Source organism: Zingiber officinale, chromosome 9A (assembly GCF_018446385.1).
Source record: "Zingiber officinale cultivar Zhangliang chromosome 9A, Zo_v1.1, whole genome shotgun sequence".
Taxonomy (NCBI): Eukaryota; Viridiplantae; Streptophyta; class Magnoliopsida; order Zingiberales; family Zingiberaceae; genus Zingiber; species Zingiber officinale.
Genome location: NC_056002.1, coordinates 52233170 through 52305258, shown reverse-complemented (window position 1 = coordinate 52305258; position 72089 = coordinate 52233170). Strand labels below are relative to the sequence as shown.

General features: G+C 37.8%; 3 protein-coding genes and 1 long non-coding RNA gene across 4 annotated transcripts; 1 reads left to right on the top strand and 3 right to left on the bottom strand.

The window, feature by feature from the left end:
• Positions 1-7485: 7485 nt before the first annotated feature.
• Positions 7486-9102, bottom strand: LOC122020332 (peroxidase 11-like). The gene is made up of 3 exons (XM_042578218.1): positions 8842-9102; positions 8446-8637; positions 7486-8294 (listed from the first exon to the last, which is right to left on the bottom strand). Exons 1-3 carry the CDS (start codon positions 9082-9084, stop codon positions 7713-7715), a joined length of 1017 nt encoding a protein of 338 aa, XP_042434152.1. The 5' UTR covers positions 9085-9102; the 3' UTR covers positions 7486-7712.
• Positions 9103-31443: 22341 nt separating this feature from the next.
• LOC122019208 lies at positions 31444-35051 on the bottom strand. Its single transcript, XM_042576704.1, has 3 exons — positions 35018-35051; positions 33784-34105; positions 31444-31624 (listed from the first exon to the last, which is right to left on the bottom strand). Exons 1-3 carry the CDS (start codon positions 35049-35051, stop codon positions 31579-31581), a joined length of 402 nt encoding a protein of 133 aa, XP_042432638.1. The 3' UTR covers positions 31444-31578.
• Positions 35052-35306: 255 nt separating this feature from the next.
• Positions 35307-52690, top strand: LOC122021580. The gene is made up of 3 exons (XR_006122579.1): positions 35307-35429; positions 52119-52202; positions 52481-52690. It is a non-coding gene; the product is annotated as an uncharacterized LOC122021580 (long non-coding RNA).
• On the bottom strand, positions 49925-50557 carry LOC122021579 (basic leucine zipper 4-like). Its single transcript, XM_042579702.1, has one exon. The coding sequence runs from the start codon at positions 50498-50500 to the stop codon at positions 49982-49984; it is 519 nt and encodes a 172-aa protein (XP_042435636.1). The 5' UTR covers positions 50501-50557; the 3' UTR covers positions 49925-49981.
• Positions 52691-72089: the final 19399 nt, after the last annotated feature.

Sequence of the window (72089 nt, the reverse complement as noted above, 5' to 3'; positions counted from 1 at the left end):
CATGCAAAATTTTTTAAGTTTTCTATTTGATCATTTAACTTTGCATTCTCAATTTTCAATTTTTCATTTTCAGTTTTAATCTTGTTGAGATCTTCTAATTGACAAAATATAGCTAAGGTTGATTTTAACTCTTTGTTTTCTTTTTCTAATTTATAGTAAATTTTCGATAAGTGTTTTATAAACTGAAATGACTTGTCAGGAGGAAAAGATTGTACTTGACTTACTTTGTCGATCTCGCAATCTGAAGCTCCCCTGAAGTGCTACTTTCTTCCAATGTCGCTCCCCCTTCATCGATGCTCTCGATGCTCATTTCGAATGAAGTTACTTCATCTCTAGGTAGATATTCGGCTATGAGAGTTGTTCCGATACTTTCCTCGATCTCGAATTCTTCTGACGATGACTTGGTGTTTATCGAGGAGTTGGATTCAGCTTCTTCTGTTTCTTCATAGAGCTTCAAGAACTTTTCCCAAAATTCTTTTGCACTCTTATATTTACCGATTTTGTTAAGATCCTTGGCAGGCAGAACGCTCAAAAGGTGGAACTTAGCCTTACCATTTGCCATCAAATTGTCGCGCTGCTTTTTAGTCCATCGATGCTCCTCAAGGTCTTTTCCTTCTTCTCTTTTGGGCATATATCAAAACCATACTTTATCATTAGTAAAATATTAAAATCGGTTTTAAAATATACCTCCATTCAATGTCTCTAAAACGCAAACTTCCCCTTGAACACTGGTGGGTAGATGCTTGCACCGGCCATTTCTTGTGCTTTAGTCGGTTGTTAGTCCTTATGAAATGACCTCGCTTTGATACCAATTGTAGGATCCTTGGCGGCCGACTAGGGGGGTGAATAGCCCTGCAAAGAAAAATGAATCTTCCTCGAACTTTATAGCTTTATTAAACTAACACCTGCATAAATAAGTTTAAGAAGTAAACTAAGAGTAGAGGCATGAAGAGATTACTTGGTTGCAATCGAGGAAGTGGTTAATCCAAGGAAGTTGAAAGCTCAATAAATAGTCTCCTTTAGACGGAGAAGCCTCTTACAGCGTTGATGACTCACAAACAAATAGTAGAACAAACTATAAGTGTTTAAAGTGTTGTTTTGAACCATTGGGACCAGGGTTGTATCTGGAAGGGTTCCAGGCACCTCTTAGGGGATACAACTTTATTCTCGTTGCAACGGATCGCATCAAACGCGATCTGGATAAAATTCATGGTTCGGGCGCCCGGACCAGGTCTGGGTTCTTGCTCCAGCTCCGCTCGCTTAGGTCCGGGTCTTCCACTCCAGCTTTGGCTCCACTTGGTTGGGTGATTTCGGCCATCCGGAATAGGGCTCACCCAAACTCATTTTTCGACCTTCGAGTAGTCTTCCGTTCCGACTTCTCGTCCCTTGAAAATACCGCGCGTCTCCTTCTCGTTCCCCACGTACTCTTTCGCAACACCTCGTCCCTCGGACGAACCGAGCTCATTGACTTTCTCTCATGTCGTCCTCGCTAGCTGTGTCTTTCGCTCAACTTCATATGCTCATAAGTTCCTGCACACTTAGATATAGGGGTTAAAAACCAACAGGACCTAACCTGCTTTGGTTGATCACATCAAAACTACCTTTGGGTACTAACATGGACTATCACACGAGTCCTGCAAATAGCTAGGTGAGCCACACATAATACCACATGAGTAAAGAGTCGTCAGCCGACTAGCCGCACGGAAGATGGTAGGGCGCCATGGCGACAATGATTCAGTCATACATCTGACATGGTTGGGTTGTTAACTAGGTGTCACCTTTTGCGTAGGCTACTTCGCTAGAGTCAATGCTGCGCCTATGAAGAATTGTTGGAGGTTGAGGTTGAAGGAGACCCACTCGACACGGATCTTGATGCAAAGTAAACTATTGAATCTTTTGATTTGCTCACGAATATCTGAAGTAATTTTCTATAACCTGTTGATTCAAATAGGAATATCAAGAGAAAAAACTCAACATTCCTAAGAAGGAAACAACGATTAGAAATAGTAATAATTAAAACGATTTCAAAACAACTAAATTGGATGCTTATATAGACCTAAAATACCAATTACAAAACGAAAAAACCAAAAATACCCTAAATACCAAAAACTATAAAAATTATTAAAAATAGTAAAAAAAAAAATATTCAGAGCCTCCGTAAAGGCCTTAAATGATGTTTTTTGGATTTGAAAGTTGGTCGATTACAAGCTACACCTGGTAACAAATCTAGGTCTCTGAACGAATTTCAATTCAAACTAAAGAGCAACTCGTTCTGATACCCGAGTCAAAAGTTATGACCTTCATAATTATATTCTATCCAATGCACATTAAATTCTTTCACATTGTTTGTTAGTTATTGTACAAGGAGAGAAAGCCATAAAGCAAACTCATTGACATGCTTCTTGGAGTGAAGTCGTCACCTTAGCGGCTCATCTAAAGTAGTTTCACAATCTCTAAAAGAGGGTATATCATAGGAAACATTTTTCCTAGAGTAACAACCCTTTATATAGGGAAGGTCAGATATCCAACGAAATATTTTACATCCGTTAGAAATTAACTCCGAGATCTATTGAAGTAATCATCATGTATGTACTAACTATGCTAACCCGTGGGTTCATTAGGGGCATCTGTTGAAATAATAAACTTAATCATATATATATATATATATATATATATATATATATATATATATATATATATATATATAAAACTCGTATGTTACGGTGCTTCTGTGCGGTTTTGCTGCGGTAAAACCCATTCACTTCATCCGAGCTGGAAAAATAATCTGCGCCACTTACACATCAGCATACGAGTTCAAATCAAAAAGAAAAGCAAATCCGCACTTCCCACAAACCCTAACACCGCGCTGACTCCTCCCTCTTCGAAGGCCTCTCCCCGTCCGAAGCCCTCCTCTCCTCCTCCCTCTCCGAATCCCTCCTCTCCCCATCGTGCCCCTCTCCTCCCTCTCCGAAGCCCTCCTCTTCTTGTCGACGCGCACTTTGTCTCGTAGCGTGACCCCTCCTCTCCTCGTCGGCCCTCTCCTCCCTCTTCGCAAAAACCCGCGAACGAAGCAGACCCTCGGACGCGGACTTTGTCTCATCGATCATCGAGCGCCAGCGTTTCTCTCGCAGCTGATCTCCTCTCTCCGCCGAACCAGGGTAAAATCCGTGTTGCCTCTTGTAAAATCTTCCGAGTTAGTTAGGTTTTTCACTGTAAAATCCTTCTCTCTTGTAAAATCTTGCTATCTATTCTTTTGTCCTGAACAATGCTCTTGTTTTTGGTTGTATTGTACTTGAAGATTCCTTATCCCTCTTATTCTAAATGATACGCTGCAAACACTCTTGATAACAGTTGAAGTTTCTTTATTTATGCAATGTGTCGTGATTTGTGATTTATCAAATTTGAAATATGGTATTATCTTTGCTGTCTGTTAGAGTAACATGGTTAGTCTAACATGATGTTTATACATGTGCAGACATTGTTATTCCTCGATTAACAATGTTTGAGGTCTGATTCTAGTGTTTTGGTCAACAATTATTTACTTATGTCGATATCAGGCAGTGCTATTAGGTATTTTAAAAATAATAGAGAAACCAAATAATGATTTCTCTTCCGTCTGGGATTTATTACTGTATATGGTAGCATCAGCGGTGAGTTCGTTCAAGAATGAGCTGATGCAAATTTAGTTTTTAAAAATCTTCGTGAAACTTAGCTTCATCTGATCAACTAGTTGTTTGATGAATATTACTTACTAGTTAGTTGGAGCACGTCTTGCTAATGTCTAGTTATTTTACTAATCTCCATTTCAATAATAACATTAACACTTACTAGTTAATTGGAGCAGTTGTTTACCTTAGAAATTACATGATTTGTTAAATTAAATTTAGAGTTTAGAAATTGCATATCTAGTTAAATAGAACAATTATTTAATTTGAAATAAATTATAGTTTTTATTTATTTATCTATTTATCTTTTGTCAAATATAATACAAGGGCGCTCAGAAATGGAAGAGTATAGAGTTGATGATCAAGAATTCATTCCCCAAGTTGCAGATGATCGAAAGCCAAAAATTGGAATGGAATTCCCTTCTCTAGAGGATGCATATTCATTTTAGAACCAATATGCACGAGAAGCTGGATTTAGTTCAAGGAATAGCACGAGCAGGAAAAACAAGATGACAAATGAAGTGATGTAGAAACAAATTGTATGTTTTAAAGAAGGACATACAGATTGAATGCGGAACAATAAAAATCCAAATAATGATCAACTAGCAAGGGAAAGGACACGTGGCACAGTAAGAACAGGTTGTAAGTCAAGTATTGCATTTGTCAAGAAACAAATTGGATCGGATTGGGTTGTCTGTAACTTTATAGAAGCCCATAATCATCCTCTTTCGACTTTATCAAAGGTGCATTTGCTACACTCACATCGTAGTGTTTCTGCAGCCAAAAAAACATTGACAAAACAATTTTCAAAGGCCAATGTACCAACTTGTCAACAACTACGTTTATTAGAGATAAAGTATGGAGGCCCAGAACGGGTAGGTTGGACAGAATCTTATATTAGAAACTTTGAGAGAAATCTAAGAAATGAACAAAAGGGTATTGATGCTGAAACACTGATTGAGTTTTTTACATCTGAGTAAGAGAAGAATTCAGCTTTTTTCTTTGATTACGAGACTGATTCAGATAACAGGTTTAGCAGTTGCTTTTGGGTTGATCATATGTCAAGAAGGACATACAGTATATTTGGTGATGCAATTGTATTTGATACGACATATAACACCAATAAATATGGTTTGATTTTGATACTATTTGTTGGAGTTAATCATTATCATCAAACAATTCTTTTTGGTTGTGGGTTTCTTAGTGATGAGAAAACTGAGTCTTTTGTTTGGTTGCTTACAAAGTTCTTAGAATCCATGCCTAAAGGTGCACCAAACATTATTATCACTGATTAGGATTGTAACGACCCAAATTCCCTTATTTTGAGTCCTAATAGTGCTTAAAAATATTTAGAAATGCTTTAGAAATATTCTAGAGATTTTAAGGAATTTTTAGAGTATTTTTATGTAATATTTGGAGGTCGTTTGGTATTTTTTACCAAAAGAAAGAAGTTCAAAAAAATAAAGAGGTTCGACCGAGTTTCGAAACCGCGAACTCCGACCCGAGCCGAGGCTTAAGCGAAGCGTGATGACCAAGAACCCAGCAGGGCCGTGCTGATTAAGGAAGGAGCGGATTTTATTTAAGTAGTAGTTGGTAACAGGATATTGGAGTTATAAAGAGAGGACTTAGGTATTTACCGTAACCTAATTACCTCACCTTTCCTTCCTCGCGTGCGACGGCGGCTCGGGCGAAAACAGAGAAGAGGTTAGGGCTTTGTCTCCGGCGGTCGGCGGGGGGCTAAATCCGAGAGTTCTTCACCTTCTCACGATCCTTTCGTCAAGGGGAGTTCGTGGGCACGAGGAAGAGCCGGAGTTTGAGTTTCTCCGCAAACCCTAGAGGGTTCTTGTTCGGTTGTAAGTCCAAGAACACTAAGGTAAGTTGCTACTCACCTGCGGTAAGGATAGTTTCGAGTTTGATTTGGTGTTTCCTTTGTTTTTTTTTTTGAGTATGCCGTGAAGATGGATGATTTTAAAGGCTTCTGCCGTGAGTCTCATAAAGAAGATGGAAGGGGTTTGATTGGATTAGGTTTCAACTTTGTGGGTAGGCAATGTGTAGGAGATGAGTTAGATTTCAAGCATGTGGTGTAGTTTTTCATGGTTACTGCTATGAACAGAAGATGACTTATATGTTTATAATGTCTCAATGTTTATTTTCCTTGCTGCCATGATTATCATATCAGTTCAAAATTCATGAATGTTGTTTTACTATCCATTTACATGATAAGCAAATGGCTGAAGCTTGTGGTACATGTTTTATTTAGTCATTCCAGTTTTGATTTTTGCTTATCTGTATGACCTGAAGAAATATGAAGTTTTCGTGGCACATAGCGTGAAGAACAGTTATAGTTTGGGTTACAGTAGCAATTGTTTACAGTAGTAATTTTAGTTTTGGTTCTTTTGCAATTAATCGGACGGGAACAGCCATGTGGTTAATTATTGCAGTTTTTTTTTAGCATTTCAGATTTTAGATTTCTTTTGCATATCAGTTATAGATCTTTTGTTGGGTTATTAGAGCATGAAATGGTGTAAATTGGAGCATACAGTTTAGTTTCATTGTGTAGCACCTTAGTTTGATTTTTCCTTGCTGTAATGAGTAAGAACAGCCCTATCCAGCCACTCAAATGAGTGTGTAGCAGAGTAGTTGGGTGCCTTATTAGTTTCTTTTGAGCTTATGGGTAGTTGTATGTAAAGTGAGACCAAGGTCTTAAGAGGATCCCTAAGTTTCAGAATTGGGATCAGCAGCACGCCAAGTGCTCGAAGAAATGCCGAGGCATTTTATATTAGAAGTTTTAACAGATAATAAGTATTTTATTTTAAGAGGCTAGTATCCGACTTCCGAAGTTGTCGTTAAACAAATCCAGGTGACTGTTTCCGAAGTCTCGGCCCTGGTAAGACCGAGGTCTTTACCCTCATAGGACTGGTGGCTCGCTACCTCAGTCTCTATTAGGGAGCGCGCTTTGGTACTACGTCTAGGCCCAAGAAAGAATTGATTATTATTTTGAAGTATTAAAGTATAAATTTTAAACAAGTGAAATAAGCTTCACATAATTAAGTTTAAAGTTCAGCAAGTTTAGTTTCCGATATGCTAGCATGTTGTTTAGATTTTCATACTGTTGTTAAATGAGTATGAGCAGCTTTACATGTCTAGCATTTCAGTATGTTTGATTCCTCTATTATCAGATGAGTATGTTTAGTATTTCTTTTAAAGTATTCAATTTTAGATTTATTCTTATTCACATGTATATTCGAGTTTTGTAAGTTAGGGTTTGTGGGAAGTGCGGTTTTGCTTTGCTTTTTGATTTGAACTTGTATGCTGATGTGTAAGTGGCACAGATTTTGTCAGCTCGGATGAAGCGAATGGGTTTTGCCACAGTAAAACCGCACAGAAGCACCGCAGCATACGAGTTCTGTATATATATATATATATATATATATATATATATATATATATATATATATATATATATATATGTGAAAGAATATTATTCATTAACGTTAGAGTATGTTTTTAATATCTAAAGTTTATTCTTAGCATTTAGTCATGCAAGAAGTGTCTCTTAAAAAATCTTTTTTATATATATTTCTTAAAGAATTTTTTTTATAGGTATAAATATATGTCCATATATCTGTCATTCACTCATTTGGATGAATCAAGAAGATTAAAAATAATTGTTATTGAGTTTTCCTTATTCTCTTCCTCTCTACCATCATCCTCATCTTCATTCTCTCCAACAGCATCCTCGCCGGCCCATACGAAATTGCATAGGAGGTACATCAATATCAATGAAGAGTGATATGTTTGAAACATAAGCAAAATAATATTATATTAATCATATCATTAAAACACAAATAGTGATATGCTTAAAAGTTAAAAAAAAAAAAAGGAACAAATTAACAGGATATTAATTATTGACTATAACACACATATACTATGAAGTATTTAGGGTGCAATTATATATTTAATCTCTCAACATTATTTTCTAGAACCTCATATTTAAATTATATATATTTATACTTAGCTCACATATATATTAATTACCACGATTAATTAAGTGTTGATGAATCTGCAGTTCTTCCTCACTTCGCCTCCTTCAGGATTAGTGATGTTGCCCATCTTGACCATGCCGTCGGCGAAGTCCTTGAAGAAGGCTTCGGGGTCGGCCCAATACTTGTCGACGATGTGCGAGGTCTGGAAGCTGAGGAAGCTGGAGTACATCTCCTGGTCGGAGTTCAGGACGCCGGAGCCCTGCAGCAGGCTCTCGAAGAAGGCGTTGTCAAACACGGAGGGGGAGTAGTAGTCCAAGCCGGCGACGTTGTCATCGCCGCCGTCGGCCGGGCACACTTCTTTGAGCTTGGCGAGGTGCAACTGCGACGCCGGTTCGTTCTTGGAGGTGAGCAGGAAGTCGCCGCCGTAGATGCGGTCCCGGAAGTTGACGCACCGGGACATGCCCACCGTGTGCGAGCCCACGAGGGCAACCATGTCAGTGACAGACAGCCCTTTCTCCAAGAACTTGGCGATCAAGGTGGCGAGATTTTGCTGAGGAGTTGGGATATCTGAGTTGGCTAAATCCACACTGGCAGTCTTAGAATCCAACCTCCCCACTGGCACATCCCAATAAGGTCCTCCAACCTGCAGCACCTCCCAACATGAGTAATAATAATAATAATAATAATAATAATTATTAGTACATGAAACTTCCGTTAATATTGTTAACATCACGTGACAATAATTTTACTATCGAACAATAATATAATGATCATGAGGTGGGAATAAAATGTACCAGAAGGGTTGCGTCTCTTGCTGCTATAGCAAGGAGATCGGCGCAGGAGACGACGCCAGGGCACTCGGCTTCTACCTTCTCCTTGATCTTGTCCACCAACTCGAAGCCTTGAAGGGAGTTGGCGCTTTGATCGGCATGCTTCTCTCCTATCAAGATCGCAGTGTCATCGAGCAATACTGATCCATCACACCCCTGGAACATTACTTACACACGTTAATTAGCTGCCAACTTAATCAAAATTGCTACCTATAAACTACTTTTGATATTTTTGAGAGAGAGAAAACAACAAAAAAAAAGAGATATAGCGTCTTTTTGATAATTTTTGCATAAGCATTTTTGTTAAACATTATAATAATAGATGGATGCATAAGATTTAGACATATGAAACATACTGACCTGAACAAAACAATCATGGAAATGGAGGCGGATGATAAACGCGGCGTTTCGAGGGTTGGCTTTCACCGCGCAGTCCATCTCGGATCGCACGATGTCTTGCACTGTTGGGCACGTCTTGGAGTAGTAGCTTAAGCTCAACCGAGAAGGGTCTTGTGCTTGTGAGGGGAGGAAGGTCCCAGCTGCAATCAGTGCTAGAGCTAACAAGGCCTGGAGGCAACAAGTGAGTAAATCAAAACGAGCCATGTTTGCCTTGCTAGTTGGGGTGAGAATGAATGCTAAGTTTGCATGGTTTTATATGTTGCATGGACGGTCCTGGAAGGTGATCTGCTTGAACATGAGTAAAAAGAGGATCAACTAATTATAAGGGTTGGTAGGAACTGGAAAAGCCTAAAAGCCTAGAATTTGATTGGTTAGGTGGCCTAGATAACCAATATCATGAGGTCATGCTATGCGGTTAATAAAATACTAAACCTTTCTTTGATTCCTGAAAGAAGGTTGACACGATATTCAAATCAATCTTAGTGGTTGCATGGAACATAAAAGCTTCAGCAATTTCCTAGAGAGTGCATTTAAAGTTGTTGAATTCTCAAAAAAGACGTATCTAGTTACTTAATTAGGGCGCACTTATTTCATAGTTTACTCTTTCCGTCAACAGCGGAATCACAGCTAACTTATTACCTTTTTTTTTCCAAAGAATCGAAATCACAATTAAAAAAAAAAAAATGTATTCAGATGCATGTAACTTTTTTCTTCTCTCATTTAATTAACTTGAACTAAACTATTTTTTTTTAAAAAAAAATCATCACTAAACACGGCATAATCCTCTAAATTTATCAATTTTTAATGTTAATTTTAAAACTTTAATAAAGAAATTAAAAAATATATAAAAAAGATCAATAAAAAGTAAAAAAAAAAAAATACACCAACACCACTATGTTACATTTAGGTGTTTAGTTCAATTTAATTAATTGAAAGAGGAAAGATGTTTACATGTGATAAGGGATAATCAACGAAGGTCATATGATTAAAAAGGTCAGTCTTATCAGGGTGACAGACAATAGTTAAGGAAGTTGTACTCTCGACTCCTGACGTTTGACTTTTGGCTCTCAACTATCCACTCCTAGCTCTCGACCCCCGATTCGATTTTCGAACTCTCTTTGGCTAAACAGAAATGACCTCAACTATCAAGAGTTAAAAATAATGAACTGTTATTCATGGGGGACGTGGATAGCTCAACCATTATCACAAGAACGGTGAAAAAGATAAATATTTACTTCGAAATAAATATACTGTAATGGCCGTTTATTTTTGGGAACATGGTAATGGTTGCGAAAAACGAGAAGAACGTGACAAACAATTCCACCTTATAAAAGGTAGTCAACCTTTATGCATTCTCACAAACCCCCTAAAACTGTTCATTTTCTTCTTCACTCCACCAAATCCTAACTTGAGCATCGGAGTGACATCGCTAGGGAATTCCCTGGTTGTCCCTCTAATCTCTCGTCCTTCATTTTCTCTACTACACAGGCCTCGGCGGATCTCCTTACGGTCTTCGTGTAGCTTAGCGATTGATAGTCAAGTCTACACTGACACCTACTCATTGGTGACTCACCCATTGGTGTTCTCAGGGAGGTGATCACAACCGACCTTGGCGAATAATTACCAGTGAGTCGACCATCAGCATTCTTAGGCAGAATCAAATTGATGTCATTTATGGGAACTCTAAGTTAAGAATTGAACTGAGACATTGTAAGATGGACAACACTAGAAGATCCAACGCTGAGGATATTGAAAGATCAAACGTCATTACCATGGCTATGAAAGACTTCATAAACTAGTTGCGGCTACAATACAAGTTGTGTTGTGAGGACAATCCCAATAGTCCACACCGCCTGTGCCCAACCCCTTGAATGAGCTATCGCTCCAACTCGTTGAAACATCACCAACACTACAACAAAAATCAACTTGGCTTGTAGAAATGCCTAAAGAGGCATTCCCTACCAAGACTAATATTTTCACTATGAGAGAAGAATTTTTGGGGTCTTAAGGGAAAACTCCCCATTGAAGTCCCCCAGAGGATAGGGTGTGCTTATCGGGCAAAGTACATGACTATAGGGCTTTTCCTTTCTTGTAGAATATCCTTCAAGATGAACTACCAAGACTTTTTCAAGCATTGCAAATTGGAGAGTATAATTGCATGACTGACCCTAAGGATCTCAACTGTAAATTTGAAAACGCCTCTCTACCGCATCAATATACAGATGGGTTTAAATGTTAGGTTTCCTGGCAACTCTATCAAGCTTGGCGCAAAGATAGTTTAATCACCTCCCAACATCTTCCATCCAGTCTTTCGAGTACTTTAAAGTTATATTCATGTGGTGTTTTGCCACTAGTCAGAGATATCAAAAGATTCCACATGATTTGTTTACCCTCAAGCAAAAACCTAAAAAGTCTTTAAAAGAGTACATATAGAGGTTCAATTAGGTAGCTATTGATGTACCTTTGTTTACTGCTGAAGTGCAAGTCGGTGTATTCTCATAGTGCTTAATCGATAGAGATTTCTTTCGATCCCTAGTGACAAAGTCCCTAGCTGACTTCAATGGGTTACAAGCTCAAGTATTGAATATGTCCAAGTGGAAGAAGCCCAGTTGGCAAAAAAGAAAGAAGTGCCAACCCCTGCCTTTGTGTTTGTTCAATTGGATCAGAGGGTTCCCCTTCCCCCTTTGCGAAATCGAGATTTCACAAATTGTAGAGGGGAAAAAGCAATGCAAACAATGGAAGTGCCCCGACCCCTAATTCAGAGTTAAGTTGGGAATTTATGGCAGAACCCTATTGTGAGTTTCATTAGTCCACTCGAGAATGCCAACAGTATGCTAGAGAATTATACTAGAAGCTGATCAAAGAAAAGTTGGTTATAGTTAATTGACCATGAGATTTTCTGAGTCTTACCATTGTTGATAAAACATTGGACAGAAGGCAGACAGTTAGCATGGCCCTAGCCAGTGATCTCATTCTCCTGAGCAATCTCGTGTCAACTCCCGACTACAGCAGGAATCAGGTCGAGAGAAGGGCGACAATAAGAAGGGCAAAGGTAAAATTGATCCTCTAGGATGATTAATATGATTTCTGGAGATCTAACAAATGGTGCTTCCACTCGGGCTCGAAAGGCCCACAGCCGCCGATTGGAAAGCTACTGGCTTATCTTGGCTCGGGGTATGACTAAGGGTCTCGTAATCAACTTTGGGTCTAGTGATTTTGAGGGGTGGAAATTTCTCATGAAGATGTTTAGTAATTCCGGTTCTTATAGCCAACTATATAGTAAAATGAGCATTCATAGACATAGGCAATTCTGTTAACATCATCTTCAAAGAAGGCTTTGATCAATTACAACTAGACGGGGAGGAACTGCACCCTATGAACATATCTTTGTGCAGATTTATATGACATCAGCTGCAGCCTATGGATCAAATCCATCTTTTTGTTCACCTAGTTGAAGAGCCGAGGAGAACCAGACACACTTTTCCTAGTCATAAATATAGAGTTGGCTTATAATGCTAGATTGGGGAGACCAGCATTAAACACTTTTCAGGTTGTTGTTTCTACTTTCCACCCGATGGATAATCAAATTAAGGAAGTAAAGGGAAGTCAGCTAGCAGCGAGAAAGTGTTATATTGATGTGATTCAGGTTGATTCTCAAAAAGCTCGCTAAACCCACAACACTTTCTTCCAAGTTACTAAGAAGACACCAATAACTCGATTTAAGGGTGGTCACCAAGATGCGCAAATTCATCCTACCTAACTAGGAGGGTTCATTCAAGTCACCACAGATATCGAGTCAAAACTCATAGGAGAACTAATTGCTTGTCTTTCATGCAATCATGATGCCTTTGCCTGGTCGGCTAAAGAAGTTATAGACATATCTCCCTTGGTGATGATTCATTGACTAAACATGCTTCTAGGGGCTTAACTTGTTTGGCAAAGAAAGTGAAAATTTTGACCTGAGCAAAGCCAGGTGATTCAGGCAGAGATGGAAAAATTGTATGAAGTCGGACATATATGGGAAGTTCAGCTCCCGACTTGGTTATCTAACGTAGTATTAGTATCTAAACTCAAAAGCAAGTGGCGGGTCTACATCGACTTCCGGGAGCTCAACAAAGCATACTCGAAGGATTGCTATCCGCTTCCCTGTATCAACCAATTGGTGGACTCGACTTCTGGTTGTGAGCTCGTATACATGTTGAATGCTTATCAAGGTTATCACCAAATTCACTTAGCTTTGGAGGATCTAGAAAATGTTAGTTTTATCAATTCCAACGGAACCTTTTGCTAAATTATTATGCCATTCGGTCTAAAGAATATAGGTATGACCTACCAACGACTTATAGATCGGGTTTTTAAGTATTAGATCGAAAAAAATATGGACGTATATGTGGATGATATCTTAATCAAGTCTGTACGAGTCAGAACCCTTATATCAGGCATTGAGGAAAACTACTGCACCCTAAGACAATACGGGCTTAAGCTGAGCCCCCACAAATGTCTCTTCAGGGTCAAAAGTGAGAAATTTTTTGGGTACATCGTTACTAAGGGAGGAATTGAAACTAATCTCACAAAAGTTCAAGCTCTCTAAAATATGTTACCACCTCGCAATCTTAAAGAGGCACGATTAGTCGGTTGCATTACAGTGTTGTATCAATTCATCTCCCATTGAAGAGTCTACCTTTTTTAAGATATTAAGGAAAGCTCATAAATTATAATGGGATGAGAAATGTAATCAAGCCTTTGTGGAGTTGAAGAAATATTTATCTTGACTCACGCTCTTCTCTAAACCACTGGTAGGAGAAATGTTGTGGGTATACTTGTCAGCATCCAATAGGGCAGTTGTCGTGGTCTTGTTATGGTAGGAGGCACTACAACAAAATTGTTAAAAGATAATACTATAAAGGCAATAGTTTTAGAAGGAACTGTTGTTAATTTGGTAAAAGACAATAGTTTTTGACAAAATCGGCGTCTTTGAGTTTCCCAAAAAAATAAAAGATAATAGTTTTGTAAAAACCATTGTCGTTGAACGATTTTTTTAAAATCAGTAATGTATTTTATAATGATTTTCTAACATTGTTATTTTTTAGCACTTTTTTAGGATTACGACAATAGTTTTGTAAACTGTCGTGTTTTTTATATTATTTTATATAGTCAAAGACAACGATTTATTAAAACCATTGTCTTTGACTTAATTCTTTCACTTTTTTTCCCTTCAAATGTCGTGTTTTACTTTCGCTCTCCGAAAAATTTTGGATGCGTGTTTTCCCCCCCTTTAGTCTTCTTGAACCCTGGCCTTTTGTGTCTTTCTCCTCTCCTCACACGATCTCTTCACATTTCCTCTCCTCACACAATCTCCTCTTCACGACCTCCTCACACGATCTTCTCCTCTCCTCACATGTTTTTGCCTTCCACCCCTCTTGACGAACCCCTCTCCTCAAAACTCCTCTCCCTAAAGTGATAGTTGTTTCCTCATACTTAGTTGCCACTCCGAAGTCGTTGTCGATGGCCTAAGAAACCCTCGACGAATTGCTCCACTAATAAAGATTGGGATTCCGCAAGCACTTCTTAGTAAGTCCCTTGAATTTGAATTATCCTTATTCTACCACCGCTTCCATATCCTCCTTGACCACTGAGCTCAATGCTCTCTAGATCCTGTTCCTCGGTGTTCTTGGTTGATATGGATGGAAAGAGCGGTTGCATGTTGTGGCTGGATTTGGGTGTTTCGTGGCTTGCTTTGATTCAGAGTTTAGATCTTTATGGTTATCTTTCTCCTTATCCATAAAGTTGAAGAGGAGCTTGTAACTTAGATTTTCTCTTTTTGTTGCTTGATTGGAGCTTCTTTTTTTCTTCTTTTATTGTGCCTTGTGTGATTTATTTAATCAACGATCAGCGAGGCGTAATTGATATCCTATCACGGTTTCATGCACGAGTAAGGAACACACTAAGCTAATATCTCTAGATGTATTGCATCCAGAACATGCTGAGACTGAGTTATTTAGAACATGTTGACTTCTATGTTTTATTAAGTGTCTTAGGAAAGTCCCATAAGGATTTGATGGTGGTTATTGATTTTGGTTTGCTATGGGAGAGTCTTGGATTTGTGGTTTAATTAATAGGTTTTGGGATATCCCTAACATTCTGACTCTTAAGGCCTGTGGGCAGTTGTGCTGTTGCATCAAAAGATGCACATCTTAAAGGATAAATAGAATTTTACCATCTGATATATGGTTATTACAGATAAACTATAAAAAGTTTTATGTTTGAGTAATATACAAATTTTAGATTGCATTTTACTATCAGAACTTTAAGAACTATGATATATTATATTGACCATTTCTTGGATGGTTTCTACTTGAAGCTTTGCTTTCATAACTTTATGGCTAATATTGCTCCGTAGTTGTCATAATTAATATTAATTTAGCTACTTTTACTATAATAATTAAATAAAATTAATAGATATATTCTAGCATAATTCACCAGTATAATTTTATATTGTTCATATCATTGCTAATTTAATGTGTCATATTTTTATAATTATTTTGAAGGATTTAACTCATTGTTGGCTGCTTAGTTGTACGAGTGATAAACAAAGATTGGACGTCAAAGAATAGGTTATCACATGAATATGAGGTTGAGGTAGAGTCTTTCTTGCACTTTGCAACACAAAACGCTATAGATCCAAATGTAATACCTTGTCCATGTGTAAGATGTGATAATCTAAAGAAGAAAGATGTTGACACTATAAGGGCACATTTGTGTTGTAATGGTATAGATTTAACATATCATACATGGATTTAGCATGGGGAAAGATCTAAGATCAGGAACTTAATGAATGATCGAGTAGGCCAAGATGAACACAAATCTTTTGCCGAGGAACCTATAGATATGGTACATACTGCATATGATAGTTAATTATGCTGAGAATCCAAACCAATTCCATAAGCTACTTGAAGATGTTGAGAAACCTTAATACCTAGGATGTACTAAATTTACAAAGTTATCTTCATTTGTCAAATTATACAACTTGAAGGAAAAATATAGTTAGAGTGATAAAAGTTTCACTGACTTACTTAGTTTGATCAGGGAAATACTTCCAGATAATAATGAATTGCCTTTATGTTTGTATGATGCAAAGAAAAACTTATGTCCATTAGAGATGAATTATATGAAAATTCATGCTTACCCTAATGATTGTATCTTATACCAGAAGGAGTATGAGGATTTACCAATTGCCCTATTTGCGGGATGTTAAGGTGGAAGTTGGGTAAAAAATCTACGATAAATGGAGTTCCTGTAAAGGCCCTTTGGTACTTCTTACCTATTCCAAGATTTCAAAGATGGTTTAAGAATAAGATGATATCTAAGGAGTTAACTTGGCATGTTGATAAAAAAAATCGTGATGGATGCTTACATCATCCGGCTGATTCACCCTCTTGGAAAGTGGTGGATTACAATTTGTCAGATTTTGCTTCTGAGCCAAGGAATCTAAAATTGGCCATATCAGCAGATGAGATTAATCCTCATAGTTCGATGAGTTCTGCATATAGTTGTTGGTCAATTGTAATGATCACTTACAACCTTCCTCCAAGGTTATGTATGAAGAAAAAATTTATGATGATCACTTTGATATTTTCTAGTCCCAAACAACCGGGGAATGATATTCATGTCTAGTTAACACCTCTAATTGATTACCTAAATGCTTATGGGATATAGGTGTGGATACATATGATGCATATTGAGAAGAAAATTTCTTTCTTAGAGTAGTTTTACTATGGACATTCAATGATTTTCTACATATGGAAACATGTCAGGTTATATTGTGAAAAGATATCATGCATGTCCAATATCTAGTGAAGAAACATATTCAAGAAGCATAGTAGAAAAATGCCATACACTGGCCATAGAAGATTTCTTCCTAGAAGTCTTCCTTATCGAAGGCAAAAGAAAGTATTTAACAGGAATCAAGAGTTTAACCTCTTACTAAAACCATTAACTGGCCATGGAGTATTAAAAAGAGTTGAAAGTATTAATTATCATTTAGGAAAAATAAGTGAGAAGCTTTAGTTAAAGGATGTTGATGAAAAGTCATGCTGGAAAAAGAAATCTTTATTCTTTGAACGTGAGTATTGGAAACATCTACATGTTTGACATATTTTTGATGTGATGCACATTGAAAAAAATGTTTGTGAAAGTCTCATTGGCACATTACTTGACATTTCAGGAAAAATAAAGGATGGAGTAGTAGCAAGACTAGACCTTATAGAGATGAATGTGAGGATTGATTTGGCACCAAAGATGTGGGAGAATAGAATGTATTTGCCAGCAGTGTGTTTTACACTAATTAAGGTTGAGAAAAGAAAATTTTGTAATTCTTTGTTAGGAAGAAAGGTCCCAACTGGTTACTCATCCAATGTTAAAAACCTTGTGTTGATGAAGGACTTGAAACTTGTTAGCCTTAAGTCACATGACTATCACACTTTGATGCAACAATTACTTCCAGTGGTCATCTGTGGTGTCTTGCCTAAACATGTTAGAGATACTATCACTCAGTTGTGTGACTTCTTCAATGTGCTATATAATAAAGTGATAGATGTCTCAAAGTTCAATGATTTGCAAAGAGAGATTGTGATGCTATTGTGCTTACTTGAAAAATATTTTTTCCCATCTTTTTTTGATATAATGATTCATTTAATTGTTCATATTGTATGGGAGGTGAAATTGTGTGGACCGGTATAGTATAGGTATATATACCCATTTGAAAAATTCATGAAGATTTTGAAAGGCTATGTGCGAAATCGTAATCGACCTAAAGGGTGTATAGCCGAAAGTTATATTGCTGAAGAGGCTATGGAATTTTGCTCAGACTACTTGTCTAGTGTACATAAAATTGGGATCCCATCAAGGCATCGAAGAGTACAACTCATAAAGCCTCTATCTGGTTCAGTAATTCACTCTACTAGCCATGATGAGTTGCATCAAGCACATCATTATGTATTAGAAAATGATGATGATGTTGATCCTTATATCGAGTAATTTCTCTAACTTATTAATATTTTCTTACACTTTTCTTACATTTAATTGGTTAACTTATCCCTAATCATTGCATCAGGAAGCACATGACATTTTTTGAATGCAAAATTTCCTCATAAGGCTAAGTCCAAAAGGTGGTTACAAGATAAACATAACCGAACATTTATTAACTGGTTACGCAATCGTGTAAGTTTCATAACTATTGAAATATAGGTTTTTTCAAAGCTAAGTTCAAATTTTATCACATTGTGAAATATAGGTTGCAAGTGCAGTTGGTCATTCCATTAGTCAAATATTAGAAAGATTGAAGTGGATAACGCGTGGACCTAGCAATCAAGTGTTAAAGTATTCTAGTTATTTGATTGATGGAGTTACTTATCATACAAAAGAATGCAATGATATGCGAGTTGTTCAAAACTCCAGAGTAAGCTTAGTCACAAAGACAATACAGCTAGTTCAAAGGACAAAAATCCAGTTGTGTCAGACATGATATTTTATGGAGTCATTCAAGAAATATGGGAACTTGATTATAAAAAATTTCAAGTTCCAATGTTTAAATGTAGTTGGATTGAGAATAATAATGGTATTAAATTCGATGATCTTGGTTTCATGCTGGTAAACCTCAAGAGAATTGGATTCAAATCTAACTCTTTTATATTGGTTATTCAAGCAAAGCAGGTATTTTACATTGAAGATTCTCAAGATCCTACATGACATGTTGTACTTGCAACACCTACAAGGGAGTACATCGAATATATAAATGGTGATGAGTTGGAAAATAATGTAACCCACTATCAATGTTTTACAAGAGGGTTTTTATCAATGGATGTTGACGGAATAGATGAAAATGAACCACAATGTATTTGTGAAGATTGTGATGAGACTTGGGTTGACAATAAATAAGTGCAATCCTATATGGCATGAACCAATAGGTTTTTAGTCTTTTGACTATTGTTCATTAGTTGTAAATAAAGTTCATTTGTATTGGGATAAATTTTATTTGAACATGAGACATATTTCTTTTTTTCCTGAATGGGAACATGAGATTTTATTCCTTATTTGAACATGAGATTGTATTTGTATTGGGATAATTTATTTACCAATGCATTGCATAGTGTAATTTTATAAGTGGCTAACAAGTTGTCAATGCATGTAGGAATTCTATCATTGGAGAACTTAACAAGATTCTAGAATTGTATCTTCTTAGTGTTTTGTGGAAACTATGACATCTCATGGAAAATAGAGTACAAGAATGTCAATGATTGCCAAGTCTAAAGAAGTGAATACTGTATATTCTATAAATTCTGTAAATTCTGGAAAAGTAATGGAATCTCTAGAGATCGAAACAACAAGAACTTCAAGAGGTCGCACTCATTTGGATAAGCTAGTTAGGCAAAGGGCCCATGAAATTAGAAAAGAAGTTAAATTCAATAAATTTAGACAACCAATAGGAAACTTTGCTAGTGAAATGCAAAGTTATATTGACATTCTAACTCGAGAAAAGGTTAGGATAAGTTACAAGACATTGAAGCAAGTTCCAAGTGGTGTTAAGGATTTAATATAGGAATCGATTAATGTAAGTTAGAATGTTTTGATAATTTTAATTACCTTTTTGTATGTTTATGCTCTATTTAATGTTATAGGTTAATCATTTTTTACAGTTGAATAATAATATTGGCCTAAGCTGGAAAAAAGGATGTTTGAATTTGGCAAATAATAAGTGGTGGCAATATAAAGCTCTTCTCACTCAGAAGTTTATTTTTAGTAAGCTTGCTAAACCGGAGAAATTGAAAGAACCACCAAGTGGTTAAGGTATTATACGAGATGATTGGAGTGTGTTTATAATAAGTCACATGTTTGATGACTTCAAGGTCAGATTTTTAATTTTCTATTTTCAATTAAGTTGATAACAAGCCACTATTTTAGCTTGAAATCAGATATATATGAAGAATGTTCAATTAATTAGAAAGTAAGTGATGAACAAAAGAACAGAAGAAAGCAAAACTTATACCCCCATCGGCTTGCCCGTAAAGGATATGCACATTTCATTGACGAAATAGTAAGTACAACAACAATAAGGTATGACACCCTATATACTTTTTTTGTTATTTGCTAAAAGATGCTAACAACAAGTACACCAATATAGAAAAGCTAGTATTCGGATTGACTTTGGCTTCTCGTCGATTAAGGTCATATTTCCTTGCTCACCTAGTCACCATCCTCACCGATAGTAATTTGGGTCGGGTGTTGACCAACCTAGAGACCTCTGGGAGGTTGATCAAATAGACTACCGAATTAAGCAAATATAACATTAAGTATCAGTCGAGAACTACTTTCAAAGCTCAAGCCTTGGCCCATTTCCTTACAGAGATACTCGAGCAGATGGCTAAGGGAACGAAGAAGGTTTATGTGTATGACTGTTCTACTCGACAAGGTAGCGGAGTCAGGATTCTACTAATATCACCCCCTAGAGGATATACTCCCTCTTTCCATTCAGCTTGATTTTCAAGCATCCAATAATGAAACAGAGTATGAAGCCTTGTTGGCAGGACTTCAGGCAGCCAGATAGGTGGGAGCTGTTGGATCGAGACGCATGTGAGAGGGGGTGAATTACATGGTTTTCAAAAACTTTTCTTTTCTTTCTTTTAAAATCAAAGTAAGTAAGTGTAGCGGAAATAAGAATACAAACAAAAAAGGATAAGAATGCAAGTGGTTTTATTTGGTTCGGAGCCTTTGACGACTCTTACTCCAAGACTTGAGTCCCATAGACCTATCGATAAGTAAGCCAATAAATATATCCTTTGGAATCGCCAGAAGTGGGGATCGAGTATAAAGAAAATAGGAATAAGTGTAACACGATACACTTTTCCTTTTATAAAAAATAAATACAGAATTTAATTTTGTTACCCAACATTTTCAAAGATGATCGGCTTATGCTCGATGTTGGATGGTTCCTCATCAGTAGTCAGACACAGCAACGTCATAGCGGAGCAATAGCAGGAAGTCAGAGTAGTTGGAACTTCAAACAGACGCATAGAAGCTCATAGAAGAATTGATGAAGAATGCTTGGTCGAGCAGCACTTTCATAAGGTGTGAAAGGTGCCTTCTATAGCCTTGAAGGCCCCTCCAATGTGCAAAATCTGATCTCGAACAACTCACTCTTTATCATCGACGAAGTATATTTTTATCCATTGGAAGGGGTCTTCCATAGCATCGAAGACGCCTTCCATGAACAATACTTAAGGCGCCTTCTGAAGACTTTTGTGCTCCCTTTGCCCTACAAAATGTGTTTGTCCAACATAAAAATATTTAACCTACAAAATAAGGTTAGCACAATTATTGATATGATTAATTTATAACTTAAACCATGTCCTCCAAACTAGGATCTAGTTAGAGTCTCAATTTAGATTTCTGAAATGGACCTAAATTGGATCGACACTTACTGTCCCCTCAACCGAGATGTGTCCTAATTTAGTCACTCTCCTCTAGTGACTTATCTTCACTTACCGAGTGGTGAGTTTCCTCTCCGACATTCAATCTGACCCACCAGGTCTTCCTGTCAAAATCGCATATCCGGACTTCCTTCCATCGAGAATTGAACATCCCAACCTCCTGTCAGGATTCTACATCTGGATTTTGCCAATCAAGAATCACACATCCCGACTGAAATTCTTGCCTGGTGTCAGATCCTCTTAATCCGTCAAGTTAGTCAACCTTGCACACTCGGTAAATGCATTAAATCACGATAATACCTAACTTAACTCACTTATCATTTCTTAAAATTTGAGTTAGACCGTTAGTGTAAATTGCATCGACATGAGCCTTTCATGTCATAATCCACTTAGACTCCTAGTTAGTAGCTCAAGAAATAGTAAAAAATTTCAAGATAAAAAATGAACGGCTATAGTGCTATGCTAATGCTTTTGAAAGACTCCAGATCCACTTTCAAGAGATTACTCTTCAAAAATTCCTTGGGTAGAGAATTAGAAAGCAGATGAATTGGTCAAACTAGCCAGCACACTATCAAATTAAAGAATCGAAGATTGTGTGTCCCATGTTCTATTAATCTCTTAAATTAACCAAATGGCGAACCAAAGTACACCAACCGACTAGAGGGTACCTATCATCGCCTATCTAGAGCAAGGAACTCTACACGTTGACTCCGAACAAGCCCAATTACTTAAAAGGAGAGCTCCCCGATTCATTATGATTGGGGATGTATTATATCAGAGGTCATTTTCCCAACCTCTCCTCAAATGCCTTGACCAGGATGATGATGACTATATTACGCGAGAAATTCGCAAGAGCATTTGTAGAGATCATACAGGTGGAAGAACATTAGCTCAGCAAGTGCTACTAGCCGGGTACTTCTGGCCAACTTTATAAGTGGACACGACTCGATTCGTCATTGCTTAACGTTAATATTAGAAACACCAGAACCTCTCTCATCGTCTAACTGAATTCTTAAAAACTTCTATCGTGGTCTATCCCTTTGATCAACGGGGCATGAAAATTGTGAGTCTATTTTCCATCGAGCAACAACAAAAAAAAGTTCCTTCCGGTAGCAATAGACAATTTTTCCAAATGGATGAAAGCTATACTATTAGTCTAGATAATTCAATAGGAGATCATTAGGTTCTTGTGGCAAAATATCATTTGTCGATTCAATTTGCCTTACAAACTTATTTCAAACAATGGTAAACAATTCCAGGATCTCCTACTAAAAGAGTGGTGTGAAGCCTTTGACATTTAACAAGCTTTCACATCGATGACATATCCTTCGAGCAATGGGTAAGTCGAGATGGTCAATAGGGAGATAGTAAGGGACTAAAAATTAAATTAGATCATGCCCAAGGAAGTTGGATAGATAAATTATCCAATATCCTCTGGGCTTATCGAATGACCCCTCGAGGAAGTACTAGAATGACTCTATTCTATTTCATCTATAGTGGGGAGGCAGTCATTCCAGCAGAGATTGGCGACGAATTTGTCAAAAGAAATATTTATGGGCAAGACAATGATGAAATATGTCTTCTTGACTTGGACCTGATTACGAAAACTAGGGAGAAACTCCCTCGACTTGTACATAGTTAGGGTTGAAATCCTTTCGGCTACTATGCCCAAACTCTACTAACTTGGACATAGTCGGGGTCAAAATCCTTTTGATTACGATATCAATCTCCCCCTATAAAGGGGTCAAGTATATATCGCATCGCTCATGTTCTTTTCAAGGCTCAAACTTTTTCGACTCATATATAATCAGGGTTGAGATTTTTCTGGCTGCGATATTAACCTCCCGCTACAAAGGGGTCGAGCATATATCGTATCGTCCATGTTCTTTTTAAGACTCAAACTTTCTCAACTCAGATATAGTCAGGATCAAGATCTTTCCAGTTGCGATATCAACCACCTATGTAAAAGGGTCGAGCATATATCATATCGCTTGTGTCCTTTTTAGAACTCAAACTTCCCTGACTCAGACATAATCGAGGTTGAGATCCTTCTGGCTATGATATCAACCTACCCTTGTAAAAGGGTCGAGCGTATATCGTATCATCCATGTCCTTTTCAAGACTCAAACTCCCCTAACTCGGACATAGTTGGGGTCAAGATCATTCTGGTTGTGATATCAACCTCCCCCTGCAAAGGGGTCGAGCATATATCGTATCACTCATGTCTTTTTTAGGGCTCAAACTCCCTTAACTCAAACATAATCAGGGTCAAGATCTTTCTGAATGTGATATCAATTTCCTTGGTACAAGGGGAGTCTACATCGTATTGCCTGTCCTTTTCTAAGATATAGCTAATCCTTAAAATTTTATAATGCTAGTCAAGAAGATGAATCAAGAAACCAAAATGCTTCATTGATGGCTAATTACAATAGTAGATCAGTCTAGGGGAGGAAAAGGAAAAATTCAGGTAAAATTTGCCACATCTTCAAAGATCCTGTCTGAGATCTTTGATAGTTTAGTGGTCGGAAGAGGCTTGTCGGTGGGCAGATAGTCATACTCCAGTAATTGTTTTAGGGCATTGTCCATACCATATCATACTATTTAGGCAAAACATGTGCCGACTGATAAGAGCTCAAGTGTTGTACAATGAGTATATCAAATTATAATTAAAGTTGTCAAATCCTTCTATACTAAAGTAGTATAGAAATAACTCAGGTCGTCTCCCAAAGAATGTAACTATAAGTGATAAACTTAAGATCATATGATATTGCATATGATTTTTTATATGAACATGGGGGCTTTGGAGTTTGGATTCTAAGACTAAGAAATGAAACAACAATGCATATAATGAAATCTAACCTTAATAAATGAAAGACAATGCAATTAATAAAAATCTAATCTAACTTAACTATGATTGCAAGGAATTGAAAACAATTTAAAGTAAGCATGAAACTAATATGGAGCTAAACCTAATCTATCCTAACCTAATTGCATCCAAATGAAAACTAGAACTTAAAGAAATTAGAAGAACAAGACAAAGCAAGAATTAAACAAACTAAAGTGTATCAAATTAAGCTTAACTAATGGTTTAAACAATTCATCGAAGATGTTGTGTGCATGAAACTATTTAAGCATAGTGCGTGCAATTCAAACATGGAGAATCAAGTTCAATACAAGTATTCAATCACAGTTAGGTTGCATTTTGTGAGGGATAATTAGCTTGTAATGTAATCAAGATTATATTATAAGATTGATTACTTTATTTGGTAAAATTTTAAACCTGTAATGTAATGTAATCTGGATTACAAAAGATAATAAACTTTTATAATATGGATTATAAAACTAATAGCATGCAATCTAGATTACATTCCGACCTCATATTTAATATGCTAAATATACTCTTAGTCCATTTCCTACACCAATTGGTCGTCGCCACTGCCAACCGCTGGCCGCCCGCTGCTGCGGTCGACCATCGTCAAGAGAAGTCACAGGATATTTTTATCATTTTTTAATAATATAAATTGCATTCCATATAAAAAATAATGGACACCAAATAAAAGAATGTAACCACTCTTGTACTCAAAGATTATATTTATACTATACCACTCTTTCACCAATGTAATAATGTAATATTAATTACATAACATTACATTATAAATTTTATCACATTACAAGCTTGATTATACTACACCTAACGAAACGAAGCCTTAACAAACACCATAAACACAAAACAACCCTAGGAAAACCCAACACGTCAACTTCTCTTACGAATGGACTATGGTTGGGATGGAGATTTGACCTTCCTCTTCCAACTCGAGGAGGAAGGGGGCTGATGATGCAAGGGGGCTACTCTCTACTCTTCTAACCTGAAGAGGAGAGTGGATTCACTAGAGAGCTCTCCTCTTCTAATCTAAAGAGGAGAGTGGACTGCTAGATCAGATGTGGAGACGAAGCGGCTTACTCATCTTCTAACTCGAAGAGGAGGATGGAGCTTGGAGCTGGCCATGAGGTTAAGGGAGGAGAAGAGGAGCTTCAAGGTGGCGTCTAGCTAATATCCGTTAGAATTGTCGGACTCCTGTGAGAAGGGGTGTGGATAAGAAGATGGTGAGATGGAGAGGATGACAAGGTGAGGGAGAGCTCCGACCGGCGGTTGTGAAGAGGTGGACCGTCGACTGTGAGATGAGGAGGTGGAAGGAGGAAGAAGGTGGCGTGAGGTGTTGGTGTCAACGGGCGATGTCACGTGACAACAAGCTATGAGAAGATGCAGAATCCTAAAGATCGCCTTAATTCTTGAACTGGTATAGGCTTAGAGTTGAGCCAATCAATTCCTTCAAATGGACCCTCTCCTCTTAATCATTGAACCAAGTGTCAATTGAACCTAAACCAAATCTAAGATAAAGGAAGTGAGCCGACTTAAAGTTGCCCCTCTATTGATGTGAACCATCTCAATTCATGGACAAACTTTCCTCAAACCTAGCATCGGGTTCATTTGGTTTGATTAAAGCCTTAATCCATGGTTCATTTTCAATTCCCTACATAACCATATTTAAATTATGAGAATTAATACCACAAATGTAGAAAAATTACAATCAAGGCTGAAATAGATTCTTACTCATAAACATGAAATTAAGCACATAATAGGGTAAAAACATCAAGTATATGAGCTAAAATAATGTGTCAAAATACTAGTTATCACTGATCATATCATAAATTCCTCAAATTTGAGGAATTCTTTTTTTTAATGGACCAACGCTCGTCTTCTCCAGCATGGTACTCTTGGAGCGGCCATCAAGCCCTTCAACCGATCCCTCTGGACCTCGAGGGTTGCTTGTAGTTCAACCTTGGAAACTTTTAGTGCTTTAATCTCTATATGGTTGGTCTCAACTTTAGAGCGGGTAGTCTCAAGCTCACAAAGTTGGGCCTCAGCTAATACTTGGCAAGATTTCATCTCTTGATGCATAGGCTTCAATGCTACCTAAAGCTCATTCTTGACTCTTGCCAGAGTATCCCCCATCTTATGGCGAGCAGATTCCAACTCACGCAGTCGATCCTTGGCCAGAACTTTATGTAGGTCCCACTCGATAAGTTAGCTAAAGGGGGGTTGAATAACCTGCAAGTTAGAAATTCAAATTTCTTACTACCAAATTTAGCAAGGAACACACATTAATTTTAAACAAATAAAAACATGAATAAGATAGAGAAGAGACAAAAGATTTTACTTGGTTGACAATCAAGGAGGTTATTAATCCAAGGTATTGTAAAGCGCACTAAAAGAACTCTTTCGTGAAGGTAGAGTAGCCTTTTATAAATTGACACTTCTACAACTCTAGTCCCTTGGATGCACAGAGCCCGTTGACTTGCTTCTCGTGTTATCCTTCTCACTAGCTCTATCTTCCACTCGACTTCTTCTGTTCCTAAGTCCCTACACACCTAGATAAAAAGGCTTAAAATCGAGAGCCTAACTTAACTCGATTAATTACATCAAAACCAACCTGAGGTACTTACATTTTGCTGCTCTTAGCCTCCTCCTGAGTGACCTTTAACTCTACCTCCTAAAAGTTAATTCTCTTTTGGTAGGCTTCTAATTCATCCTTGGTGGTTTTAACCTTCGTTGTGTCCTCCCCTAGTTTGGCCTCTTCTTCTGTCACCATGGTTTTTAGGTTCTTTATCTCATTCCGATTTCTTTTCCTCCTCGACTCTAACTCCTTGACTTGAGATTCAAGAGAGTCAACTTGCACTTGCAACTAACTCACCTCATACTTGGCCTGAATGCTATCCGCCTTCCCACTAGCTATGACTTCTCTTAGTTGATGGATTTTATATAAAGCGGAGGCTGAGTCCTCCTCCAATTCCTTTAGTTAGATGAGCCTCCCTTGCAATAAGGAATCTTTTATTCTAGATGCATCTAGTTGATCCTCTAGCTCCGCCACACGAGTCTCCATCTTTTAGCGACCTTACCACATTTCAAGGAGCCACTGACTAAAAATAACCACTCGGGGCATGTGGTCAACCTCGGTCAATAGGAGATCGTCGACTAGATTTTTGAAGGAGAGGCCCGCTGCCGTCGCTTCATCATTCACCCACCACTTAGCCACAGGGCCAGTAAAAGTCAGCTCTAATTGAAGGTCTTCTAGGGGTTTCTTGTCCTTGGGAGGTTCCTATGCTAGCCGGGGTGACGCCTTCACTCATGGTGGGAAGAGAGCGTCTAATAAGTGTATTATCCGGGTGAATTAGGGGAGATGGTCTAAGGGAAGGTGTGATGAACTGGTCTTGGATCTCTGGGCTAACGGGAGAAAGTTGGGATTATTGCCTCAATAAGGACAGAACCCATTGGATGTGATAGGCTGCCCCCACTAGATCTCTGGTCTCAACAAAGGGCACCGACAGTTGAACGAGTAATGGAGAAGGGCTGCTAGGGGAATCCAATTCTCACTCAAGAAGTCTATGAATGAAGAGGAGAGAGGGAATCTCGAGCAGGGGATGGAGAGGACTTGTGATCAGCTCTTGGTGAGCGACGCCTTTTCCAGGTTATTTGCAAAGGGGTCTCGGATTCCCTTGGAAGTGTCAATTCAATGTCTATTGGACTTGAGTCACCTCTATCAAAACTGCTTTAATGCGGGTATAACTTCTTCTAAAGGTGCCAGTTCAACATCTGGTCGGACTTGAGGAGTCGCCTCTACCAAAACTGGCATTGAGGCAGGTGCAGTTTCTTCATGGATTTTCACTCTGGTCAAGTCAACAATTTCGGTGCCAAGAGCCTTCAACTTGGCATTAGCCAGCCTAATTGCCTTATCCAAAGCAACTTTCAATATGGTGAAGGTTGTAAAAAAGGATGTATTTTTTGTTAGAAAGAAAAGTTTGAAGAAGAGAAAAGGGTTTACAGAAAGAAAATTGAAGGAGAGTTGGAAGGGGGCTCAATCTAAACATATGAAGTAGCTCCTCCTCTAGTAAAGAAGTGTTGTCAAACTTCAAGTCCTATAGTTGCTCGGATGTAGGGGTGTCAAAAATGAACCCGACCTGACGACCCAACCCGAGTTGACCCGAAAAAAATCAGGTTCAGGTTGGGCATTTTCGGGTTCGTGTTGGAGGGTTGGAGAGTAAAAAAGTTTCGTGTTGGGTCGGGTCGGGTTCGGGTTGACCCGGGTTGACTTAAATATAAGATTTTGTGGGTTTTTTTGGGGTTAAATCAAATTTTATTTTAAAAATTTGAATGTTTTTATGTATATTAATATCATGTTTGTATGATAATAATGGAGTATTGAGATAAAAGTGAAGAATTATAGGGAAAATAGCCCCAAAAAATCATTTTGAATAGGATTTTCAGGTTATATGGGTCGGGTTCGGGTTGATCGGGTTGGTCGGGTTCGGTTCGGGTTGAGGTGTTTTGGGTTGAACCCAAGTTCGGGTCGGGTTCGGGTTGGGTTAAAAAAAATAAAAAAAAATTCAACCCGACCTAACCCGACTCACCCGAATTGACACCCCTACTCGGATGCACAAAAGTAGCCTCATACTAGGTGATTATTTTTTACGAAGGGGGTGCCAGCAAGTCATGTTGCCATTGAGTTGGCCAAGACACTGGACCCGGAGGTTGAACGAAGAAAAATTAAGGTTTCCATCCCTTAGGGATGATGGGAGACCCTTAATCAAACAGTGACCTACCCAGGAGGAGACAAAGAATACTCCGTCCTCCATTTTTTTTTAGGATAAAGGAAATAGTGGAAAAGGTGACCATTCATGAGAATTCGATACAGGCAGAATAAAACAACTATTCGGGTTAAGATACGGAATTAGTTGGGCCTCAACTAGGACAAAGGAATGCAAAAATATTGAAACACCTCGGTGAAGAAAATAGGAATAGGATAGCGTAGCCCACTTATCAGATGACTTCGGAAGAAGGTTACACATCCTAAAGGGGGACGATTGGGATGGTTGTTACCATTGGGGAGTATTATGATATGGTCGGTTGGAATCCCAAAGGTGACACTTATTTGAACTAACGAAACATTACTAAAACTAGATTCTCCAAACTGGTACCAAGGAGTAGACAAAGACCCCGCAACCATCACAAGACCAATACTAAGGTACATGCACTGGCAAGGAAAGGGGAGACCAAATATAGGCTAGTAAACATTCAACAGCAGGAAGACGAGGGACTTACTCGAGGATAGAAACACAAAGAACTTGAAGCGAAGACGAAGAAGATCACATATACACAAACAAGGGTTTCACAAAGTGACAACAACCCTCGCAATCTTATTTTTATAGTTGGGTGTCTGATTAGGACCCTTGGATCCAGATCATCTTGAAAGCAAGAGAAGATCACCTACTACTCGATCAAACATAGATTCCAATAATTTCTAATAATTATTATACTGAGATAGATAGTCAGTCTTCCCTGCTAAAGGTCACCTTACATTAATATGATATAACCTCGGAGATAATAGCATCCTCTAGGCTCAGGAGTCGAAGATGATAAAACATGTCCTACATTTAATGGGTGTGGCGGCAATTAAAGCATAGATCTTAATAAAGGATGCACCCTAGATTTGCTCTTTGCAACATGTCAGAAGAATCAGGAATAAAAGAAAGATGTCTTGCCACATTATACTAGTCGAGTCAGTCAGACTTTTGTCTCTTTCGACTAGACTTAAGGGGATATTAGTGATACAGGGGTAATCAACGAAGGTCACACAGCTAAAAAAGTCAACAATCTTACCAGGATGGCAAGCAAAAGTTAAGGAAGTTGTGCATGCTCTCAACTCCTAGCCCTCGACTCTTGACTCTCGACTCTCAACTTCTAGCTCCTAACTACTGACTCCCGGCTCTTGACCTCGAATTCGGTTTTTGGACTCCCTTTGGCTAAATCGAAATGACCTCAACTATCAAGAGTTAAAGCAACGAACCATTATTCATGGAGGACGTGGATAACACAACCATTATCACGACAACATCAGAAAATGCAGTTATTTACTCTGAAATAAATAGGCTGTAATGATCATTTATTTCCGAGAACGTGGTAACGATCGTACGAAGAGGTATGCACACATCATTCTCACAAACTCTTAATATTGTTCATCTTCTTCTTCTTTACTTCATCGAAATCCTAACTTGAGTATCAGTGTAACATCGCAAGGGAATTCTCTGATTATCCCTCTAACCTCTCATCCTTCGGTTTCTCCTACACAGGCCTCGACAGATCTCTTTATGGTCTTCGTATAACCTGACGATTGACAGTCAAATCTATACCGACGCCTACTCATCAATGATTCACCCATCAATATTCTCAGATAGGTGATTGCAGTCAACATCATTATACAATCACCAACAAACCGACCATCAATATTCTAAGATAGGTGATTGCAATCAACATCATTATACAATCATCAACAAACCGATCATCAATGTTTTTAGATAGGATCAACATGCCTCTGTACCAAAAAAAAATATATATTATTTTTTGAATTGGGGCTCAAATGTTAATGGATTAGCTGTGAACCAATTTTGTCAACGGGATGGATAAAATGGGAATTAGAGGTGCCTTTTAGGAATGATGAAATTTAGGTGCCCTTTTGAAAATTCGACAATTTTAGATCCACTCTTTAGAGAATTGTTGTAAAAGCTTTAGTGCAACTTGGGCATTAAATGCGAAGGAACAAATGACAATAATTGTAGACATGACGTCATACTTTAAGTTCTTGTTGCTCTTTGTCAACCATCAGGTGTCAAGTTGGTTGGGTTGACAAGAGGAAGGTAGGACCTCTGCCACTTGGCATGGTTTGGGAAGATCGAGGGGACCATGGCTCAGCCACCTTATCAGATTGGGTCCATTTGTCTGTTCCTGTCTCCCCCTGTCTGTCCAAATCTCACACCAGAAGGCTGTTATCATATTATGATAGATGAAGACATGGATGAAGTAATAATGAGGCCAACAACTTGAAGCCTCTGTCCTATATATTAAACCTAACCAACGCACCATGGATATTTTATTTGGATTATCTTGAATATTGGAATGTTACTTAATCTCAAAAGTGTTGAACCAAACAAGGAGGCAAGCATCAGCCTTAGAAGCTCAATTGGGTTTTATTATACTGTCAGTGATTTCATGTACTATTGAAGACTAAATGTGGATGAGTTCCATGTTACAAGTGCTAATTGTAATGTTTTTTTGTTCGTAGAACGGAATACAGGTACAGAGCTTGCAGTTTATTATTGCTCAAGCATCGGATTTCCGAGTGTATTGATCAACTCTGTTCCATGATCTGCAAGATGAACAGAAATAAGTATTTAGACATACTGGCCGAGGTTGACTTTAGCATGGCCAGAAGAGAGAGCCGGAACTCATGGCTTATTATCGCAAAGTAGAGAATAGTCCAACAAGTGAATAATGAAGAAATATTCGCAAAGTAGAGAATAGTCCAACAAGTGAATAATGAAGAAATATTCACCTAAAGAAAAGGAAACAAAAACTTGCATCATTCATCTAGCTCCTAGTTTATAATCTTTTGTTCTTCCAAAATAAGGTTGTCTGAATCTACTCCTATATGAGTAAGAATGTTAACCACTTTGACATTAGAATAAAGTTTAAAATTAAGGTTTAACAAAAATGTAAAATCGCCTAAAATAAATCACATTTAAGCATAGGGTTGAACTTAAAGGGAGTAGGATGCATGCAAAATTTGGAGTTTGTTAACGATACTAAAATTATTGTAACTCTTTCACAATAGCTTAAGTGCCTGCTACAAGGGTTGATGCAATTTAATATGATATAAAATTTGATCACAAGGTTTTGAGCTAAACCCAACCTAATCGATTCCAATGAGACACTAGGAGTGAGTCGAAGTAGATATCAAGCTTTTCATAAAAGATGAAGTTTTGGTGCTAGCTGACAAACTGAAACTCACATACAACTAGACAACATTATGACTTGTTAGATGGTCATGAGGTCCAAGTCCAAGTGAGCTGATCTACTGGAGTAGGAAAAATTGTCATAAGGATCAGAGTACAGGGAGGTGGTTCCTGATTTGGTAAGACTAGAACAGAGACATATCATTCTTCATTCTAAGACTTCAATATGTTGTTGGCAGCAGTGTCAATGCCAGTTTCTGGTGAACCTTGACGGGCAACCACTGCCATGTAGTGGAATGTAGGATCACTATTTTGGTAATGATTGCTACTGAGGGGTTCAATTGAGATTGTAGATCTGCATCAATGAATAGGTGAGCTGGAGTATCAGATTTGCATGCATGGTTCCGTGCAGGAGTATCAACAGCTTATACGGGAGATATATCGGCTCCACACGATGAAATTATTTGGTGACGGGGTTCTATTGGGTGGTAAAGATCCTGTAGCAGTATCCTATCTATGGCAAAAAAGTGATAACGCTTACCCTGGGTGGCCCAATATCGCTGGCCTCATGACTAGATACAGGCAGGTAAATCATGGAGGGCTTCGCCGAGCAACAGTAGCACATGTAAGGGGGTGAGGTAACCCACAGTGCTTCTGCACCCACTGTAGACCCAGGCTTCTTGTAGCAGCATCCTAGCTAACAGACATAGCGGAGATAGAGACCCTTGAACCACTCAACTTTGGAAATCTTAGGCAATTTGGAAGATAAAACTCTTATTTTGGCTTCTTTCCATATCTCAACTCCCAGCACATATGTTCCCTTCTACAAGGGGAATTCAGACCAATTGGATATACAATGCACCTTTTGTAACACAGCTGAGAAGATGGTAATCATCTTGTTGGTGCACGCTCCTCCACCCTCAAGGGGGTGGTTTGAGTTGCACAGATTAAACACATATCCCCGAGACATATCATTTGCAACCAATGTAGGGAGGATTGGTTCAACCACAAAGGCACTGCACCAATCTTAGAGCTAGCAATGATGTGGGTTTGGAGTGTGTGGAACAGAAGGAATACTCTGAAAGTTTCAACAAGAGTTCGTTCATTCAAAATATTTTACACTATTGCTTAGACTATGCCAAACTTCTCAAAAGAACCAAGCTCCTTGAGTTATAGTACATACCAAAACCTCCCATTCCTATGAATCAGCAAGAGGAGCAACAACTTGGCATAGATAAGAATCAGCCATCAGGTTAAATTCACCTCTAGAATAAGATCGTTCGAGTACCAAATTCCATTTTGCAGCAAATTGCACACAATGGAATGACGAAAGAACAGTTCCTGCAACCCTTTTCTGCCTGGGTTATCCAGACCGAGTCAAATACCGGCATCAAATGATACGATCCTGAGTTTACTACTAAAAACAGATGATCCAAAGTAAAACCAATCATGAAACGCGAAAAATTTGTCCTGATTTCTATCTAGATCCAAAGAAGAAATCCCGCCAAAGATCAAGAAATTTCAACCCACAAGAAGCAGCTACGAATCAATCGAAAGGGGGAACCGGAGCTACCTATCGCTCGAAGAAGACGGAGGCACTGAAAGGAACCGGACTGAGGACGAGGCAGGCGGCATCGGGTCTAAAAGGAGAGCGCCATGGCGTTGTAGATGAAGGCGGCGGAGCAGAGAATGGCGGCGACGAAGGAGAAGATCACGAGAGCAAACGCGAGGGAGATGCAGGCGACCATCAGATCCATAGCCAGGAGCAGCAGACGGAGAATGATCGCCATTTCCTTGTTTCCTCCTCCTCCTGCTCCCTCTCACTCGCCGCTGGAGAAGCACGGAGCTTGATGGAGGGAGTCCAGCTGAGTCGAAGCGGCCACGTGGGATGCGACCTGGACAGATATTAATGTCTTTTTATTTTCTTTTTTAACCTAACATATTCAACAATAATAATAATTTAATTAAATAAAAATGTTTAATATAAAAAATTAGAAATATTAATCAATTTTTTAAAAATATTCACAAATTACTGTATTATTTACTACATAATTAAATAATTTTATGTTGAAAATATCATAATTAAGACCAACCTTTTATTCCATTAATTATGAGGATATTTGTAGGGTAAAAATTAAAAGGACATCCTTTATATTTATTTATGTATTTATTTGTTATGAAAAAGTGTTTCTTTTTGTTATTATATTTTTGACTTTTTGAAATTATTGTTAATTTTGACGTAGATCATAATTGTTATGCAATCTCAGAAAAAAAATATTCTCTTTGTATAGACATGGGACGACTATGTGAATCAAATTTTATCTTTTTTTATTATTAAAATTGTTATGTAATTATAATTATACAGTTGAAAGAATTATGATCTCATAGTTATTATAACATAATAATAAATTATTTATATTGTAATAAGTATAATTTATAGTTGTTATGATATGATGCTAACTTATATTAATCAATGTTGACCAATATTGATAGTAAATGAAATGTCTATACTATAAGTGTTTTGAATTTTAGGTGCTACAACAAAATATTATTAGGATTGCTTATAGTCAAAGTATCTATATTGCTATAACATAATATATGATGCGTATGTTGATCAAAGATAAGTGTTATGAGTTTGTAGCAGCTAAAAAATCATTAAAAATAAAGACATAGAAAAAGAATAAAATATAAAGTGACAAAATCGAACGCCCCTTTTAACGATTTCAATAAAAAAAATGACATCCTTTTAATTTTTACTAATGTATTGTAGTTGGATAAAACCTCTTCATAATAAAAATGAAAAAGACTTCCAATAAAAATTAACTTTCTATTTTTATCCATAATTCTTTACTTTATCCTATTTTATTATTAATATTCTTTTTACTGGGCAAAATATTCTCTGAAGTAATATTAAAAATAATAAATTTAATTAATCTCATTAGAGCATGAGGTGAGTGTTATCCTAGATTATTTTTATATATTTATATATTTTTAAATGTTTTTTTTATTATTTTATAAAAAATTTCTTTAAGATAATTGTATTCAGCGGAAACAATACCTTAAAAATGGTTTAGATGGTAATGCACCGCTTCTCTCGTGCCGGAGCATCGTTAACGAGGCAGCCCGTGCTCGGTTCTCACCACAAACCAAAGACGAGTAGCGAAGGATTCGCAAGAAGCTTTCTTTCCTCGGAACACATCCGCAATCGCTTGCTCTCAGGTAGAGTTTTTGGTCCGTTCATGGTCTGCAACTTTGGCGTCTATCAAGCAATCGCCCCTTTCTGGTGCATGTGTCGCTTACTTTTTGCGGCTTAGAATTTCTAGGGTTTTTGGGGTGCTAATGTAGTGCAAGTGTCGCTGCATTGAATCTCCTTGCTTTTTTTTGCATTCATCGAGTTCTATTATCTTGCATTGTGAAAAATTGTGAACTTTGTTCAGGAAGAATGGAAGCGTTGAAATGTACAAATCAGATTTAGTGCAAACTAGTTTTTTTTTTGATGTAGGAGAGGACTAAGAAGTTGTCTTCTAGAAAATAGGATTGGCTGAAAACTTAGTTAATCTCAACTATTTGGGTTGGAAAAATGTGAATACAAACACGATTTGTGGGTTATTAGTTTAATTATACAGAGGAGGTGTGAATTTAAAATCCGGGTTACACCAATCCAAGGATTCTGGTGTGAATGTTATGCATGCAATGGATCATGGCCGTGGCATATATAATGTGCCCATAAATCAGTCCAAATTTACCAAAAATCTTTCTCTTTAATGCTCACATGTTATTACACGTGTATGTCATATGGCATTATATGAACATACCACGTGTGATTGTACGTGCACACCAATTGCCACTTGCCGTTCCATGGCTTTGCATGCTTGCCACCAAGTATGACCCATGTCTTGCAAGTTAAAGTCCATATGTGATTGTTGATGACACGTGCATTTGCATGTGAATCGGACCAGGAGAGGGCACTCCTTTATAAGGGGACATAAGCAAGCATGAAAGAGAGGCAGAAGTAAGTCTGTGAGCCACGGAACAAAGCGAGCAAATTTTTCTTCATACAGAAGAAGGAAGAGAGCAATTGTGAAACAGAGAAGAGAGTCTCTTCTCTGTAATCCTCTCATTTGTTCTCTTTTAGTTTATCGTATAATTTTTTATTTCATAGATATATGTGATAGTGTTTAAAGATATGTTCAATTCGTCATGTCAATTTTTGCTAGATTGTGTTCATGATCTCGTTGTTTTATCTTAGAAAATAGATGGCTAAGCATGGCGAATTTATTTTAAAGAGACTGTCTAGCTACAAGACTCAACGTTTTTATTCCTCGGACGACGCTCCTCACGTAACTCGGACTCAAGCTCTGAGTTTGTTCAGCGTCTGTCTCGAACCTTCGACATCAGCTTCATTCGGTACTCGAAGCACTTGCCAACTTGACAACTAGGTGAACCAGCATCTCGATAAATTCTCTCTCCGACTCGGACTTGGATAACTCTAGATAATATTAGCGATCAACCTACTCAGCCAAATCGACAGTTTGAGATTATCAACTCAAGCTATCTTGATAGATAAGTAAGTACTGTTCCTCCGGTAAATTGTATCCAATAATCTTAAAATATATTCATTCTGTTTAGATGGCGGCAGAAGATGTTGAGATGCAACAAACTCAACTTGTGTCTACCTCCTCCGTCCCAATTGGAAATGTTCCAATCAATCATGGGAAAAGTCAGAGAAGTTCACTAGGTTAAACTTCAAGTGGTGATAACAAAAGATATTTTTCTACCTGACCACATTGAACTTGACACAGATCTTGACTGAGGAACCTCCCAAATATACTAAGGGTGTAAATGTTGTGAAAAACATCACTGCAGTCGACAAATGGAATGAGTTTGAGTTCCTATGTCGCAACTACATCCTCAACAGTCTTGCCAATTCACTGTACATTGTGAACTGTGAGAATAAAATGATAAAGAAATTGTGGGAGTCTATGGACAAGAAATACAAATCGAAGGATGCTGATGCCAAAAAGTTCATTATTGATCGTTTCTTGGACTACAAGATGGTTGCCTCCAAGTCGGTAATCAACTAAGTATAGGAGCTTCAGATGATCTTACAGGAGATTCACTCAGAAGGCATGATGCTGAATGAAACCTTCCACGTGGCAGCAACCATTGAAAAGTCGTATTCTGGTTGTAAGGACTTTAAGAATTACCTAAAACATAAGCGGAAGGAGATGACTGTAGAAGAACTCATTGAAAGAATTCGAATTGAGGAAGACAACAAGAGTTCAGAGAGGAAATGATTCTTTTATGCTATTTTAAAAGTCAACGTGGTTGTGTACGATCAAGGCTTGAAACAGAAGAACCTAAATCTTCCAATATGACACCCAGAGGAGACAGTTTCAAAAAACAATTCTTTGGGAAATGCTACAATTGTAATTGAGTTGGTCACAAAATTTTGGAGTGTAAAAAATTAAAGAAGAAGCAGGAGCCCAACCTGAATTAGGAACCAGACATAGACCTCTGTGTCATGGTCTCTGGAGTAAACCTGGTAGGTTCCAATCCACAACAATAGTGGATCGATATCGGTGCCATCAGACATGTTTGCTGCAACAAGGAGCTACTCCATAACTTTGAAGAAGTTAAAGATGGGGATAAGCTGTTCATGGACAATTTAGCAACCTCGGATATAAAGGGTCAAGGGAAAGTAGTGCTAAAGATTACCTCTGACAAGAAGCTAACTCTGAACAAGATGTTGTATGTTTTAGAGATTCGAAAGAATCTAATATCCGGATCGCTTATCTGCAATCATGAGTTCCACATTGTGTTTGAGTTAGACAGGGTTGTGCTATCCAAACATGGAATGTTTATAGGAAGAGAGTATGTAAATGATGGACTCTTTAGGCACACCGTAATGACCATTCGGCCTAAGATAAATAAAATTGAAAGCTCTTTTGTGTATATGCTTAAGTCTTCCAGTTTGTGTCATAGTAGACTAAGACATATTAACTACGATGTATTACGTAGATTAAGTAACATGCAAAGCATATCTACATTCCACTTTAACTCGGAATACAAGTGTGAAACTTGTGTTGAAGCAAAAATGATAAGGTCTTCCTTTTAACACGTTAAAAGAAGCACTAAACCACTCAGTCTAATTCACACCGACGTGTGCAATTTTAAAGGTTCACTGACACATGATGGGAATAAACACTTCATTACTTTTATATATAATCACACAAAATATGGTATATGTATATTTTCTCTAAAGTAAGGATGAAGTTTCAGAGAAATTTATTCTCTTTAAGAGTAAGGTTGAAAACTAACTTAATAGGAAAATTAAGGTAGTTCGAAGTTACCGAAGCAGTGAATTTGTATCACCGTTCACTGAGTTGTGTGCTGAATAAGGAATTAGACACAAAACAACAACTCCCTATTCTCCTCATCAAAATGGTATTATTGAGTGAAAGAATCATATTCTGAAAGAGATAATAAATGCTCTTCTATTGAGTTCTGGACTGATAGAGCAAATATGGGGGAAGCTGTGCTCATGGCTAATTACCTTTTAAATAAGGTGCTCAGAAAGAAAATAGAAAAGAGCTCAAATGAGTTGTGGACTAGAAGACGACCATCATACACATACTTGTAAATATGGGAGTGTTTTGTCAAAGTGTTGATTTTGATCCGAAGAGGATTAAGATAGAGCCAAAGACTGTTGATTGCATATTTTTTGGATATACACATAACAGCAGTACTTATAGGTTTCCTTGTGTTTAAATCTCAAATATCGGAGATACATAAGAACTCAATTATTGAATCGAGAAATACCTCATTGTTCGAATATGTGTTTCCATATAAGACCTAAGAGGAAGCTAACTCCTTAAAACAGACATGACACACAAGAAGAAGAAAAAGAAGATGAACCAGTTGACGTTGAACTCAGATGGAGTAAATGAGCTCGGGTGGAAAAATTATTCGGAATGGATTTTATCACTTTCGCGTTAGAAAGTGATCTCTAAAGTTATTTAGAAGCAGTAAGCTGTTCTGAGAGACCTCAATGAAATGAGGCAGTTGCATCTAAAATTGACTCTATTTTACAAAACCACACCTGAAAACTTGTGTCTCTTCCTCTAGGAAATAAACTACTAAGTTGCAAGTGGATTTTCTAAAAGAATAGGAAATCAGATGACACGATTGATAAGTACAAGGTTAGATTGGTAATTAAAAGTTACCGACAATCAGAAGACCTTGGTTACTTTTGTTGGGACCGAAAAGTAGCTAGAGGGGAGGGTGAATAGCTCGTTGCGTGCTTCGTGGTTGACGTTGCTTGTTTCTTCGAAGATGTGCAGCGGAAAATACAGAAACAAAAGCATACAACGCTAACACGGTTGGTTTACTTGGTATCCACCTCACAAGAGGTGACTAGTCCAAGGATCCACACCTACTCACGCACCCTCCACTAATAAAACTCTCCTTTATGGTAACTACCAAAGGCGGAGAAGCCCTACAAGACTCACAATACAAGAAGAAAGGGAAAGGTAATGAAATACAAGCTTACAATGAGTGCAGAAACCCTAACCCTAGCTTTCTTCCTTGTCTTTGATCCGCCTCTTGACTTGGAAAACCTCCAAGATCCTTCAAGAACTGGCGATCTGAGCTTTGAGAGCGCTGTGGAGAAGCTGGCGAGAGATCTGATATGAAAACCGTGAAGAGATGCCGAAGGAAATGAACGCCTGCAGCTTAAATCGACGCTAACGGTCGAATCCCGATCGATTGGAATGCTCCCAATCGATCGGGGAGGCTTTGGATCGATCCACGAATCGATCCAAAGCGCCTCTGTGCTCTGGAAAAACGCCTGGATCGATCCACGGATCGATCCAGCGCTTATCGCGCGAAGCAGCAGCGTCCCAATCGATTCACTGATCGATTGGGACCTCTGGATCGATCCACCGATTGATCCAGAGGGGTTCTGTTCGCGGGGACTCACCGGATCGATCGGCCGATCGATCCAGATCTTCTGGATCGATCCACTGATCGATCCAGATCTGCTGGATCGATCCACGAATCAATCCAAACCTGCTGGATCAATCGGCTGATCAATCCAGATCTTGGTTTTTGCCCAAAACCAAGTCCAAAGCCCCCTAAACCAACATCTAGTCAACCATGACTTGTTGGTACATAAGACCTAGCATCCGGTCACCCTTGACCAGCTAGGACTCTCTCACCAAGTGTCTGGTCAATCCCTTTGACCCACTTGGACTTTTCTGTTCTTGCCAAGTATCCGGTCACTCCCTAAGACCTACTTGGACTTTTCTTCCTCGTGCCAAGTATCCGGTCAATCCCTTTGACCTACTTGGACTCTCACCAGATGTCTGGTCAATCCTTGACCCATCTGGATTTCTCTTGCCTGGCTTCACTCACCAGGACTTTCCCAATTGCCTAGCTTCACTCACTAGGTCTTTCACCTGGCTTCACTCACCAGGATTTTTCTCCTGCCTAGCTTCACTCACTAGGTCTTTCACCTGACTTCACTCACCAGGATTTTCCTCCTGCCTAGCTTCACTCATTAGGACTTCCCAGTCAAGTATCCGGTCATCCTTGACCTACTTGACTCTTCTTCAATCAACCTTGCATTGTCAAACATCGAAACCCAAACCAAGACTCAAGCTTGGTCAACCAGGTCAACCTTGACCTGAGGGATGTTGCACCAACAACTTTGATACGTATTCTTTGGTTTCAAGAATAGCTTCCATCAGAGTCTTGTTAGCTATTGCCATTCTATGGAATTTGGACATACATCAAATAGATGTAAAGGCCGCTTTTCTTAAAGAAGATTTAGAAGAGGAAATTTACATGGAGCAACCTGAAAGTTTATAAATAAGTAAAGTCACTATATGACTTGAAACAAACTACGAAATAATGATATGAAACGTTTGATATTGCCATGAAGGAAAGTGGATTTCAGATCAATAAATATGATAAATACGTCTACATGAAAAGTATATGACTATTTCAAGTTATGTCTATAGGTAGATGACATCTTTATCATTAGGAGTAATGATAAGATAATCAAATTCACTAAAGTTATGTTGAATTTAAGATTTGATATGAAAAAATGAGCCTAGCTGATGTGATTCTAGGAATTAAAATTCTTAGAACAACAGAAAGACTTTTCTTAGTCAGTCCCATTATTTGGTTAAGATTCTTGAGAAATTCAACTAGAGTGATACTACATTGGCATGGACTCTGATAGATATGAGTTAACATCTATCTAAAAATCAAGATGAGAGTATCTCACAGATTGAGTACTCCAAGGTGATTAGAAGTCTGATGTATTAATGAATTGTACACGACTAGACTTAGCTTACGTAGTAAGTAAGCTGAGTAGATACATGAGTAATCTAATGTTGAGCACTGGAAAGGGATAATAAGAGTACTAAGGTACTTGCGGTGTACTCGTGATTATAGACTGCAATACACGAGTTATTCTGTTGTGATCGAAGAATACAATAACGTAAATTGGATATTAAACATAAAAGACTTTAAGTTCACAAGTGGGTATATATTCACTTTAGGAAGTGCAACCATTGCTTGAAAATCTTCTAAGCAAATCATAATAACTAGATATATAATGAAATTTGAATTTGTAACTTTTGACAAATATGGTGTTCTTAGAAGATGTTCCAGATAATCGAAACCTTTGTCGACAATTTGTATACATTGTGATATTTAATTTGCAATTGGTCGGGTATAGAGCATTTATATAATGGTAAGTCTCGACATATACGTATTCTCGACGGGAATTATCATTATTGATAACCTAGTAGATTTACTAATTAAAGGATTAAATAGAGAGTTTGTTGCTAGCTTATCATGAGGAATGAGCTTAATGTAAGTGTCGATGCCAACTATAGGTGCAAAGGAAACCCAATCTATACTGACTGGAGATCCCAACACTTAGGTTCTAACTGCACTGAAAGACAATCACTGGGAATGACCCGATGAATTAATGATTAGATGAAGGGTAAGCATTCTTGCTTTAATGATTGCAGTGGAATAATAGAAAATACTCTCAAAAGATTACCTATGTGAGAAAGAAGTGGGGTTGCTTCGAAAAGAATTGGAGGTATAATTCTTAGTACTTCTTATAAAATCAGGCGTGTTCATGACCAAGAACAAACACACTCATGAGATCTGAGCTATATCAGGGAGAGTCTTGAGTGAGATTTGTCCATAATTACACAAACGACAGAACATTTCAAAAATATCGCATCTACTGATTAGCCAATGAGCAAATAGATTTTCAAAGGGTAACACCTATCTATCCTATATACGACTCAACTGCCGAAGGCTATTACATACTTTGTTTCCATTCATGTGGGGATTGTTAGAAAAATGTGAATGGAAACACGACTTGTGAGTTATTAGTCTCACATCGATTGAGTGACATTACAACTGATTGATTTTGCAGAGTGGGTGTGAATCTAGGACATGGATTGTATTAACCCAAGGATTCTTATGTGAACGTTATTGTATATAGTGGATCGCAACGGAGGCATATATAATGTGCCCATAAATCAGTCCAAATTTGCCACAAGTCTTTCTCTTGTATGTTCGCGTGTCATTGCAAGTGTATACCATATGACATTGCATGAGTATACCACGTGTGGTTGTGCATGCACACCAATTGCCACTTGCCGTTCCATGGCTTTGCATGCTTGCCACCAAACATGACACATGTCTTGTAAGTTGAAGCCCACATGTGATGGTTGATGACATGCATTTGCATGTGAATCGGCCCAGGAGAAGGCACTCCTTTATAAGGGAGCATAAGCAAGCATGAAGGAGAGGTAGAAGCAAGTCTGCCACAGAACAAAGTGAGCAAATTTTCTTCGTACAGAAGAGCAATTGCCAAATAGAGAGAGAGTCTCTTCTATACTAATCCCCTCATTTGTCCTCCTTCATTTTGCCATGTAATTTTTCATTTGGCAGATATCTGTGATAACATTCAGATATATGCTTAATTTGCCATGTCAATATGTGCTAGGTTGTGTCTGTGGTTTCACCATTTTATCCTAGGAAATAGACGTCTAAACGCGATCTCTTAGCACCGCCAGAGGGGATGAATCTGGTTTAAGGAGACCGCCTCGCTGCAAGATTTGTGATCTTTGTTTATCGGGCGATACTTCTCACGTAACTTGGACTCAGGCTTCGAGTTTGTTCAGCGTCCATCTCGAGCCTTCAACATCAACTTCATTTGGCACTCGGAGCACATGCCGACTCGACAATTAGGCGAACCAGCGTCTCGACAAATTCCCTCTCCGACTCGAACTTGAATAGCTCCAGACGACATTGGCGATCAACCTATTCAACCAGACCGACTACTGAGATTATCAGCTCAATCCATCTTGCCAAATAAGTAAGTGTTGGAAATGTAAATGAAATAAAGAGGTGGAGACGAAGAGACTCTATTGTGCATGGATTTTTAATTCAATATTAGAAGTCTCTTGACTTTATTCTTGGTTTAAATTATGACACATGTATTGATGTTGTAAATATATGCATAGGGAGAGACTCTTTGACGTGTAGGTGCGCAGGGGTGGGTGTAAATCCAGGGCTCAGATTGCATTAAACCAAGGTTGATTCGTGTGCGAGCACGACCTGCACATGTTGAATGCTGGACCGATCGAGGCAAGATTTGCCTAAGCGAATAAATAAATATTTTGCCACATTTGTTTTTGCTGCTAAGGTGAAACAGATGAATTAATTTCAATTAATTCAATCCAATTGAAACTGTCGACAATTAATGACAATAAATATTCATTAATTCATTCAATTGAAACTGTCGATAATTAATGACAATAAATAACTATTAATCGATCCAATTGAAATTTCTGATAATTAATGGCAATACATGACCATTAATTGGTCATTTATTATGGCCAAATGTTGAGCCCCTATATAAGGAGCTCAGATCTTAAGTAGAAAATATAGACCGAGAGGAAGAGTAGGAAGTGAATCTCTATCCGCCCATGTTCTTCCACAAAACTCTCTCAGTCGTGCATTTGTTCTACTTAATTACTTGTGATAGCACTCAGGTGCATTCTCTGTTCGCCACGAACAACAAGTGCTTGATTGTGTGCGTGGTTCTGCCATTATATTCTGGGAAATAGACAACCGAGAGAACTTCGATGCACAACCGGAGGGGGGGGGGGATTTGTTTCAAGGAAATGCTGATCGCAGGCCTCGGCATCTTACTTGATGAATTCCCTTCTCGACTCGGCAATCGATTCCCGATTTTGCTATGCACCGTATCGACTTCGCGACTCGGACCACCGGAAGCTTGGCAAAACCAGCCTCGTTTGCAACATGAGATTATCTGCTCAGGTCATCTCAACAGATAAGTTAGAATTGAATTTGTGTAATTTTAATTCAGTTAATTCCCCAAAATATCCGACAGATTGTCCAACAATCTTGAAATAGATTTGGTTCTGTCGAGATGGACACTGAACAAAGTATTGAGATGTAATAGACTCAACACATGAAGGTCCCCTTCGCCCCGATTGAAACTGTGCCAATCAACCAGGGAAAGGTAAGAGAAGTTCAATGAATTAAACTTAAAGAGGAGGCAGCAGAAGATGTTCTTCTACTTGACCACACTTAATCTCTAGCTTGCTTCTTGACTGAAAATCCTCCCAAGCATGTTGAAGATGCTGATGCTTATACCATCAGTATAGTGGAGGCATGGACTTATTCTGAGTTCGTTTGTCGAACTTACATCCTCAACTGTTTTGTTGGCTTGCTGTACGTTGTGTATGGCACGAAGAGAATGACTAAGGAACTATGAGAGTCTTTGGAGAAGAAGTACAAGATAGAGGATGTGGGGGCTAAGAAATTCATTATGGGTCGATTCCTGGACTACAAGATGGTTGACTCCTAGACAACGATCAGCCAAGCCCAGGAGCTTCAGGTGATCTTGTACGAGATCCACTTAGAAGGGATGATTCTGAGTGAAACTTTCCAGGTGGTTGCTATCATTGAGAAGTTGCCTTCTGGTTGGAATGACTTCAAGAACTACCTGAAGCACAAGCAGAAGGATATGAATGTGGAAGAACTCGTGGTTAGACTTCGAATTGAAGAGGACAACAAGAGTTCGGAGAGAAAATTGTTCTCTTATGCTACTGTGAAAGCCAATGTGGTCGAGCATGGTCAAAACTCGAAACGGAAGAACCCCACTTTATATAAGTTGATGAACGCTCTTCTATTAAGCTCTAAACTGCCAGAGTTCATGTTGGGGGAAGTTGTGTTAACATCTAATTACCTTTTAAATATGGTGTCCCGGAAGAAAATAGATAAGAGCCCTTATGAATTATGGAATAGAAGATAACTGTTCTATAAATATTTACGAATATGAGGTGTCTTGCCAAAGTTTTGGTACCTGATCTAAATGGATTAAGATATGACCAAAGATTGTTGATTGCATATTTATTGAATATGCACATAACAGTAGTGCGTATCAGTTTTTTGTGTATGAGTCATAAATAACGGATATACATAAGAATTTGATAATAGAATCGAGGAATGCCTTATTCTTTGAGCATGTGTTTCCGTATATGACTCGAAAGGATGCTAGCTCCTGGGCATATGAAACACATGAAGAAGAAGATTATGAGGAACCAGTCGAGGTTAAGCTTAGACGGAGTAAAAGACCTCGGGTGAAAAAATCCTATGGAATGAATTTTATCACTTTCATATTAGAAAGTGAGCCCCATAGTTATTCAGAAACAGTAAGCTCTTTTGATGGATCTCACTAGAGAGAGGCAATTGCATTTGAAATTGAATTTATCTTGCAAAATCATACTTAAGAACTTGTGGATCTTCCTTCAGGAAATAAACCACTAGATTTCAAGTGGATTTTCAAGAAGAAAATGAAGTCATATGACACAATTGATAAGTACAAAGCCAGATTGGTAATCAAAGGATACCGACAATAAGAAGACCTTAATTATTTTGATACGTATTCTCTGATGTCGAGATTAACTTCCATTAGAGTATTGTTGGCTATTGTAGCTCTATGGAACTTAGAAATACATCAGATGGATATAAAGCCAGTCTTTCTAAATAGAAATTTAGAAGAGGAAATTTACATGGAGCAATATGAAGGGTTTTCTGTGCCAGGATATAAAAATAAGGTTTGTAGATTGATGAAATCATTATATGACTTGAAACAAGCATTAAAGTAGTGATATGAGAAATTTGACAATGTCATGAAGGAATACAGATTCAAAATCAATGAATGTGATAAATATGTCTACATGAAAGCCAAAATGACTATATTATCTTGTGCCTATATGTAGATGACATACTTATCATTAGGAGTAATGATAAGATAATCAAATTTACTAAAGATATGTTGAACTCAAGATTTAACATGAAAGATATGGGTCTAACTAATGTGATTCTAGGAATCAAAATTATTAGAATAGTAGAAGGACTTGTTCTTAGTTAGTCCCACTGCGTGGACAAGACTCTTGAAGGGTGATACTATGTTAGTATGAACGCCGATAGATACGAGTCAACATCTATCGAAGAATCGAGGAGAAAGTATCTCTCAGATAGAGTATTCTTGAGTGATTGGAAGTCTGATGTACCTGATAAGTTGTACATGCCTAGACTTAGCCTACGCAGTTAGTAAACTGAGTAAATACACGAGTAATCCCAGTGTTGAGCACTGAAAAGGATAACAAGAGTACTGGGTACTTGAGGTGTACTCGTGAATATGAACTGCACTATACGATATATCTTGCTATGATCGAAGGATACAACGATGCGAGTTGGATATCTGATATAAAAGACTCTAAGTTTATGAGTGGATATGTATTTACTTTGGAAGGTGCAGTCATTTCATAGATATCTTTTAAGCAAATCGTAATAACCAGATCCACGATGGAATCTAAATTTATACCTCTTGACAAATTTGATGAAGAGGCTGAATAACTATGACAATTTTTAGAAGATGTTCCAAGATGGCTAAAATTGGTGCCGGTAATCTGCATACATTGTGATAGTCAATCACTAATTGGTCGGGCACAGAACTATCTGTATAATTGTAAGTTTAGATATATACGTTGAAGACATAATACCATTAGACAATTACTCCTCACGGAGTTATCACTGTTGATTATATGAAGTTAAAGGATAACCTAGCGGATCTGTTAACCAAAGGGTTAAATAAAGAGTTAGTTGCAAGCTCAACACAAGGAATGAGTTTGATGTCGTTGTCAGTGATCAGTGCAGATGACACCTAATCTATGTTGACTGGAGATCTCAAAAACTAGGTTTAAAGGGACAACTAATTTGCACTGACTAGACACACTGTGGGGGATAACCCAATAAAACAGTGACCGGACCAGAGTACGCTGATGAACTTTTAATGATCAAGAAGAGTAGATGATTACTCTCGAGGGATCACCTATGTGAGAAAGAAGTGGAGCCGCTTCAAAGAGAATTGAAGGCACAATTCTTAGAGCTTCTCACAGAACCAAGTGTGTTTATGGTTAAAAATGAACACATTCATGAGAACTGAGTTGTATCAGTGAGAGTCATGAGTGAGATTTGTCAATGCTTACACAGATGGAAGAACGGTTCAAGGACATCATGTGTTAGCCAGTATGCAAATAGATCTTTACAAGGGAAGGTTCAAAGGGTAAAACCTACCTATCCTATACTAGACTTAACTGTTGAATGCTATCATATACCCTGTTTTCTATTCATGTGGGGGATTATTAGAAATGTGAATGAAATAAAGAGGTGGAGACGAAGAGATTCTATTGTGCATGAGTTTTTAGTCCCACATTTGAAGTCTCTTGGTTTTATTGTTGGTTTAAATTATGATACATGCATTGATGTTGTAAATATATGCATGGGGAGAGACTCTTATGCACAGGGGTGGGTGCAAATCCAAGGGCGGGTGCAAATCCAAGGGCCTAGATTGTACTTAATCAAAGTTGACTCGTGTGCGAGCACGACCTGCCACATCGAATGCTGGACCGGTCGAGGTAAGATTTGTCCAAGTGAATAAACCAATATTTTATCAAGCTTTTTTTACTGTTTAGATGAAACGGATGAATTAATTTCAATTAATTCACAATTAATGTTAATAAATGATCATTAATTCATTCAATTGAAACTATCGACAATTAATGACAATAATGGTCATTAATTCATTCAATTGAAACTACCGACAATTAATGACAATAAATGACCATTAATCGGTCATTTATTACGGCTAAAGGTTCAACCCCTATATAAGGAGCTCAGATCTTGAGCAGAAAATATAGAGCGAGAGGAAGAGTAGGAAGCGAACCTCTGTCCACCCATATTCTCCCATAAAACTCTCTCAGTTGTGCATCCATTCGACTGAACTACTCGTGCTAGCACTCAGGTGCATTCTTAATTCCTCACGAACAACCAGTGGTTGATTGTGTACGTGATTCTGACATTGTATCCTGGAAAATAGACGACCTGAGAGAACCTCGAAGCACAACTGGAGGTGGGGTGAATCTGTTTCAAGAAAACCGCGTTGAGCGCAGACCTCGACATCTTACTCGGTGAATTCCCTTCCCAACTCTATGATCGACTCTTGAATCTACTACACACCGTATCAACTCCGCGACTTGGACTACCGGAAGCTTTGCAGAGCCAGTCCCGCTGGCAGTCTAAGATTATCCACTTAGTTGTCTCGACAGATAAGTTAGAATTGATTTTGTGTAATTTTAATTCAGTTAATTTTTTAAAATCTTCGATAAATGGTCTAACAATGTCCCTCTGGTATATTGTGGATAGAGATCCAACAATTTGAACTTAGAAGGGTCAACAATTCTGGGAATATTTCAAATCTCCAGGTTAGGACATGAAAGAGCATTTGCAATTGACATGGTTGTCATGCCTGAAAAAAAAAATTCAAGATGATACCTGAAACAGACAAACAAACCTGTCAAAATAAGCTTGAAGTAGGCCAAGCATTCAATTCGGTTTGGCCGCTTCTGGTGAGACTTTCATGTGCTTGCTTGTTATGGGAAACTTTATATTAATGATTTACACCAGCAAGAGATCTCAACATCGTACGAACACATTTTACTTTTATGGTATTGATCTAGGATCTGACCCGAAAGCAACCCACTTCATCCGACAAATTTTCGTCTGTTCTCGTACACCTGGTTCAATAATGCAATCAGACCATTTTCCATCACTAGTCTTGGCTTCATAATGATTCACTTCATCATGCAAGAGTGAGTTCCGTTGATGGAAGGATGTTGTTAACCACAGATCTTTGTTCATGGATCAAAATTGCATTGTCTCTTCATTGTGTCAGGTTTTGGGTTGTGGAGATCAGGATGCTACCATTCATCGGTTGTTATTGTAGTCCAGTGATTAAAAATAACCATAGTTATTTAATATTCTCTCGATTTGTTTATCAATATGTTGGAATGAATAACTCATCCGCCTTGCTTGTGTAAATGAATTGTATTGTTTTGGTTAAACCAACTTTGTTCTTACCATCTTGATCTGTTAATGTGGTGGATCAATACTGACGTTTGTTAGACATATTTGATATCATTGCATAGATAACTGGATGGGGATTTAAATTAGATGCAATTCAGTAAAACAGACTAATGCTGATGCCGCACAAAGTGAAAATGAGAAAAATTGTGAAAACGGCAACATGAAAACGACATGTCCAACGTTCAAGAGATTTTGTAGCTGATCTCTTGCAATCAAGATATCTCTGCTTCTTCTTGAGAACAATCAAATTTTGCTGGGAGACTCTTGAGTTTCATTTGAAGCGTAGTTTCTTCATTTTTGAGGCGGCTATTCTCTTGGATAATCTGATCGCGCTCTCTCACCACGTTGTTTAACTCATTGAGAAGCTGGTAGTTTACTGATCGGAGACGGATGACTTGTGAGTACAATTCACCGAGATGCTTTTGTTTTCTCATCCGTGATCGGCGAGCTGATTCTCTGTTCGATATCATCCTCCTCTTTTTCCTTTCTTCAGCTTGGACTAGTTTGTCAGCACCACCTGGCTCATCTGAAATTCTGCCGATTCCAAGACAAGAAATGGGAACGCTCATGCCATGCATCTCTGGCATGGTGTGTAAGTGTTCAGTAAAATGAGGTCCAAACAGACAGCTAAAGTTGGAGGTAATACTGTCTTGATGCATATTGTAGTGGGCTCTGAAAGGTGAATTTGAAGGTGAAAGGTAGCTAATGCTGGCAACTTCTCCGGAATGCATGATTATGGTATTTTGCTTAGAATAGGCAGAAATGAAGGAGGGTAAGGAAGATGAAGATGTTGGGATGTTTAAGGAAGGGGACAGAAGTTTGATGGTTGGTGGCTTTATTTATAATGCACTGGGTAGAGAAGGGGGGTTCTATCTAGAACACTTTCACACCTTACTAATGAGTGAAAAAACATACGTACGTACATCAGTGTGATTACTCTCCAACCTGATAGATATTCAGCTAATGGATTTACGTTTTCTTTTATGTATGGGGTCACCATTATAAACTGTCTGATGGTCATCAAACAGTGATGTCAAATTCTGGACCATCATAACATCACAACCTCATGGTGCTGTTACCATTAAGGTAATTTCTTATTGGCTAACAGTGACAGGCATTTGGCTAGGCAGTGGGAGTACCAGGATATTGGCGTCATGACTTTTTTAGTTTATTTATGAATTATGAATGATGGATCATGGCAGTTCTAATACATGCAACTTGTGTCCTGGCCATAGAGGGAGATAAGGATCACATCTGAGATTAATAGTGATTAGTATTAGGAAATAGAATTTCTCTTACAGGCATGTCAGAAGCTTATGCATTAGAGGGTACACAATCGAAGAGGAGGTAAGATTGAAATTTAAAGATGTGCTAGGTTATTTTATCTAGTGAGAATGATTTTATTTGCATGATGATGCAACGGAAGTCTCTTTCTACAAAGTGAAGGAACAATAAATAGTGACAAATGCACCATTATGGACCCCATCAATTTGAAGAGAGCGAACAATTATGCAACAAGTGTCTAGTCTCTTAAATAAATATTGAGCCATTTAAAACTACATAAAGGAGTTTCTCCTAATGGCGCTGCATTTTTCTTTTCTTTTCTTATCTTTTTTTAATTTTATATGCTCGACAAGGTTATCGATATTTTTTAACATCTAATATTCAAACTTCAAAGTGCAACCCAATGGTTTTTATATTTGCATCTGCATACTTGTAAAGCACAAATCCTTTCATTATTGATTTTTTATTTGTATATATTTTTGTTGAGATTCATGTATCATAATTTCCTAGTTTACCTACTTTCTTCTGTTCAGATCATCTTTCTTATCCATCGGTTCAATTTATTTGCGCAGGTAATCATTGTGTAATTACCTATACACTAAAAAAAAATACAAAATAATTTCTAGTGGCATCAGTTCTAAAATTCCCGGCGACTGATTGTTCAAAAATCTGAACCGGCGGAATCCACCTAACTTATATTAGGACTATCATTTGTTGATCATGTGGGATAACTCATGACATCACCATAATATTTTTTATCCTTGGGATCACTGCCAAGTTTTACATATTAGATTGTTTCTGGTGTCAATTAAAATTTTTCTGTGACTTATCCTCACACTCTGAATCTGATGACTGCTCGATATAAGTATAGATTGTTTCAGAGAATGTCAAGTGTCTGCTACTCTTATCATCATACTCTTGAATCTGTTGACTGCCTGATTTATAAGAGGACTTTTGTTTGTCATCATACTCACTTTGGATAAGTTTGGATTCATGGTAGTATTTTTTTTTTTTTTGAAATTGAATTTCATATTATTCAAACTGATTTGACCGCATTACATGCAGGATCAAATCTTCTCCCTTCTGGAAATGGTGCTACAATAAGAGTAACCTCTTTCGTCATCGGACAAATATGTGCAGGTTTGGCAAGTAAGTTCAATGAATGGTAAGAAGAAATTAAATTATAAGTTTTTTCATATGTTGGTGTGTTGGTGGGTTAAATACATTACCTAGTGACTTTGCCAGTCTTCTTTTACTTTAGCATCTGACAATGATCCCCATTAAAATGCATGCCTTTGAAATGCCATTGATTTTATAATTGTCAAATTGCTTTGAGGGTCAGCCAATAATTCTTGCAACAGAGGTCTTTGTATAGAATAAATTCCATCTGCAAAAGCTCAGACGGTTTGTCTGATTTTGTTTTGCAGCTGATTAGTAGCCTAAGATGCCGCTAGAAGAGAAGAAACACTAGTATCTGTTTCAACTTCTTTGCAAAAACTGAGCAAGAGCCTTATAGTAATTTTCTGACTCCGCCATTTAACGATGCTCCTCTTGTTGGAAAGTTGAGGTTGAACAAGTAGATGAACAGAAACTCCACTGTGCGTGTGTTCATCACCATTTGCATTATTAGGCATTCAGCTGATGGTATCTTACACTTTCTCTCAATGCATCATTTTGTCTCGTATGCTTCGACTCGTGGTCCTCATAAATTCCATTTTATTAGTTTCTGGATGAGAGTCGAGGAAAAAAAACCCATCTACAGCCACAGATATCTGCTTTTCTCTTATTGTCAAACTATCTCCATCCATGTCTGATTTGTAGAGATTTATGCCACTCATCCAATTCCTAGCCTTCAGGACAAATGATTGTGTAATTTCAAATTTTCAAAAATCTCTATCCATTGCTTGGATGGAGGGCAAACGTATCTTTGTGATTACTTTGGCTTGCGATCCCTGCCAAGATTTCTCTGTCTTTGTTTTTCCATAACATGTTCTTGCCCACGGGGCGACCGCTGAAAGGATCATCGCGAGGGGAAGGATATATTTCTCGCTGCTGTGGTCGACACATGTCCACGACTTTCACTTCTTTCCTGCCCTCTTTGGAACACCAGAACAACAAACTTTGGGCATCTTTATGTCACATTTTGACTCCATTTCTTCCTTTTAAAGGCACTGACCTACCCATTCGATTCTTGGGAGACCAATATATATGTATATGTATATTGTGGAAGGTCATGATGTGAGATTATGCTCTTGTTCTAGCAACTTAAGGGATACCACAGAGATAGCATCATGGATCATAGATAGTATCGCCGTTTCTTAAATAAATTATATATTGATTTTGGACATCATGATCAATTTGCAACCAGACCGACTGTGGTTTTGATGCATTCTTGTGTTTATGATTGATTCCATTCTTTCCATATGGTATTCCAATGAGAGGGGGAGTTGGTGCGGCCACAGTTCATATTGTCCATTTGAGGTGCTGTAACAGGGGTCACAACGATCTCGAAAGATCATTCGATTGAGGTGCCCTAACAGGGGTGTATATATATATATATAGTATTAATTTATTTTCCATTTATTTTTAAATCAAATTTTGTCTGTGGAATTTAGAGATTAAGTTATAGTATCAAATATAAATAAAAATACACGAAATGTGCTAGGTAAGGGGTGCAGCATATCAAAAATGATATAATGTCAGGTGCGTCAATTGTTATTAGAGTTTTTTTTAAAATGGGAGTTAAACCAATTAGATTTTACCTTTTGGATTTGGGGGTTGGATTCAAGCCAAAAAAAATAAAAAAAAAGGATATCATGTTGATTCGAAGTGCGTCAAGTGTTCAAGTCAAAAAAAAATAAAAAAAATTAAATGCTCACGGGGTATAATATATCAAGGGTGTCAATTCGGGTGGGTCAGGTTAATTTTTTTTTAACCCAATCCGAGCCTGACTTGAACCCGAGTTCAACTCAAAACCCATAAATCCGAATCCAAACCTGACTCAAATAATCCGAAAATATGATTCAGAATGTTTTTTTTTGCTATTTTTTTTTATAATTTTTCACTTTTATCTCAGTACTCCATTATTATCATACAAACATGATATTAATATACATAAACCCTATATTTAAGTCAACTTGGGTCAACCCGAATTCGACCTAACTCGAAAATTTTTAACCCTCCAACCCAAACTCGAAAATGTCCAACCCGAACCTGATTTTTTTCATGTCGACTTGGGTTCGGTCGTCGGGTCGGGTTCATTTTTGATACCCTATAATATATAGTATTTAGGGTGTGTATTTTTTTTAAAAAAAGTTTAGGGTTTAGAATTTAGGGTTTAGTATTTAGGGTATAGTATTTAAGGTGTGCAATTTTTTTAGGGTTTAAGATTTAAAATTTAGGATTTAGGGTATAATATTTAGGGTGCATAATATTTTTTAATCCAAAATTTTAAAAAATTAAAAATAAATAAAAACGTAGCTAATATCTTGTGTGCACAATGTATATATATAGTTTCGTTATCCATACTCCTTATCTTGCATACATCGTGCACATCCAATATATTTTTTTGATTAATTTTTTTTTTGCTTAATCTTATGCATAAACTCCGAACCCTAACATATTTTTTCAATTTGATTTTTTTTGCGCTTAATACTATAACTCAACTTCTGAATCCTAAAGATAAAATCTTACTAGCACAACTAAAAATTTTAAAAATAAATAAAAATATCAATGTTTTTTTGCGAGTGCCACCCCTCACCAAAAGTGAGCAGGCTGTCATGAGGGTGCCTCAGAGCATGCAAAACAATATTTTTTTAAGCTCCCGATTATGTTGATAAGATTTTGCTTTTAGAATTTAGGAGTTAGAATATATTATTAAGCATAAAATTATTTAAATCGAAAAAAAATTAGGTGTTCACGAGGTGTGTAGGATAAGATGTGCATGATATCATTTCTCTCTCTCTCTCTCTCTCTCTATATATATATATACAGATTTGATATGCTAAGCGACGCTTTGTGCGCGACTGTGAGCGACGCGTAGATGTGGCGTTGCCAACTTGATTTCGCTACAAAAAAATGTCATTTATTCTCTCTCCCCTTCCGCCTTCTACTCAAAACTTCTGCGTTGGAAATTTCTCAAATTAAAATCTCCCTTGTCGCTCTCTCTCTCTTGCTTCCATCGTCTCCGTCGTCCGTCGGACCTTGCGCTCCCGTCAGGAAAGTTTCACCGGCGTCTTCAATCTCATAGCTGTTGTAAGAACTTACCACCTCTTTCCATTCTCAATGGTAATTCGTTACATTTTAAGTTGTTATTCCCCACCATTATGACATATATATATTAGAAGGATTAATGTTATAACGTGCAAGGATGATGTCGACTACAAACACTTGCAGGCTACAACCACTTCTGCGCGTTAGCTGCTACATGTTGTAGCAGCTACAAATGTGAAGTAGCCACTTGATAAGTCATTTTTTTGGTAGCTACATTTGCTAGCAGATATTACCCCTACAAATATTTGTAGGTTCATGTATATCAACTTGGTAAAAAATTATTGGAAATTATTTTTTATTGATGCAGCGCCTTTGCTTAGTTTCTAAACGTTGTAGCAACTGCTTCGTAGCTACTACAACTTATAGCTGCTACAACTTGTAGCAGCTAACTTGGAATGATGGTCGTAGAAGGAAAGAAGGATTTATTCTACGACGTGTAAGATCGACGCTTGCTACAAATGCCTGCAGCCACTTGAACTTTTCTTTGCTGCTATAAGTTATAACAACTATTTCAACAGTTAACTGCTACACCTCTTGTAGCAGTTAACTGCCCAAGTAGCTACTACAATGTGTAACAGCTACTTCGACAGGTAACTGTTACACCTTGTAGCAGCCAACTCTCCATGTAGCTGCTACAACTTATAGCATGCAGCCGCTTGGTAAGTCATTTTTTTACTAGCTACATTTTCTAGCAGATATTAATCTTAAAAATACTTGCTAAAAAATTATTTAAAATTATTTATGCTGCTGCAGTGCCTTTGTTTTGCTGCTACACATTGTAGTAGCTACTTCGACAAATAACTGCTACACCTTGTAGCAACTAACTTGAAATGACGAAGTTGCTAGAAGGTGTAGCAATTATTTCTTCGTTTACGCTCAACAAGATGTTACTATCTGGGGTGTTATTCAACCACACACCCCTAGTTGAGGTGGGAGGAACAATCCGATACCTCCTTAAGGCACTGAAACAACTATTAAAGCGACCATCCAATCTGTTGGAAACCATGGAATTCCAGGGCATGTATGTTGTATCGTAAATCATATTAATATATAATTCTATTCATGTATATCAAACCCAACTATAGTCTCCAAGTCTTTCTTCGTTTACGCTCAACAAGATGTTAGTCTGTCGATCTCAATTTTTTATTTATATCCACTTAAATTGAGATTCTACACATTTTATCAGTTAACTTATCATTACTTACAAACTACTACATGTTGTAGCAGCTATTGTAGCACATTATAGCAGCTAGTTGTCCGAAGCTGCTACAATTTTTAGCAGCTTCTCAAGAGTAGCTGCTACACTGTGTAGCAGTTACTATGGATTAGCTTCTACACATTTTCGAAGAAACTCCAGACACGTGAGCTGTCACATCGTGTAGCAGTTACTGTGGATTAGCTGCTACACATTGAGCAGCTGCTCTCGAGATGTGTGCTAACACAACGTATAGCAGTTACTACGGATTAGCTGTTACAAATGATAAACGAAAAAAATTTGTATGCTTTAACATCTACCGCACAGAAATCAGAATAATCATAACAACTAGTTGGCAGTAGTTATTACATAATGTAGCAGCTACTTACGTGCAAGAAAACAAGATGTAGCAGCTATAAATTACATTTATATCTTTATTGACAAAATATTGTGAATAAAATTACATTTCAATTGCATCATAAGTTTAATATTGAACGCAGTGGTCAGAACCCCTATGAGCGCTCACATTGTTATCACATGTTGTGTCATTTTTGTATTGGTCGAGTTGCGTCCATAGTATTCACCATGAGCGATCACCCTTGATCAACGTACTCAGTGGTCTAAACACCATACACCATGTGTTATTTTCCATCTCCCTTATGTCATATGGTGGGGGATGAGAAAAATTCGTACAGACGAGCATCCTATAGTTACTCCAAGAGGATTCCTGAGGGCATTGCAGAGGCTCTTCGTCACGAACACATGATTTTGGCAAGAAGTTCGACCATTGCATGAACAACCTAACCTCATCCACGTATGTTGATCAGGCCTAGACGCTAGTGGTCGCTTTAAAGAAATTTCTTCACGAACATGGAAGCTTTCACTAGACGGTGGAAGGCAACAAGACCACTTTGTCCTTCCCCATTTGGGAGCAAGATACACTTCAAGATTTATAGAGGATGACATGAAGGAAATGACGAAGGTGGTGTCGAGGAAATGTCGCCAATCCATGAATAAGCTATTTGTTTTCTTTTGGATGTCATGAACGCTGCGACCCTCTATTATACAGGAAAACAGTGGCACTTTACTATTAAATCTGGGAATAGGTGTTGTCACAAACCCACAGTTGCCCTTCTGACAAAGCAGAAGAGAGGTGCTTTATACAAGTAGTCACGGGTCATGATTTATAACAGCTATGACTAGTCATATGAGTTATGGCTGCTATGAGTGTTCATTCTAGGAACAATCAAAGATTTATGCTACAATGTACACGTCCTAACTACAACACAATGTTAAAGCAACTTGGACCATTAGCTGCTACAACGTGGAGCAGCTACTAGGAAATTCAGCTGCTATACGTTGTAGCAACTACTTGGACAAAAAATTGCTACAACGTAGAGCAGTTACTTGGTAAGTCATTTCTCTCTCATCCTACTATATTATTTTTATTTGTGATTATAAATGATCTATTTAATTAATATAAGGAAAAACATATGTTAATTGAGGTAGGGGCGCTATACACCAATCCTCTGTAAGTAGGCAGGATGTAATACTACCTTCTAAAGCGTACATTGATAACAATCCAGAGAATACCTCTATTATATTGACAGGAAAATCCTGAGTATTTGTATTAACTTTTTGACTTAAGATCTATTTCGAGATGATTATATTATTATCTTTATTTAGAATATTAATATTATTCCATTCAAGTATATCAACTCCAACTATAGTCTCCAAGTCTTTTTTCGTTTACGCTCAACAAGATGGTATTGGCATTTTCTACTATTGATAAGCTGCTACACGTTGATAGAATTTCTCCTACTACTCCGATTTCTATGCTATTATTCTATTAATGATCTGAGATGTCTTGTATAATGCCTCTCTCTGTGTTGTAGCAACTCTGGATAGATATCTGCTATAACATGAAGTCATATGTTGTTGCAGACTCGTAACTGCTACGTCATCAACTTAACTATAATTAAATTTCACCCACTCCACTCATTGCTACATGGGTGTAGTAGCTACCACATTATGGCTGCTAAAAAGTGGACCTCATATTCCTTGTTCGTGAGTTTGATAATACTTCATGAGTCCATTTTAATTTACCGCGTCCTCATATCACAACATAGCTAATAAATAAAATTGGAATAATACATTTATTGTCAATATGACAGAGATTACATAGTAAATATAATATTATCAATTAAAGATTACATTTCCCTCATGCCATTTGCTCAGGGATGGGAAAGTTCGTCGAGGCCAGAATCTTATGGTTACTCCATGAGGATTCCTCAATGAATTCCCGAGGCTCTTTGTTGCGCACACAGGAAATTGTACAGATTTTAGACTACTCTGTGAGCGGCCTAAACTCAGACACGTATGTTGATCCGGCTCAGACAATGATGTTCGCATTAGAGAAATTTCTTTACGAATATGGGAACATACACTAGATTGTGGAAGGCAACATGCCCGCTTTCTCTTTCCCGCTTCCAGAGCAAGAAATACTTGAAGATGTAGACTAGATGCCATGAAAGAAATAATGAAGGTGGTGTGGAGAAAATGCCGCGAATCCATTTATAAGATACTCATTTTATCTTTGGATGTCATGAAATGAGCCTGGCTACCTTTGTTATATAGGAAAACAGGGACGCTTAGTATTCAATCTAGGAATAGTTGTATTCAAGCATCCACAGCTGGGCTTCTGACAAAGTAGGTTTTTTAATTCTTCACAAGTCATGGTTTATGGCTGGTATGACTAGTCATACCTCTCATAAATGATAGCTATGAGTGGTCATTCTATGGACGTCACGGATCAATGGACCAGATGCCGTAGATCACCATAATTAATTAATTGAAGTGTTTACAAAATTTATTATTTTTACAATAAATAACTGACCATAGAATTTATAATAGAGAGTAGGGCTTGTTAGTTGAATCACCAGTAACTGCTACATGTTGTGGTAGCTCTTAACTTTGGATTAGCTACTACACGTTGTAGCAGCTAATCCGTAAAAACTGCTACACGATGTGACAGCTACGTATCTGTAGTTTCTTCGTAAATGTGTAGTAGCTAATCCGTATTAACTGCTACACAGTGTAGCAGCTTTGAACAATTAGCTACTACAATGTGCTGCAGTAGCAGTTATAACATGTAACAGCTTCTAATTAATTATAGGTTAATTGATAAAACGTGTAGAAGCTCATTTATGTGATCTAAATAAAAAACTGAGATTGACAGACTAACAGCTTGTTGAGCGTAAACGAAGATGACTTGGAGACTATAGTTGGGTTTGATATACATGAATAGAATAATATTATTATATTAAACATAGATAATAACATAAGACAAACATAATCTTAAGCCAAAAAGTTAATACACACACTAATGCTAAAATCATTTGCTTTATACCATTCTCTAATATTACATTAAATTGAGATAGTTATCGTTGCACTTGGACAAATCCAGTTTAAATTTTTTTTCTCTCGTAGAAGGGCAGCATCGCTAGCGAGATGTGAGGCTGAGCTTCACAAAGAGTGATATTTCACTCATTCTTTTGATTTATAGCAACCTCTAACGCCCCATTGACATGGGACAGTTGTCGTCGCAGTTGCACAAGTTCAGTTTGGTTTTTTTTCTCTCGAAAAAGGAAAGTTTCTAATTCCTTCGTCGCCTGGTTCCGTTGTTTTGTGAGAATCTTAGTATAACCACACACAATATGATGTTCTATGGCTAGACTGAGATACCTGTTACGATTATTTAAAAAATTTCTTGATTCAAAGGAAATATATATATATATATATATATAAAATACAAGAAGAATAGATAATACAAACCGAGAAGCAGACGAGTTTACTAATATAGATGATCTTTCAAGGGAAGAAGACGTAGAGCTTGAATCCTCTTCAATAGGGGGTTCTTTAACATCACCCAGAGTGGGTTTCGTCTTCTTGCTAAAGCAAGACATGATAATGAAAGAGCTATAATGTGGACCAAAGGCAAAGTAATGTGAAAGAGTCTGTTAGGTTAATAGCCGCTTTATAGGAAAAGAGGCTCAAGCAACCCTAACTCTTGATAAAGACTAGTCAAACAGAAGCGTCTTTTCGATACCATGGGTCATCAAAAGACTCACCACAACTCTTTAACACATGGGAAAAGATAAGATCATAATACATATAGTAAAGACAAAGATAACCAACCATCAGACATTAAATTCTTCCGTGCACCTAAGGTACAAAAGCTACTACAACGTGTCACAGCTTAAAATGTTTCAATCGAAAATATTACTAGCCCTACCGTGCCTACACACTTATAAAAAAAATTAGTGAATACAACGTGGAGCAGTTACTACCGATAAACTGCTACACGTTGTAATCCCGCATTATGTATTTATCCCCTGTAGCATTTACTGGCGATAATATGTTATACACTGTAGCAGCTACTACGGATTAGTTGCTACAACGTGTAACATTTACTCTATAGTGTTATACTTTATGTTGTAGTTGTTACAACGTGTGGCAGCTACTATCGATTCGCTGCTACAACATTGTAGTTGCTACTGCTGATTAAAAAATTTTCAAATTATTTTTTACCAAGTTGATATACATAACAATATTATTTTTAGGGGTAATATGTCTTTGAAAATATAGCTGTTATAAAAATGACTTATCAAGCGGGAGCTAGATGTTGTAGCAGCTACATGGATAGTTAGCTACTATAAGGTGGACTTGCCATCTTCATAATGTGCTGCCGCTTGACTGCTACACCATGTAGCTGCTACACGTTGTAGCAGTTATTGTCGAATAACTGCCACAATGTGTAGCAGCTACTCAATATTAGCTGTTATGCCCTGTAGTAGCTTGACAAGACATTTACAGTAGTATTACAAAATATTTACACCACCTAGGTAAAATTTATGGGATTTATAATAAATTTACAATCAGTTTTACAATAAATTTACACCACCAACTTGTCAGTAATCCAGTGTTTGTTAGTAAAAATCTTATGACCGACATGAAAACTGTATTCTCTCATTCTAGTTTGTCCAAAGTTTGTTGGTCTTCTGTACATTAAATTCTCAGTGTATCGAATAACAAAAATTGCATAATCTAAACTAAAAGATAGAGTTGATTTCACATTGTTAATAATCTAATTGCAACTAAAAGTGTGTGTTGGTGCAGCGGGACCGGCAAGAGGAGAGGGGTGAATTGCCTACAAAAGAAAAAATACTCTCCTCGTGCTTTCAACTTTAAAAATAGCAACAATAATAAAAATAAATGAAACAGAAAAATAAGAGACTCGGGAAATTAACTTGGTTACAACCTAGGTGGTTGTTAATCCAAGGTGGTTGAACATCTCTACTAGAAATGTCTTCTTCATTGTAGGCAGAGAAGCCTTTTTACACACTAAGAAAGCTCAGATGTTGCTAGGAATTGAATACAGAGTTCAATGCTTAATTCCTAGCTCCTGGGGACTTTATATAGCTCATGGAAACTCTATCTCAAGTCTTGAGGGCGCCTCCAAAAGGGTTGAGGGCGCCTCCAAGTGGATAAGCGAATAAAACTTTGTCCGCACGTAAACGGTCAGATTGACCCAGTTGAAGGCACCCTCAAAGGCATTGAGGGCGCCCTCAATGCTGTTGAAGGTGCCCTCAAAGGCATTGAGGGTGCCCTCACTTTGGTGAGGGCGGAGATGCCTCAACAGTTGTTGAGGGCGCCTCCAGCTGCTTTTCCAGCACTTCTTCATCTTCACTTTAGCTTCCGAAGTCCCGATAGCTTGGGTGATTGCGGCCAACCGAAATAGGGCACATCCGAACCCAATTTCTGACCTTCTCCTCGAGCAGACTTTCGCCCCGGCTTCTCGTCCCTCGAACGTCACGCACATTCTTCTTGTCCACCGGTGTATTCTTCCGCAGCTCTTTCGTCCTTCGGACGTATCGAGCCTTCGGCTCCCTTTCCGTGTCATCCTTCTCGCTAGCTGCGTCTTCCGCTCGACTTCCTGGCTCCTAAGCTCCTGCATAGTTAGATACAGGGATCAAAACTAAACATGACCTAACCTAACTTGGTTGATCACATCAAAACAACCACGGGGTCCAACAATCTCCCCCTTTTTGATGTGCATTAACCCAAGTTCAAGTTAGGAAAAAAAAACAGACAAGTTGTAATTTAAAGAAATTACTAAACTAACATTTTAAGCATAAGGATTGCAATAATAGAATTTGCAACATTAAGTAAACAGAAAAAATATTATCTTGTTCCTAATAATTTTTTTTAATATTATCTTGTTCCAAAAAAAATTTAAGTATCAATTTTTTAAAAATATTAACTCTCCCTAAACTTGTTTCTATCTCTCTCCCTTTGATCACAGCAAAAAATGGGGTAGGAATTTTTCAAAATAAATTCTAAGTTAACAAAGAACTCTAACTTTTAGGCAAATTTAAACAAAGTATTTTTTGAGAAATTTTCAACAAATGTTTAAAAAAACTTGTTAAAACATTATTTAATTCTTATTTTCATGCTTTATCAATAAGTTAATTAAATATTTTATTTCAATATTTTGACTTTCAGACAGTGGTGAGACACTAGGCCTTCTTGGTTATTGGAGCAACAACTACTTTCTTAGACAAAACCTCATAAAGAAATTAACTGTTTAATTTTTCTTGCTGAAAGTGCTAACTTACAAAAATTTAATCTAGTAAAGATTTTGAAACCCAGTATAGGTTCCTTCCTACCGGGTTAATAAAAAATTTAAGGGGTACATAATTTCTGGGAACTTTTCTAAGTTGTCCTTGGTGATATTTAATATACCAATTTAATTTACCATAAATTCTAAGTTTTAATTTTTGAAATTTATTTAAGCATGCATGATTATTTTTTAATTTTTTAATTTTAATTTTCGAATTTTCATTTTCTAATTATAGATTATCATATATTTCTAGAGGGCATGCTTTTGCTAAGTTTAACTTTAACTCGTCATTTTCCTTTTCTAATTTAACTAAATCTTTAGTAAGCACTTTAATGAACTGAAAGGACTGCTTGGGAGTTAGAGCACGTATCTTACTTACCTCAATTTCTGATGCTCCCCCTTCATCGCAACTTTCTTCTTCTGATGATCCTCCCTCTTCATCTATACCCATTTTTGAGTTGGCCACATCTTCTTCTATTTGATGGTTGGCCATCAGTGCTAATCCCGAGAAGGCTTCGACTTCAGATTCGGGGGATGAAGATTCATTCCATGTAGCCTTCAGACTCTTGCGTTTAGTGGGCGTCGGTCTTTGGGACTTTTCCTTGCCCTTTTTTTCAACTTTGGGCAGTCATCCTTGATGTGCCCTTCCTCGTTGCAGTTGTAGCATCAGATCGTCCTTCTGTTGCGTTGATGCTTTCTCGACTGCGATATAAATTTATTAATTTTAATAAACTTATTTAATTTCCTTACCAATAGCGCCGCTTCTTTTTTATCGATTAATACTTCAGAGTCGGGATTGTCCATCTCGGCTTATAGGGCAACATTGAGATTTGACTTCTCTATTTGTTAGGCTCTGCAATTCGAGACTCGTGAAGTTCAAATGTAGAAAATAAATTTTCTAGTGTACTTACCTCAAAGTCCTTAGAGATGTAGTATGCATCTACTAAGGACACCCATTCTGGAGTTCTTGGGAAGACGTTGAGCGCATACCATATCGAGTCTGTGTTTGTTACCGTTTCTCTGAGATTACATAGTTGAGTTATCATCTCCTTAGTTCTTGCTTGGAGTTGCGCTACCTTTTCGTCGTTGTTCATCCGGAGATTTGTCAGCTGAGTCTGGAGGATGTTGCACCTTGCTAACTTCGCTTCTGAGATGCCTTTGTGGAGCTCCAGGAAGTTTTCCCAGAGGTCTTTGACAGAGTCATAGTTTCCGATCCGACTTACCTCTTGGAGTGGCAGGACGTTGAGTAGATGAAACTCTACCTTTCCATTGGCCACGAAATCAGCTTGCTCCTTTTTCGTCCAGTTGTATTCTTCCTTGTCTTTAGGCGCTGTAAAATCGTATTTCATAATTAGGAGAATATCAAATTCTATTTTGAAGAATACCTCCATTCGACGTTTCCATATTGCGAAGTCTCCATTGGATTTCGGGGGATGAATGCTTATGCTGGCCATCGTCTTGATCTTGATGCTTCAGTTGGCGGTCAGTCCTTCTAAGGCGGTCTGTCTCTAATACCACTTGTTGGTGCAACGGGGCCGGCAAGAGGGCAGGGGTGAATTGTTTGCAAAAGAAAAAAATACCCTCCTCGTGCTTTCAACTTTAAAAATAGCAACAATAATAAAAATAAATGAAATAGAAAATATGAGACTCAAGAAATTAACTTGGTTACAACCTAGGTGGTTGTTAATCCAAGGCGGTCGAACAATTCTACTAGAAACGTCTCATTCACTATAGGTGGAGATGTCTTTTTACACACTAAGAAAGTTCAGATGTTGCTAGGAATTGAATACAGAGTTCAATGCTTAATTCCTAGCTCCTAGGGCTTTTATATAGCTCCTGAAAACTCTATCTCGAGTCTTGAGGGTGCCTCCAAGTACATAAGCAGATACAACTTTATCCGGGCGCAAATGGTCAGATTGACCCAGTTGAAGGTGCCCTCAAAGGCATTGAAGGCACCCTCAATGTTGTTAAAGGCACCCTCAAAGGCATTGAGGGTGCCCTCAATGCTGTTGAGGGCACCCTCAATGTAGTTGAGGGCGCCCTCACTCTAGTGAGGGCAGAGGCTTCTCAACAGTTGTTGAGGGCGCCTCTAGCTGCTTTTCCAGCACTTCTTCGTCTTCACTTTAGCTTCCGAAGTCCCGATAGGTTAGGTGATTGCGGACAACCGAAATATGGCTCACCCGAACCTAATTTCTGGCTTTCTCCTCGAGCAGGCTTCCGCTCCAGCTTCTCGTCCCTCGAACGTCGCACACGTTTCTCTCGTCCATCGGTGTACTCTTTCGAAGCTCTTTTGTCTTTCGGATGCATCGAGCCCGTCGGCTCCCTTCCCGTGTCGTCTTTCTCGCTAGCTGCGTCTTCCGCTCAACTTCCTGTGCTCCTAAGCTCCTGAACACTTAGACACAAGGATCAAAACCAAACAGGACCTAACCTAACTTGGTTGATCACATCAAAACGACCACGCGGTCCAACAGTGTGGAAATGCATAAAAAATATGGATAAACATATACTTACAATTTTACTTGTGTAGGACCCGGGACTATAGATACATCAAAGTCTCTTAACATTAGTGATGGTAGTCCTGGATTCCACATATCGTAATAAGATGGATCTATATTTAAAAAAAAATCCACCTGCATTAGGATGAAGTTTGTGAGTATCCAATACACACACAAATCTATTACATAATGATTTCTTCAACATGAAAGGTATTTACAGAACTTTGAAACTTTGATGTGTAGAGTTCTGAGGTTCCAAGGGAGTTATAATGCATATGGTGACCTTGTTGGAGGTTTATGATCAGTAGGTACTAGTGATCATTTGCATTATTTAATGGGCAGAATATATATCTGGCTAGCTTGTCAGTGTCAGTGCTTGCTGATAGACCAAATGCCTCATAGTTTACCACTGTAAACAAATCCTGTGTATGCACACAAACATTGTTGGAGGAATATTTGGAGAATAAAAAACTAGGTAGTAGGAGTTGGTGTTATACTTACAGCAAAACCAACAGGACAAAATATAGATGACCAATAAGGTATGCCGGAAGATTTGGCTTCCTCTGCAATGATTGTAAAATATGCATTTATGCAATCACCATTTCTATCGACAGTCCAATAAAAAATACACAGGAAAGATGACATATTCAATGAAATCGTTTCGTTGGACCATATTAGCTTTGTCGTAGCCCTACATAAACCAAAAATAAAACATGCTCATAAATTATGTTTTACATCAATAGTGTCTATTGCTACAATTTGAGTAGTTACATAAATTATATGTGTTATAGCAACTTCTAAATTAACCATGGTTGATTTTATTCAACAATATGAATGAACTGTTTGACTATATAATAAGAAGATAATTCCAATGTAATTTATCCTTGTGTTCACAATAGAAGTATTAACATGATTCATCATATATTTGCATTATAGTAAGTGAATAACTCAAGAAACATTTGACTCAATTTAGCTGATTCAGTTTCAACAATGTCTCTGTCACCATAGCATCTTTAGTTTTCTTAAAATATGACTTCGCTTGCTGAATAGATACATAGAGACAAGTATTCTGTGTGAGTAATTATATGTGAATTATGACTAAAGATAAAACATTTAACTAACCAAAATTGTACCTTAATGATTTTGGATTTTTGTTTGACAAGCGTATACAAGATTTTAGTTGATGAAGATGTGACATCTACATTAGTAGATGAGACAGGGGCATCTGGTACTTTAACAAGAGGCTCAACATTTTCCTCTCCTTTGCCCTTGGCCATCTCTGTCTCCTGCTCATCTTGGAAAGTGACTCTTTTACTCCTTTTGGCTAAGGACACTCCCTTAATCTCTTCGGCAGTTGGGGGTGTCCTTCTCTTTGTAGCACACCTCTTTGACCTTGTTAATGGCCGATTGACAGGTAATGGTACTATGCCCTTGGCAAGCAACTGACTTTGAAGATCTTTAATTTTTCTATCTTGCTCTGTTATAATTTGATCTTTTACATCTATAATTCTATCCTTCTCAATTGTTTTGTCCTTGGAAGCTAATGAAGTTTCTGCATCACTGGCACATAATTGAATCTCAACAATTTACTCACTAATTCTGGCCTCCATCTGGGTAATGAGTCGGTCCTTGCCCTCAACCACAGACTCCAAATGCATAATTTCAGCCTCCCTTGCTTGTTAATTTGTACAAGCCTTTTTCTTCTGCTCAGGCCATGCTTGGGGATTTTTCTGAGCATCGGCTGCATGTTCAGGAAATTGCTCAGGAACTTGTTTAGGATGTTGCTCAACAGCTGATTGTAAAAACTGCTCAGCAATTTGTTGATCTATATGCTCTACAACATCGTCTAGAGAATCGTTTGAGAGCAGATGTGTCTCTAAGTCCGATGGACTTAAATCAACAATTATTTTGGCAACAGATAATTCTACGATCCTAGACTTTATTGTCTCTACATAGGAGCCTGACCACTTCCATCTGCATATTCTTGAAAGGGCATACTGTCTATAAGGATCCATTATTCTAATATGTTCACACATCCACACCTGCAATACAATACAAATGGTTAAATATGAAATTTTCTGCATAAATCTTATGAGTCTATTATTAAATTAAAGCACTTACAGTTAAGAGATGTGCCAACCCTTTGAGCATGGGAGCTTGATTTCCCGCAAGGCCCTCTGGTTTCGACCTCTGGGAAAGCATCACACCAATCACCCCTAGCTGTGAGCTCATATAGTCATCTACAACTTTACACCAATTATACCAATCCAAATTAGCAAAATCATCTACATAATCTATTAGTGACTATATATACTGCTAGTAGTATTAAATAAAATAAAAACAAAGAAATATAAAATTAAAAATTGGCAAAAGAGAGTATCAGATTCAGCAGATGAAGGTTGTTTGCTGAGGTTGATCATCTTGTTCTCTAACTCCTTCTGTGTACACTTCACATTACTAAAGTGTTGAAGAAATAGTGGGGTGGTGGCAGCTTGTTGCTGAAAATTTATTTCATCGCCTAGGTCTGGGAGTCCGAGAATTAGTGAAACATCTTTTCTTGTGAAGTTGATCTTCTTATTATAAAAGATGAAACATCTGGCTTCAACATCCCAATTGTCAAACATATTTTGTATAAGTCTTCGGATATTTGTAATTTCAGGCATGGGTACTGCCCAAGCAAATGGACTTCCATTGATCATCTCCATCCGTCGGTCGTTTATGTATAGTGATGATAAAAAAAACCCTTGAAGTGCGAGTAATTACTTTTCCAATGCACTTTCTTACGGTATGCCTGGGAAGTAGCAGTTCTCTGGCTCGCCATTTAATTCTGTCAAATAAATACATAAGATCTTAGTGAGTAGTGTTGGAACTCCAAGGTTGTTTTGATGTGATCAAACAAGTTAAGTTAGGTCCTGTTTGGTTTAACCCTACTGTTTAAGTGTGTGGGAGTTTAGGAGCACAGGAAGTCGAGCGGAAGATGCAGCTAGCGAGAAGGACGGCACGGGGAGAGAGCCGACGGGCTCGGTGCGTCCGAGGGACGAGATGCCGCGGAAGAGTACACCGGTGGACGAGAAGAACGTACGCGACGTTCGAGGGACGAGAAATCGAAGAGGAAGGCTGCTCGAGGAGAAGGCCGGAACTTGGGTTCGGGTGAGTCCTATTCCGGATGGTCGAGATCACCCAAGCAAGCGGAGCCGGAGCGGAAGGCCCGGATCAAGGTGAGCTGAACCGGAGTAGAGGGCCCAGACTGAAAAAGTCAACACTGTTGACTTTCTTGGTCTGGGCGCCCGGAACCAGTCCGGGTGCCCGGACTTGGATTTTATCCAGATCACGGTCAAACGCGATTTATGCGAAAAGGGATAAAGTTTCATCACCTCCCATGCGCCTAGAACCCTTCTAAGCGCCCCGACCAAGGCTATAAATATAGCCTTGGTCCAAGAAGCTAAAATATAGCAAGCAATTGCATATTCAACACTTGTGCGCTCCTCTTGTTTAGTTTAGCTTCTATTTTCTGCACGTCATTGCTGTAAGAGGCTTTTTCGCCTGAAGGAGATCTTTAGTGTGTGTTTCATTCTTTGGATTAACAACCTCCCTGGCTGTAACCAATTAAACTCTTTTGCCTCTTCTTTTTAATTTATTGCTTTTATAATTTATGCAAGTGTTTCTTTAAAAGTTTGAGAAGGGTTGTTTTTTTTATTTTCGTGTAGGGCAATTTACCCCTCCCCTCTTACCGGCCTCCAAACGACCAACAAGCGGTATCCGAGCGAGGACGTTTCAGAAGGACTAACCGCCGACCGAAGCAAAACAACCAATGGTCGGACCAAGTATCGTTCCACCAAATTCGAGGGAGACTTCGCACACTGGAAACATCGTATGGAAGTATTTCTGAAAACAGACTTTGAAATTTGTTTAATAATAAAATATGGTTTTATAGCTCATACGAATCAAAATGGAGAGGAAAAAGAAGAAAGTCTTTAGACGAAAAAAGAACAAAATGATTCCGTAGCAAATAACAGGGCGGAATATCACTTGCTGAGCATGCTGCCGCCTCAAGAAGTCAACTGCATCGGAAGCTACTCTTTGACCAAAGAACTCTGGAAAAAATTCCTGGAACTCCACGAAGGCAAATCCGAAGCCAAACTTGCAAGGAGAGATATACTTCATAACAAATTGACAAATATCCATTTGGAAAAAGGTGAGAACGTAGCCGATCTATATGCAAAGGTAAAAGAACTAATCACCGGACTCGAAAACCAACGAGAAATGGTAATCAACCGGGACACGATACACTACACACTCAATGCTTTTCTCAAGACTCGAGAATGAACCTCAATAATCGACGCTTACTACATCTCAATGGACTTGGAGGTAAGTACCCTGTAGGAACTCTTTTCTACTCTTGAATTACATAAAACCAGATGTGCAAGGACATCAAAACTCTCAAGCCAAATTATGGCGCTAAATGCAACCAAGAAGGATGAACCCGAGTCAGACTCAGAAGAAGATCAAGAAGCTTATATGGTAAGAAATTTCAAAAAAATCTTTAGATCTAATAAATTTAAAGAAATGTAAAATAAGAAAAATCCAAGAAATAGAAGAAGGGTTCATTGCTGCCAGTGTCAAAAAGAAGGACACTTAAAAGAGGATTGCCCAGAACTCAAGAAGGATAAAATCAAGATACCCAAGAAGCACAAGTATCTAAAAGCTACTTGGGACGACAGTTTATCATTTGAGTCCGAAATACAAGAATATGCCGGATTAGCACTAATGTCGAGCTATGAAGGGAAAAGTACATCAGAAGCCTACATCGATGAAGGGGGAACGACTTCAGATGAATGCAGCGAAGTAAGGAGAGAGTCATGCTTCAAGTCTGATATGGTAAGTGAGGTATGCCTTTTACCTCCTGATCAACTTTACTATGGTATTAAGTCTATGGCAAAATCTATGAACAGATTAAAAAGTAAAAATAATAAATTAAAAAATGAAAATTTAGAAATAAAGAGAATTTTAGTAAAATTATGTCTGATAGAAGATTTTGATAAAGTAAGATTTGAAAATGATAAATTAAAAAAAGAAATAGAAAACTTGAAAAATTCTGCTTGTTCAAATACTTCTGTATTTATAAACTATAAATAATTAAACTGGTACTATATGTTTCACAAAAGACAGATCAGAAAAATATCAAAAGCTTATATACCTAGAAAATACCTGATTAACCCTGTAAGAAGGAACCTATATTGGGTTCCAAAAACTTGTTTAAATTGAAAAAGAAATTAGACAAAGGGCTTTCAGGAGGAAAATTGAATATTTGAATTCATTAAAAGGCTTTGCCTAGAAGTGGTTAATGATCTAATAACCAAGAAGGCCTAGTGCCTCGCCACAGTCTGGAAGTCAATTTCTGAATTAAATATTTAATTGACAAACTGATAAGCATAAAATAGTTAATTGCTTTCAATATTTGTCAATGGTTTAATACTTATTAAAATTTCTTCTAAAAATTACACTTAGAAAAATTTAATATTTAAATTATCTATGTTAAAATATTTTTTAAGTTATTTATTTCGTTGTAGAAAAATTTTATTTTTAACTTAGAAAATTAAAATTTTTCTTATTTAGAAATTGTGTTACCTAGAAATTTTTTCTGTCTAAAATTTTCTCACTTAGATTTTTTTTTCACTTAAAGTTTTCTAATTTATTGTAAACTTTTTAAAAAAATAACCTTGGGCTTATTAAGGAACCTCATTTTTTTATGTGATCAAAGGGGAAGAAGGATATATTAAGTCTAGGGGGAGATATAATCTAATTTTTAACTAAAAAATCTGTTTACTCTTATTTTCAAAATTAACTGTCTTTACATTGCATTTTTTACTTATATTTGTTTACCCTAGCTTAACTTAGGTTGCTCACATCAAAAAGAGAAGATTGTTGGAACCACAAGGTTGTTTTGATGTGATTAAACAAGTTAAGTTAGATCTTGTTTGGTTTAACCCTTGTGTCTAAGTGTTCATGAGCTTAGGAGCACAGGAAGTCGAGCAGAAGACGCGGCTAGCGAGAAAGACGGCACGGGGAGAGAGCCGACGGGCTCGGTGCGTCCGAGGGACGAGGTGCTGCGGAAGAGTACATCGGTGGACGAGAAGAACGTACGCGATGTTCGAGGGACAAGAAATCGGGGAGGAAGGCTGCTCAAGAAGAAGGCCGGGCCTTGGGTTCGTGTGAGCCCTATTCCTGGTGACCGAGATCACCCAAGCAAACGGAGCCAGAGCGGATGACCCTGATTGAGGCGAGCTAAATGGGAGCATAGGGCGCGGACTTAAAAGTTAACACTATTGACTTTCTTGGTCCGGACGCCTGGACCTGGATTTTTTCCAGATAGTGGTCAAACACGATTTATG

What these genes read in the sequence shown, in the direction of transcription:
- LOC122020332 (XM_042578218.1), bottom strand. Translation starts at nt 9,084, where the DNA reads ATGGCTCGTTTTGATTTACTCACTTGTTGCCTCCAGGCCTTGTTAGCT. An exon ending in TCCATGATTGTTTTGTTCAG is followed by an intron (nt 8,638 to 8,841) that starts GTCAGTATGTTT and finishes GTAATGTTCCAG; the next exon opens with GGGTGTGATGGATCAGTATT. An exon ending in CAAGAGACGCAACCCTTCTG is followed by an intron (nt 8,295 to 8,445) that starts GTACATTTTATT and finishes GAGGTGCTGCAG; the next exon opens with GTTGGAGGACCTTATTGGGA.
- LOC122019208 (XM_042576704.1), bottom strand. Translation starts at nt 35,051, where the DNA reads ATGGATAAAAATAGAAAGTTAATTTTTATTGGAA. An exon ending in AAAGTTAATTTTTATTGGAA is followed by an intron (nt 34,106 to 35,017) that starts GTCTTTTTCATT and finishes ATATCTGTCCAG; the next exon opens with GTCGCATCCCACGTGGCCGC. An exon ending in CCGTCTTCTTCGAGCGATAG is followed by an intron (nt 31,625 to 33,783) that starts GTAGCTCCGGTT and finishes TTCATCTTGCAG; the next exon opens with ATCATGGAACAGAGTTGATC.
- LOC122021579 (XM_042579702.1), bottom strand. Translation starts at nt 50,500, where the DNA reads ATGCATTCCGGAGAAGTTGCCAGCATTAGCTACCTTTCACCTTCAAAT.